Source organism: Microtus pennsylvanicus, chromosome 5 (assembly GCF_037038515.1).
Source record: "Microtus pennsylvanicus isolate mMicPen1 chromosome 5, mMicPen1.hap1, whole genome shotgun sequence".
In the NCBI taxonomy this organism is placed as follows: domain Eukaryota; kingdom Metazoa; phylum Chordata; class Mammalia; order Rodentia; family Cricetidae; genus Microtus; species Microtus pennsylvanicus.
Window position 1 is genome coordinate 15,804,556 of NC_134583.1, and position 72,089 is coordinate 15,876,644.

Below are 72,089 nucleotides of genomic sequence, written 5' to 3' on the forward strand. Positions count from 1 at the left end.
AAATTTCTGGCCTTAGTCAACTGAAATCCTTCAAAGCGGGGGCTAAGGTTTCTGAGAGGAGGAAGGAATTCTAGCCTTTTGAACTGATCTGTTCATCCAGTTCTGCCCTTTGGCTCTGCACAGCCTGCCCTAAAATTGTATTAACTTATTCTTTTCAATAAATGTCTTAATCTCCTACTAGAGTTTTCTTTCTGGTTAGATCTGATCCCACACAGCAACGGAACTTGTTTTTTATTACATAGCAAAGTCAACTGCTTACATTTTGATGTTTCAAGGTAAAAGTTGGATTCATGATTTTCACAGACGTAAGTAGGTTTAAAGAGAGCCTGTTACTCTATTTTGCTAAATCTCGCTTACCTTTTTGTTTCAGAAGAAAACAATGACTTTATAGTCAATGTAACCTTCCTTTATAAGTTTAAAGATGAAGTACACTCAGCTGCATTTAGAAGGGAGGAAACCAGGTCCTCATGTCTAATGGGCACAAAGCGGCATCTCTTATATTCAGACAAATAGCCCCTGTGTTTACCTAAAGGGACGTCTGGAATTGGAGTTGCAGCACGGACCATCTCATCTACACAGAAGTATCCTCTGTTTCACAAATGTTAATCATTTTAAATGACTCAGCAATACATGTTCATGACTCTCCCAGACAGAATCCCCTCACTGTTTCTTTCTAATGCTCATTGTCCTCTTTCGGGTTTCGTTCCAGCCAGAGCTACACTGAGACCTTCTAAACCTAAAATACCTTTACACAAACAGACTGGACAATTAAAGTCAAGAATCCAAAGGGAGCAGAATGTGACGTGAAACTCAGTTTCTCATCATTCAAATCAAAATTTTCTATGATGAAACGAAGTCTTTAGATCAAAAACCAAAAAACTCCACTTTAGAAATATTAAACATTTATTCATTTTTTTACTGGTAGCTCTTTTCTTGGTTGTAATAAGAATATTAACAAATAAACATACTTTTGGGATTTAAATGGTACAACCCCAAATTAAAAGTTATCCATTCACTAAAGCCTAGGCATCATTTTAAAATAAATTAATTTGAATTAAAAATGACACATACCTATAGATAGCTGAAAAATGTATTAACATTTACTTGCAATAACAAACATGTGCTTTGATATTTTTATTCATTGTTATAAAAACAGAGTTTTCAATGAAGGCAGTTCATCAAAATTATGATTATGGAAATAAATTTGAATCTAGTAGTACTTTACACTTAAATAAAAATCATGACAGAATAAAATAGCAAGCATATGGAAATAGTTGTGATATATACATACATATTTCCATGTAAACAAAGGTCAAAGAAATTAAATATCATTGTCAGCAACAAAAGTATGAAGATAAAGGCTATTTTGTTTTACTTCATGCTTCAATTGAACACCGCTCTAAGCAGAGAACTAGGAATTAGTTGAGCCTTTCCATTCCCCTCACTCTCTTCAGGAAATTACACAGACCAAGATGCCCTGCAGAGACATCCCTAGAAAAGGAATACTATACTAATCAGCCTTCTGGAAGTCATGACTTACAATTAGTGAGTCATTCTTTCACCCCAACTGTGAAACCACAGGGTTCATCAGGCTTTGCCAGTGAAAAGAAAGCTGAGCTGGTGCTGGCCATATCCACCCCACCACACCTGGAGGCTAGACAGGCACAAACTCTTTCACTGTTGTAGATCCACACACTGTGGATCACCGTTGGCTTTCTGACACACAACTGCTTGAAGATAAAACAGACAGTATTTAACGGGTATACTTATTTTCTACAGGAGGGTTTCTTGGAACTGTGCCCCAGCAACCATCTAAACTAGAATCAGGCAAAACACTCAATATAATAAAAATAAACATTCCTGTGCCCAATCCCTGACACAGAGGCCCAGGAATCTGTACCACTGACCTTCCCTGGGGATATTCAAATGCTCATTAAAGTTTAAATATCGCTACTGCCAACTATTTGAAATTTCTTTTTACTCTTTTTTTTTTGACAACAAATATTTTCATATCTCTTCCATGCAAACTAGCTAGGAGGAAAAATAAATAATTTCTGATTATGTCAGTCAGCAGTGGCTAATAATAGTGGTATTTCCCCATCAAGAAAACATGGAATAATAGGCAACATGCAATTTCATGCCTACAGTCCTTGACGGTGCACCATAATATTTTTTCCTAAAGCTCTCAAAAGGTATAGATAATGAGATTATTGAAGGTGATATGTAAACTGCCATCTGAACAGATTATCCAGTGCAGAGAGAGCTGCTGCTCAAGGGCCCCTTCCCTATGGCTTCCGTGTGGGCTCAGCAGTCTCTCTCAAGCGCTAGCCAAGTGTAGCTGCCTCCGAACCACAAGAGAGGACCTTCAACTGCACACCGACCACAACACAGAGTGTGAAACTCAGTGTGACTATCGTCACAAAAGGAGTCTGAAGAGTCACCAGTGTGCATCAATATACACAGTGCTGTCTTTCTTGAAAGTTGAATTTTTAGCATCTGTAGTAATGTCTGCTTTCAATCCAGTTCATATTGACAATAGAAAGCAAAATACATTTCAATGTGCTGTTAGTATCTACTACAGTGTTTAAGTCCTGCATGATCCAAATGGACAAAGACATATTTACCTGTGAGAAATATAGATTAGGAATTAAAGAGGTAGGTGGCTCGCATACACAATGATCTCAACATGATGTGGGCAATAGTATACACCAGTCCCTAAAGCTGATTAAATAGACAGGGGATTTACAACATGGTTGCAATCACCTCTGGAGCAGGATTTCCCAGGTCTTTGGTGCTGTCAACAAATTTCTAACATCCCAATTCCTGATGACCATGCCAGAGCTCTTCAGACAGCAATTTAATAAAGAACTAACAAAGCAAATATAAAGTAATACTGGAGACCAGACAATACTCATGAAGTAGGCTGGGCTCTTCCCACTATACTTGCAAATGGAAAAACATAAACAAACAACACAAACAAATATCCCTCAGGGCTAGGTAAGACCTCAACAATTCATGCAATCCAACTTGGGTTTTTATAATTGAGGAAGCACAGGCTTGTTTTTCCCAGTGGCTCACAAAGCAGTAGACTTCTGAAAAGGTACTATATACACATCTCTGTTAAAGTACTCTCTAACCCAGAGTTTACTCAAAAGGCTACACTTTCAACCCTTTTAGCTTTAGTCTACAGTTGTAGCCCAACCAGTCAGTTTACAAGGTGTGCCGCTGGTAACAGAGCGAGGTGGACCAAGGGCCTGGATACACCAGGAAAGGCAGACAACTAAAGGCAAAGAATGAAAATTCCAAAGCCTGACCTATTAAAGTTGATCTAAGCTCTGACAGGGTTTCTCTCCCTTTTCTTGGGAAGACACACTTCTGACGTTCACAGACTCAGGCAAGCACTGAGGCAAAAGGCTCCACTACCAATCGCGCTAAAGACCACACTAGATGGCTGCAAGCCTCCAAAGCTGCCGGGGCAAGATCCACGAGCAGTTCTACTGAGCATCTAGTAACTGTCAGTCACTTGTTTTATAGACCGGAAAGTTATCTTATTTTCATATTATATTTATCTTCAGACCCACCCACTTGAGAGGGTGGTCGAAGTCATTTTTTTCCTTTAGAAACTCCAAGGCTTCCTCAGATACAGAGCAACTTCAAGGCCTCCTTGGTCTTCATGCAACCCTGTCCAAAAAAGAGAAGAGGAGAGAGGAGAGAAGGGCAAAGGAAGGAAAACGAAAGGAGGAGAGGAGAGGAGAGGAGAGGACGCGAGGGGAGGGGAGGGGAGGGGAGGAGGCAGGGGAGGGGAGGAGGTAGGGGAGGGGAGGGGAGGAGGCAGGGGAGGGGAGGAGGCAGGGGAGGAGGCAGGGGAGGGGAGGAGGCAGGAGAGGGGAGGAGACAGGGGAGAGGAGGAAGCAGGGGAGGGGAGGGGGGAGGAGAGGGGAGAGGAAGAATATGCGACATCCCCCTTGATTATGCCAGGTTCAGACTGAATGAGGAGTCTTTCCGGCACAATGGAACAACAGCATCTGCATCTCAGATGTTTGGAGTCCAGCTCTACCAGAACCTCTGTGCAGGATTTCTATTGCTTTGAAACTTGGATTTCTTTTATCTTATCAAGGAAACAAAGGATTCCTATTTCACAGAGAGCGAGGAGGACAGAGCACTGTGTGGCACCTGCATCCAGCACCACCACCCAGTGGAGGCCCTTTCTAAGCTTGATGCGAATGTGTGAATCAGCACGATGCTCTCAAGCTGGGCCGGCCACCCTCTCATTCTGCTCCTCCCTGAAATTTGCCATAGTGCTATGCCTCCTCCAGGGCTCTCTGGTGCTCTGAAAACTCACTATTGTGCTTAGAAAAAAATCCCTGTGTGATTATCTTCCCTTTTAAATTGTACATGCAGCTAAAACTATCTACCTAGAAACCATAAGCACATATTTCCCAAAGCACAATAGGTCATATATAAAAACAATTCTAAGAACACAACTGATTTAATCTGTACATTGTCTCTTAAAGTGCACCAAAGTAAATTGTAATAACCTTTAAAATGTCACCAACCTCCTCGGGTTTTGTTTTTAAATAAAACTAAGAATCTAGCAACTGAGATGCCTAGGGATTGGACTCCAATGTGATGGCAAAGAGCAGCAGTGTCTTGAAGGAAAGGGGAAGGAACTGATTAAATCAATCAAGCTTGCCTCAGCAGCATTTAAAAAAAACCTACAATTCAAGTTAACTGCAGGCTCCATGAAGCACAATCCTGATTCATGCTACGAAAATAAAACCAGTCAACTAAACAGACATCCCCCCCAAAGTTTTCTTAATCTAGAGGTAACAAATATGACCACTTTCTTGCAGTATATCCTTGGTTTTGGGATCAAAGTGCTTACCATTCTTTTTTTACAACACACACATACACACACATGCATTCACGCAGGCACGCACGCACACTATAGAAAAAAAAACAATAGATGTTTAGAAGCCATATGAAAAAAAAATTCAGTCAATAGAGAACCATAACGCCTCCAAATGTCTCCGAGTTCCAGTATTCACAACACCGTCCGATGCTCCGCACACACGTAGACAGCACTGGGGCGTATCCGTCGCCTTGTGTGACCAGGGAGGCGTGGCAAGAACTTGAAAGACTTGGGCATCATGTCCAAGCAGGCATCATGAAATTTCTTAATCCTCCAGTAGTATATCAGGGGGTTCAATGCAGACTTGAGGTAGCAGAGCCAGAGTAGCCAGGTGCTAATCTCAAAGAAGTTGTGCTGATAGTAGAAGTGTTTGCTGAAGGTCGCCACAAGGCTGTACGTGGTGAATGGGGCCCAGCAGACGATGAAAACAGCAAAGAGGATCAAGATGGTGGTGAAGGCACGCGTTTTAAAGCCCATGTCGATGCTCATCTGGAAGGGTCTCTGCAGACTCATGAGACCAAGTTTGCTGGCCTGGCTGAGGCATATTCCTTCTGGGTAGCTGTGAATCCTCAAGGCATTGTGCCGAAGGGTGTTGAGGATGCCCATAAACGAATACAGTATCACGAGGAAAGGTATAAAGAAAGAAATGAGTGAGATCAAAATTACATAAGCCTGGTATCCAGAATTAGTTGTGTACCCAAAAACGCATTGTGGGGCTCGGGAAGGGATTTGCAAATCAGGATTTCCCACAGCCAAAGGGAAAGCTACGGAAAAGGCAGTTGCCCAGGAGACTGCGATAAGGACCTTAGCCCGGTATGGATTTAGCTTATCTTGCCTCTGGACTATAATCAGAAACCTATCAATGCTAATAATGAGCAGGATAGCAACTCCCTCTATCACAAACAACCAGAAAAACATAGCAGACAGCCGGCAGAAGAATTTCCCAAATATCCATCTGGTGGTAAGAATAGTTACCAGGGCAAACGGCATGTTCAGTACAGCAAGCAGCATGTCTGCAAAAGCCAGGCTGGCAAGAAGGATGTTAATGGCAGAACGCATGGCAGCTTTTTGGTAGACCATGAGGCAAACAACCAAGTTGCCAAGAAAAGACACAAACAGAATAAATATCATTATAGCCGAAAGGATGATCTGGAGAGCTAAGTTTAGGCTCTTAAAAACTGCTGGTGTCGGGGTCATGGCTGTGCTGTTCACTGCTAAGGAACTAAATCCGGTGCTGGTCATGGTTTCCAGACTGTATCTAATCAGCGGAGCAGGGCTGGGATGCTGGAACGGTGGGGATGTTGTCATATTCACATGGGAGTTTTCATAGACGACAAATGTCGTGTTGGATATCCCAGCATGGGATGCAGTCAACACCGCTGAGACAACCATGGTGTTAGGAGGACAGAAGCTTCAGGCAGAAGTGTGGGTTCTCTCCAGGCATTGGGGTACAGCACTGTAGGGTCAGGTTCCACTGATGGGCTCGGATACACATTCTGGAAAACGGACAGAGTTCCATCTTCTACAGGAATCCTTTTGCCTGAAAATAAGCCCAAAATGGAACATGAGGAGAGATTAGTATATACATTTCACTCTGATGTGTCACAACATCTGAGTACCAGCAAAGCCTGTATAGCTCTACTTAGCTTCTGAGATCGAAAGAGGCTAAGCATGTTCGGAACAGTATGGTATACATACATTTGACTTTTCAAATGTTTCATCCTATAGGATCACTCTTTTAGCTTCTAAGCCTCTAAAACTGTGTTCCCTAACCTAGTCGTCACTAAAAGATTACTGTTACATTGTCTTAACTAAATATGATGGAAATTTTATAATATTTGTATGTAAAGCAAGATGAATCTTGAAATACATTAATGAACCAAGAACAGAAGTTCAAACCCATGGTTGACGCTTTTTGAAAGATTGCAGTAGCTCTCTCTAAGGTTCAGACCATTGAGGAAATAGGGGCAGAATAATTATAGGAGTCATATGACAGAGAGGTCCAGAGAAAACCTGTTTTGGATGTAGCAAGCACACTGCGTTCACAAACTCTCAGTGGCTGTGGAAGCCTGCAGAAGACCCATACAAGATAAAGCCACTCAACATTCTAGCAGGGAGTAGCAGTGGGCTCCTGAGACCCCCGTTCCTAACTGGGGAGCTCTGGGCAACTGATAGCCTTTGTTGGGGGACAAACAGTTTTCTCTAAGGGTGTGGTTCTGTGTTCTACATCCAGAAGTAAATGGACAGCACACATTGACCTCGATGGGTTATTGAATCAAATAAAGAAGACACAAAGTTTGCGGTATAGGGAGGGGGTGGTGGATTGAGAGAAGGAGCTGGGGTGAATATAATCAGAATATATTGTATGAAAGGCTACAAGAATTAATAAAAATATTAAAAAGTAAATTTCAAAAAATGGCATTAGCGTCATAGCCTTCCAATCACTATTAAAAAACATTTCGCTATTCCTCTTAGGAGAACAAGTTTCAACAGCTCTTTCCTATGGGTTCTTATTCCATCTTTACATTAGCATAAAGCCTGATGGTAAAAATAACTTAACCTCAATTCCCAGCTTAACATGTGGTAATAACACACTTCAGTTTTGACAACCCTAAAAAGTAAGAATGGGGTGATTTTCAATTAAGATCTGAAATTGTTCTTTGCTTTTCTTCCCTGATTTCTTTTCTCTGCCTCTTTCTTGTTCCCCCTCTTCCTCCTTCCTTCCATCTCCCCCCTCCTCATTTCCCCTCCTTCAGATCTTTGCTCATATCCATCCCCCCTTCAGGAACTCCCTACCAAGCACACTAGAAAAAAGTCTTTCAGATAAAGGAATAATTTTTCCAAAGCTCTTTCTTATATTCTCTCCTTTCTTCTAAGCCTGTCCATTTTGTGCTTTACTTTTATTGACTCTTTGTGGATTGCACACCATGCATCATAATCCCACTCATCTTCCTGTCTCTGTCCTTGCAACTCCCCCAAAACAGAACATTTAAAAGGAAAAACAAAACTAAACAAAGCAAAACAAAAAAATATAGGAGAAGAATCGCATTGTGGAAGCTGTAGTGTGTTCTGTTGAGTCACACAGTTTACTCTCTAGTCTATTCATCTTTACTTGTGTTTCTTGTCATGAGTCACTGGTCTGGCTCAAGGACGCTGGCTTCTGCTACATCACTGGTAATGGGCTCTCATGGGGGCTTCTCTTTGCTATCCTGTTGTTGTTATTGTCCCGTGTCTTAGAGATCCTGCAGTTTTGCATCTGTAGGTTTGTCCCCTTTACATGCTCCAAAAATTCACAGATAAGATCCATAACTCATAGCCCTGGTTCTGGATCTCGGTTGTAGCTATGTTGGTCAGCTAGCTACCTAATTTTCTCTCATCCGCACTACTCAGAGGAGCTCTCTGGCACTGTCTTGACTAGCTCACCCAAGGCAGCCTATGGCAAGGAGTAGGGCCAGTTCTGCTTTCGGACCCTCAGATCCTGGCCCCCCTCACTCTCATCACTAGGGTCAGTTCTACTGTTTTGCCAAGGCAAGGTGCAGGGCCCTCTCTATTGCTTGCTGTAGGGGATATACAAGAGGGTCAGGTCAGCTCAGCTCTCCTGCTCTCAGGGTTGGCTCACCTGAGACCCTGACAATAGTATCAGCTGTTGTCATCTGTCACAGGTAGCAAAGGGTGGAAGGGGATATCATTTTTCCCTCACCTGTGCCATCACAGGACAGATGAGGGAATTCTGTTACTCTCACGCCTTCAGGGCTGTCTCACCTGCATCCCAACAAGAGGGTCAGCTCTAATTGGTGCCCAGATGGAAAGCAAACACTACTTTCTCACACACTGCTGTCAGTAAGGGTCAGGGCTAGCTCTCCTCTTGTGAGCCCAGGGCAGCTCTCTCACCTGCCACAGGTGATAATGGATAGGCGGAGGAGGACACCTTTCCCTCATCCATGCCACCACATGGCAAATGGGGGGACGGGGTCAGCTCTCCTGCTCTCATGCCCTCAGGCTCAGCTCCCCTGTGCCCTGGACCACAGGATGTGCTTCCCAGGTGAAGTACACACCTATGATGAGGGGTAGGGCCAGTTTACCTGTTGTATTGTCCAGCAAGGAGCAGGACCAGCCCTCCCAGGGTCAGTGAAGGGTGAGACCGGCTCAACACAGCATGGTTCCAATGACCCCTGTGCTAACACAGGCCATGGACATCACCACAGACTCTAGCTGCAGCAAGACCATGGACCCAGACATAGCCCCCAGCAGAATCTCAGTCCAGACACCACCACAGCACCAGTGGCAGCACAGGCCCCTTTGATCAGCCTGGCCCCTGGGTACCAACATGGATCCAGATGACTGGCATCAGGCATCTACACAGTCCTCAGTGGTGTCCTGGGGCCATGGACACCATCCTAGCCCCCTATCTCTGCTAGACATGGTCTTAGGCTGTCGCCTGTACCGGACATCTCCAGGTGACAGTGCCAGCTATCCAGATCAGCAAGGCCCCAGGTGAGGTGCAGTCCCCAGACACTGACATGGTTCAAGGTGGTCAACCAGACCCTGGTCACCCGCATGGCCCTCAGTGACAACAGGAGCCCCAGACATCAATTCAGACCCTGGCTGCTATAGGGTCACAGACCCAGACCCTGGGCATTGGTACAGTCTTTGATGGTCTCAGGAGCCACAGACATCAACCCAGGCCCTGGATTTGGCAGGGCCACAAACCCAGACATGGCCCTTGGACACAGCTCTGATCCAAACAATACCATGGCCTCAGTTGACAGCCCTGGCCACCCAAATCAGCCTGGTTACAGTAGCGGCATAGTCCTTGGATACCAACAAGTTATGGCCCATACCCTAGGCCTCCATGTGGGCCCTGATTGCAACATGGTCCAGCGACATCAATACAGATCCCAGCTGCAGGCCTGCCATTTGAATAATTTTTCTGATATGCAGGCTTCTATTTCTTCTCCCAAAGACTGAATTGATAATCTGTTAGCAATTTGACAGGAGATGCTAACCAAGTAATAATGATAGAGTTAAGGACAATGGGGGGAAAGTACCTGAATATCCAGAACATATTCAGAAATTTTAAGAAGATATTTGGTTCTCATTTCTCAAAGACTTGTTTATCTTTTACTTATCCTTACTCCCAATCTCTCACCAATTTATGGAGCCCTTAATCTTCCGTAGGGGGAATTCCTTAATCTATGATCCTATCAACCACATTCTGACACAGCTTCTCCCTTATGCTGTTCTTAACTCGGGGGTAAGCTCTTTAGTTACAGAGGACTGGGTTTCTGGACAGATTCCTTCAGCAAAACCTTAAAGGGTAAAAATAAAATTAATACACAGAAGATTAAAACAAAACTACAATTCACACATTATACGGCCTTAGACTTAGCCATTGATATTTAAAGGTAACTATCAACATTTCATTCATCTATTTCATGGGGTGTGAATGGAAGAGATGGGATCTCATTTGTGAGAGCCAAGACCCAGTTCCCAAAGCCAGATCGTGGCTTTCCTACCATCTATAACCCACTGTCCTATGTCCTTGTTTATTTTATAAATAAGAAAAATAGCAATTTACATAAAATACTGATTTTGCTGTTTCTCCCATTTTACAAATTTTTTGTCATTACCTACTAGATCTTAAACGACCTCACATATTCACTTGAAATTGCAAATCAACCTTGACAAAATGCTACATGAAATTAGTGACTATCAAAGTCTATAATCCCAAAGGGGCAGCAGGAAAGGAAGAAAGATTCCCAGAGTTTCCCCCCATTATCTTGTCAGTCTATTCAGAGACCCCACGTCCGCAGTACATAAATCGCTGCTGCACAGACCTACCTCCAGAGAAAGCCCTCCATAGACAGACACGTATGGTAATCCTAAATAAACCATGTTTGGCAAACTGTGTTAAAACTTTTAAACCTGCATTTCCAAGATGACAAGATGGCTCAGTGAGGAAAGGTGCTTGCCACCGAGCCTGACCATGTGAATGTGGTCTTTGGGACCCGTTTGGTAAGAGACAACTGATTCCCACAAGTTATCCACTGACCTCCACAGGTGTTTTGTGACATATACATACTCCCCCACATATATACCTACAATAAGTAAATAAGCAAATGTAACACAAAATTTTAAATTCTATTTCAACAACCATCTATCAGATCTGCAGTAGTAAGTTTGAAGTAATGTCCCTAAGGCTGGGAGGATAGTACTGGAGCCCTTGCCTAGCATGCAAAGGGCCCTAGATCCAACTCCTAGAACAACAAAATTAACTGATTAAAAGAAATTAAATTAGACTTAGGGCTTTTTTGGTTATGATGAAAACAATTAAAAATAAGAAGAAACAAACAAAAAATATTAAACTGTGCTTTTTAATGTTTTATAATTCCATACACAACCAAAGTGTCTTTTTGTTTTCTAAGTCTCCCATTAGAACACAAACTTCAATCTCAATTCTCTCAATTACCACTCAGCCTTCAGAGATTTACTGAGGGCATGCTGTGTTCCAGTCACTAAAAGGAAAATGATTAACAAATGCTCTTGGATTTGGAGTTAAAGAGAACAGACTGACCAAGGACACTAACTGTATTTTGAAATCCACTTTGAATCAATTTTTGTGAATATATGGATAAGCTAAAATTAAAAAGATGTATAAATTTAGAGTTCATTAGTAAATAATTTTTTAAAATGTTTTTAGCCAACACACCAACCAACCAAGCAGATGCTGCTGAGGTAACTGGCCTAATAAAACAGAAAAGACAGCCTTCATCTCCAGAATGTCCAGAAAAATGTTGTTTTAAGGAAAGCAAATTGTCTGTAAACCTTCAGAGAAACTGATTAGCAGTGACCACAGAAAGCTCAGGTGAGGCTGAAAACAAGAAAGAGATGGAAAACTAAGATACTGGGAACCCAGCCAGGCCTGTCTCCCCTCACTGCACAATCAGAAACAAACACCTATCTTCCTTCAAGAAGCTCAAGGCTGTGGCAAATCTTCAGGATGCAAATGGCATCAAACGAGAATGCCAACACTCCACCGGAGAACTAGTTCTTCCTATTAGTGCACCTCCCTGACTGCTGGAATCTGAACCAGGCTACCACTGATGCAGGAAAGCAGCCGCACCTGGGGGCAATGGATGCTCATGGTCCCCAGTCCAGACCACAGAGGGAAAGTTCACTTCCACAAGGAGGCACTGACCCATTCCTGGGGATAGATCCCCAAGTACTAAAAGCCTCTTAAAAGTTCCACCACTTCTCAACAGTGCTTTACTGGGGACCAACACTCAACGTGAATTTCCATGGGAACAAACCTTAGTGCAACCATAACATCACCCTAAAACTAACTATACAGAACAAAGGCAAAAAGTTTTGTGTTAGTACACCTAAGGAAGAATAAGCATTCAAAGTAAAATTCATGTATTTTCAAAGCAATTCAATTGAGTTTAATTTTAGCAAGATAACTACAAAAAGCAAATCTAGTAGCTTGGTCCTTTGCCCCTCATCTCCTCATCAGTTTCTCCAATTGCTGTAGAAATGCAGATAAATAACATGTGTGTTTCTATGACCCAAATCAAACTTCTAAGTGTTAGCCTTACATTTATAAGTGTGTGTCTATGTAACGCACCAAGGCATGAGTGCAAGGACCCACAGTGGCCAGAAGAGGGTGCGATATCCCCCTGGAGCTGTAGATACAAGCAGTTATGAGCCACCCACCCATCCTACAGGAACCCTAGGAAATGAACTGGGGTCTTCTGCAAGTGTGTGGTCTTGACCATTGAGCCATCTTTCCACGCCTATACACTGTCATTACATTCTGATGAGACTCTTCTCCAGCCTCTGCGTAACCCAAACTCGACTTTCATCTATCACCTGTTTTCAGTGTTAGTGAGCAGCCATTGCGTTGTTTGCGTGTTGCCAATTTGATATAAACCTGTGCATATCTCTGAAAACAGAACTTCAATGAGAAAATGCTTCCCTAAGACTGTCCTGTGGACATGTCTGTGGGGCACCTTCTTGATAGCGGAGGACCTAGCCCACTATGGCAGTGCCATCCCCGGGCAGGTCATTCTGGATAGTTTAAGCAAACAGGCTGAGCAAGACGTGGGGAGCAGGTCAATAAGCAGCATTCCTCCATTTTCCTGCTTCAGTTCCTACTTTACAGATTCCTGCTTTGGCTTCCTTCCATGGCAGCTGGTAACAGTAAGCTAAAATAAACTCTTTCTTCCTCAGGTAGAATTTGGTCTATGTTTTATCACAATAGAAAACACAGTAGGACAGTCACATACCACTTCCCCAAACCATCTCTTCTTCCCTCATGTTCATGCATGCCACTTGGAGAATAAATTTTTGGGAGGCAGATGTGATTTGGGGTAGAGGTGGGGGTAAGCTGGGGTAGATACATTTTTCTTAACCCAGTTAAAAATTTAGAATTAGTGCATGCTCAACAGAAATCTACTGAGATATTAACTTCTGTCACTGCACTCAGAACCTGTTATACTTTTTTTGATTTCGTATTATAAAATCCTTAAAAGAGGAGTTGGTTTTATAGTCTTGCTTTTGGAGAATCTACTTTTTTGACCCTCCATTGCTTTGCAATAATTACTTAATGAAATGTTTGAAGTGCTTTATCTATTTGGAAAACAAGCTGCAGATACCAGTACAGCAATATTGATGGAACAGATGAGATCAAGTGGAATCTGTCTTCCCAAAAAAATGAGCCCAAAAAGTAAATAAAAGAAAGAAAAGATATTAAATGGATAATCTAGAAATGGAAGTATGAGGTTCATACAAACTAGAAATACAGAGGTAAGACTAAACCTGATCAGTAAAAAACATTTAATAACATAATAAAAATCATGGCATTATAAACTTACAGAAATGGGAAACAATGAGGAAAGACACTTGGGTTGAAAGTAGGCAACTGCTTTGACCCAAGATTCTGCTCCCTATGCTCACAATTTCCTATATTCCCTCCTGGGCTCCAAAAGTCCCCTGAACCTGAGATTCTTTCCCTCAGAATCCACAGAGGTTCCTCTTACTCCACTGACATCTCAACAGTTACTGTCCATGCCCACTTTGAGGCGCAGGATCTCCTTTCCACGGGCTTCTCAGAGTGTTTCCGTCATCTAGTCCAAGAGGAGCCAAAAATCTCTGCATTTCATTCCTTGACTGGCCACCGGGTTCAAGGAAAGTTCTTCCAGGTCCTGCACAGAGCTCCTTGAAAACGCTGTACGACTCAGCAAATAAGTGCTACTCTTTCTTCCTGCACCTATGACCAATCAGGAAGGTAAATCATGTGATGAAAATCAGAAAACCATGTTCCTTTCCCCCAGCCTCACTTCCCTTTCTTCTCACTCCTGCTACTCTAGGACTACAAGCCCTAATACAGCCCTCCCTCTCACTGACTTTGCCTTGGGAACTTAGCTTCCGGGAATCTAGGAAAAGGACACACTCATCAAACGTATTGACTCATATTCATGTACCTGACCTGTGACCTGAGAGTCAAAGACCATTCATGTGAACATCTCTTCTCATCCTCCCACCAGCACTCAACTGTAACTATCCTATCACTTCCCTCTCAGTGATTTTATCAGCCCCCTCTTCACCACCATATCACCTCCACGGTCTCACTTCCTCAGCCTTGCCCTCTTCTCTTAAATCACCCACCACACTGTAACTAGAGAAACAATCGTATTCTATTGAAAGAGTCTCTCTATGTAACCTACCTGTCCCAGAACTCCAAACTAGCCTTGAATCACAGATCCCCCTGCCTCTGCCCCCTGAGTACAGAGACTAACACTCAGCAACACCACATCCAGCAACTTAAAGAACTTTTTAAAATTTATTTTTTGAGATTTAAAAAAAAAAAAAACATTTTTCTTCCCTTTCCTCTCTCCAAACCATTGCATTTACTCTCTTTCAAATTCATGAAGTCTTTTTTCAATTATTATTGCATACGTATTAAATACATAAATACACCCTCAGCCTGTATAATGTTACTTGATGTATGTTTTCAGGGATGAACTTTTAAAATTACAATCTTTTGAACACTTTATAAATCCCAACTAACTACAACAATGGTGGTAAATCTCTTTTCAGTCCTAAACAATATCAAGTTGGCCAATAAATTCACAGTGGATAAAGTGTTTAGGGACTGAAGAAGACAGGAGTGCTTGAGAACCCCACTGTTAAGGTCACAGTTCACCATATCTAGATAGCTCTCTGAACTTGGTGCAAAATGGAGGACTCCCTTTCTCAGCAGGACTGCCTCTTTGTCTAACCTTAGGAGAGTGTCCCTAAACTCAGATGCCCACCATTGCTTGGCGGATGACCCTGCACAGAGCTCCCTGAAAACTGAAAACACCTTATGACTCAGCAAAAGAGTGTTACTCTTTCCTTCTGCCTATATGATAATTTGGTGCTGTGTTATGATCAATCAGCCCTTCCCAGCCATAACCCTAAGAACTTTAGAGCCGTTATATACCTTACCCCTGGAAAATATAAGCTGTCTCTCTGAAGCTCAACACTCAGCGTTCTGAACCATGCTTATTTCTTCTCCTCCCTTTGCCCTCAAGGGCCTGTGGCCAATGACCCCTGAAGAAAAGGAGATTCACAAAGCAGGGTCACCTACAAACCACATGTCACAGTACGTGACAGACAAGCATTCAGTTGGGAACTTCCTACCACTCTTTTCTCTCCCAGATTATAGGTAATTCTTTTGCTTCTTAATAGCACCCTTCATCAAACATCTTTTACTGAGTCATGTGACCTTAGTCACATCATGAATAAACACTCCATCTCCATGAAGCTGTTGGTCAAAGAACAGGCCAATAGACCTTCTGGTCCCAGTCTCCAAAGATACCTGCTTTTATTGGGACATTCTTAATGTTCTACTTCCTTTAAAATATGGCTTTTTCCAGACATCCTTCTCAAGGCAGCAGCCTGGAGAAAGTGTACTCTCTCTGCTCCAAGACCACTGTAGATTCAACTACTGGTGAAGGCTGTGCTTCAGTGACAGTGACTCCACAGGGACAAGGCACAAGGTAAGAATTTTCCCTAGGTCTTTAGTTAAGACCATACAATGACTTGTTTTTTTTTGTTTTGGTTGTTGCTTGGCTTTTTGATCCAGCAATTTTAACTTTCTTAAATTAAATATATTCTGTAAATATAACTACCTACTAGTAGAATACTATCTCAGTATAAAGTTCTTTATCACACACACACACACACACACACACACACACACACATATATATATATATCAGAAATATCTTAAACACTTTCAAGATTTAGACAAAACTGCAAACTTAGCAAGATATACTTGCTGTAGAATAATTTTTTAGAACACTGTGAAGATATTTTGCTCTCATTTAATAAAGACCCAACTGGCATATAGATAGGCAGAAAGAGGCTATAGGAAGGAGAGCCAGACTGGAAGAATACTAGGAAGTAGGGCAGAGTCACCACCAAGAAGCAGAGGAAGCAGGAGATGACTGTGCCGTGCTAAAAAGGGGTACCACCACATGGTAGAGCATAGATAAGAAATATGGGTTAATTTAAATGGTAAGAACTAGTTAGTAACAAGTCTAAGCTATCAGCCGAGCATTTATAATTAAGAAGTCTCTGTGTGGTTATTTGGGAGCTGGCTGGTAGGACAGAAAAGTCCGCCTACAAATACTTCCAAATAGAAAGAATAGAAAAGAGAAATAGAAACAATTTCTGCTTTACACTTCACTACATATATTGCAACCTTGACCACACATCAGAGAGATTTCAACTTAAAGAAACAATATTTAGGTGCCTTATTAAATGAGTAAGAGATGATTACGTGGCTTGAAGCAACAGACTTGCAAAACATAGAGGAATGCTTATAATGTAATGTTATTCGCATAGGTACTAATACTGTATATATAAATATATATATATATATCACGAATATTATACACACACAGAGAGGTGAAATATGAGCTGTTCTATTTTTTCCATGAATTTTATTATGCTTTGGTTACCCTTATGAGAAAAGAGAAATAGTTGCCTTCTTCATAAATATGCTTAATGTCCTTAAAAGAAAGTATTAAAACAAAGCCTCAAAATCATCATTTAGTAACGCCTGAGTCTAGAGGTTAGACAGTGGCTCACAGATGCTAACTGTCTGCTAAGGACAAGGAGCTGAATTCACAGCCCCAGCACCCAACCACACAAAAAATTGAACGTGGTGGCACACACCTGTAATCTAAATGTCAGAGAGATGAAGACAGGAGGTACCCCAGAGATTGCTGGCAAGCCTGTCCAGCTAAATCAGTGAGCTCCAGGTTCAATGAAAGAGGCCCATACACAAACCTAGAGATTGATAGAGGGAGACACCTGATGTCAACTTCTGACCTCTACATGTATGCACTGAGTATGCACCTGCACACACACACACACACACACACACACACACACACACACACACTCAAAAAAAGAAAAAACATCCTAAATCTAAAACTGGGAGTGGTAGCTCAGGCTTGAAATCCTAGTACTCAGGAGCCTGAGGCAGGAGTACTGCCTTGAGTCTGAGACCAACCTGGGATACCTAATGAGTTCCATGACAGCCTGGGCTACCCAGCAAGACTATCTCAACATAAATATACAAAAAAAAAAAAATCTAAGTCAGCCGGGCGATAGTGGCACACACCTTTAATCCCAGCACTCGGGAGGCAGAGGCAGGCGGATCTCTGTGAGTTCGAGACCAGCCTGGTCTACAGAGGTAGTTCCAGGACAGGCTCGAAAGCCACAGAGAAACCCTGTCTCGAAAAACCAAAAAAATAAAAAATTTAAAAAAACAAAAAAATCTAAGTGTATGAGAACCATTCATATAGCTGAGTGACCCCTCTGACAATGAGGTTAATACAGGAACTTAGCCACCTCCCTGACAAAAACATTCTAACAAATATGATTCACTTTCTATTGTGCTACAATGTCATTAAATACGCAAATCAGATGCGAGATAAGGAAGAATCGTTCAGCTTCATGACATCTCTGCTGAACATCTTCAGAGTGCCCAAGACTGCAGAGACAGGTTCTAAATGCTTTGCTTCCCTCCGTTGAACAGGTGTCTCTGCAATGGTGAGCTCCACAGCAAACCACAGCAGAGCACAAACCCCAGGCAGTGCCCACCCCTGGTGTTTTCAGCACTGAGTTGGGCGGTGGGATCTTGGGTGAGAACTGGATGAGATTGGGCTGGAGCTGGGTGAGGGTTGGATAGAGTTGAATAGGGTCGAATGGGGTTCAGTGAGGTTGGGTGGTGTTGGGTGGGGATTGAGTAGTGTTGGGTAGGGGTTGGGTGGAATTGGGTGAGGGTTGGATAGAGTTGAATAGGGTCGGATGGGGTTGGGCTGGAGCTGGGTGAGGGTTAGGTAAGGTTTGGGTGGGGTTGGGATGGTGTTGGGTGGGGTTGAGGTGGTAAGGCCTGGGTGTGAAGCATGTACCAGCCACTGGCTTCCTATTGCTCCTCCGACTCTCAGTGACTTCAGCATACTCCCCAGCTTCTACATCCTGCTGATACTCCTGGAGGGACTTCATGTCACCATCAACTGCTGTCTCCATTCTCAGTGACGTTTTCTGTTTCCTATCATTGCACCCACCTTCTTTTTTATTCTCAAATTTTTTGTGTATTAAAAGAAAAAAAAACATGCTACTTATTTCTTGAGGGTATAATTAAGAAATAACTACTCTTACTCTAGAACAGCTAGTTTTTCTACAGGACAAATGTTCTTTCTTGAGATACTACATTCTTTATTCCACAGAATAACTTATAACTGTACTTCTTGATATATTTTATATATGTGGATATATATAAAAACAAACATTTTAAGGATTTTAAGTATATTTTGGCTGCTACTGCCTCTTCTCATAGTGACCAAATTGGGTTTTCAAAAACTTTATCTGAGCCGGTCCTAGTTAAGAGAAAATTCTAATTTCTTTTGTCATTTTTAAAAGCTACTTTGAGGCTTTCACAGACATCTTGGAGCTTACAAATCATCTTAAACTATATCTAAATTATAATGATAGATATTTTAATTTTGAGTTTATAATATAGTTACAACATTTTTTCCTTCCCTCCATATCCCCCCATACATCTCTCCACATACAAATCATCTTAAACTATATCTAAATTATAATGATAGATATTTTAATTTTGAGTTTATAATATAGTTACAACATTTCTTCCTTCCCTCCATATCCTCCCCATACATCTCTCCACACTCTCCTTCAAATTCATGGTCTCTTCTTTTCACTAATTAACAATATATGTGTGTGTACTGTACTGAGGAGAGGTCTTTAATGTGAAATCAGAAGCTATCTTTGTTTCTTTTCCCTGTTACTTCTTCTTTGCAAAAATACACACAAAGATTAGCCAGCCTGCAGGAGCTGGCTACTAAAGGGCATCCGGGAAACAGCAACCATCTGCATGGAAGCTTTCCAGAAACAATTGCCAGGATCTAGCGAATCAGAATTTCCTTTTGCAGGACATGGAAGTGATTTCCATGCACATGAAATAGAACAGGTCCATAGGCTTCTGGCTAAGCTGGTTCAGTCACCAAACATCCGTAGCACCACTTAGGAATTAAAACTGTTATAACTTCAGGACAGGTTACAAAATATCCCCCACCTTTACTAATTTACCACTAAATCAAGGAGTGTGTCCTTGCTAGTGTCTAGGGGTGGAGTCAGCATCCATGAAAATGGCCAGATTGTCCATATCTGTACTCCAACAATGGCCTTTAGTTTTTCAAACACTGTTGCCAAAACTGGAGAAATTTAAGAGAAACACAGTTGGGAGGAGCGGAATCAACCCTTTTTGATTGAATTTGACACTAGGATTTGGGGATCAAAAACACTCAAGAAATGTGCACAAAATGCAAATAGCTCTAGCTCAAGCTTTCATATAAATCGATTCTTAACAAATCCACAGATGGGCATAACAAATTAATTTTAAACCAATTGTTGAGTCTTTTTGTTTCAACTTAAACTTATCTTTTCCAGGTTTGAAAATGGTCTCTGGGTTTTGGAATCTCAACTACACATCCAGCCAAGAATTCCCCCCCTCCCCGAGGAAGGTTTTGTTTTCAGATAACATGCAGCTAATAGAAACAAAGCAGCAATCCCATGTGTCCTGCTTCTCTGGGGCCTTGCAGCACTAGACAGTTCCACAAGCAGAACGTTACCAGCGATGCAGCTCAGACACACAACAACTCTCACCACATCAGCATCACTCCTGTTGACCTTTCGCGGACACACACCCATCAATCCTGCTCTCCTCCCACACCTGTGCTGAGACAAACATTCATTTTTGCTCTTAGTTTATAATTTCCTTCTAAGAGAGTGATCCTACTGAGGGACTAGGAGTTAGACAGATCCATGTCAGGCAGATAGACAGAAAGGTGAGCCTCGGATGGATAATAATGATGGCAAATTTCTTCTGGCTTCTTCCTCACCCTCCTGACAAGACAAAACAGGTTAAAACGAAGTCCCAGCAGGCTTTTTCTCCCACCAATAGGAGAGAGAGCAAAGTCCTGAAAGATATATGGGAGCTAGACAACATTATTTCTCTCTAGAAGCATAAGGATCTATTCCTCACATAATATTCTTAAGTTTTACGAAGAATAATCTGAGTTTGAAGCTGTCTTAAACCTTTTTGCTGGTTTCTCACAATTCTTCAACCTAAAGATCCATGGGTAAGATCACTTGCTATACAATTACAATATATATATAGTATATATATTATATTACAATATACAAGTGCTACAGCCAGTGTAAAACATAAAAGCCAGGCAGGGTGTGTGCATAGAACCACAATGTTGATGGACAGAGACAAGCAGATCCCAGGAGTTTGCTGGCCAGCTAGTTTAGTCCAAGTGGCAAGCTTCAGTTTCAGTGAGAAATTATGTCAAATAAAAAAGAAAAGTGTAAAGCAGTAGAGTGAGACACTCCATGACACCAGAAGTCCCCCTCTAGACTTTGCAGGCACACACATGGGCAAACACACTGGCAACACACTGGCACAATACACAAATGGACACACACACTGCAGAAACAGACAGTCTGGGTGAACAGAAAATCTCTCTGCCATTAAAAAAAAAGTTTTTTCATTTCTCATCCCATACATGAGCCTGATCTTGAATCTGCCCTGTAAGTTTGTTTCGCCTTTGAGATAAAAGGATGGAACAATAGCTGTTTTATTTAACTGAAGAGTGTGTCATAAGATGGCATTTGAATATTTGTTGAGTCTACCAGACATTGGATTTAAATAGAAACAAGGTCTCATCTGAATACTGGCAATATTTGGAATGGAGATATAAAAGAAATGATTATTTTTTTTAAAAAAAATCAACCAAAATAGGGTAGCTCTAATATTCTTCACACTAATTTAAGGGGCAGGGAAAAGGGTATTCTAGACACAAAACCATTTCAGAAATAAGCCATAGACTTATGTATCTCCAATTTCATGTGCAATTCACATATTCTACATATGTATATATGCTTGAGTGACTTTTCAAACAATGGCAGTGTTTGAGTTCTGGGAGAATGTTACACGGAATTATTTTCTGCTGAATTATTTTCTTTTCGCCCTCTTCCCTAACCAAGTAGTCAACAGAAGACATTTTCCAAAATCATTCCTCCACAGTTTCCCCTACCAGTAAGCTAAAGAGAAAATCCCCCGCTGCTCTGCAAGTCCGTCTCTGAGGAGCAGCCATGTGAACCCGTGGCTGCTCCTGCTCTCCATCCATCAGCTCGCATGCAGCAATGCTGCCACTCAGCCCACCTCCACTCCCACGACCCTTATTCACAACAATATCTACTTAGTACTGGATGTCAATGTTCATTCTCTACTAACTGCTCAGGGCCTTCATATTGACCAGCTGCTAAAGTGAATTCGTTAAAAACACCAACAACTCTAGACGACGGGCATCAAGCACTATCCTCCTTTAGAGATGAAGAGCTGAGGGACAAAGAAAGCAGGTATCGTGTCCAATGCCTCGGAGTAAGAAGCAGCTCTGGGATGAGAACTCGGGTTACTGAGCTCTTATCAGTGAAAGGTTACCATATAAAAGTAAGCAAAAGCCAAGACTTATACAAAATACTTTTTACAAAGAATACAAATATGCCTACCAGTTCTTAAGTACCCTCCATATATCAGTCCTTAGCATATAGAATCAGTGGTGGTTTGAAAGAGAATGTCCCCCATAGGCTGATATATTAAAAGTTTGGTACCCAATTAATATACTGTTTGGGAAAGAATAGGAGGTGAGACCTTGCAAAATAAGATGTGTCACTGGCGGATAAGGATGGAGGTTTCAAAAGCCCATAATATTCCCAGTTAGGGCTTTCTCCTGCTTTCAGACAAGGTTTTGAGGTCTCAGCTACCACTATAGTACCATGCCTGCCAGCTGCTGCCATCCTCTCCACAGCCATGCCTGTAAGCCTGCTGTCGTGCTCCCCACAGCCATGGTTATGAACTCACTCTCAGAAGCTCTGTGATAGCTAGTCTTGGTTATCAACTTGACTACCTCCAGAATTAACTAAAAAGTGAAGCAGCTGGGTACACCTGTGAGAATTTTTTTTTCTTAATTAAATCATTTTAAGTGTGAAAACCCTCTTTCAATATGCATCTTTAAAAGTAGGAAGTCCCACATTAAATCTGGTGTACACCTTCTGCTGGCAGCCTATATAAGGGACATGGAAGGAGGAAGCTTTCTCTCCTTGCCTGCCAATCCCGCTTCCTAGCAAGCTCATTCCTCCACTGGAATTAGAGTCTACTTCTTTGGAATTCTGTCATATACTGAAAACCAGCTGGGATATTCAGTCTTGGAGACTGAGTAACTACTGGATTTTTGGACCTTCTGTTGGTAGACAGCCATTGTTGGATTACCTGGACTACAGCCTACAAGCCTCTCTTTCCCTCCCCTTCCCTTATTCCTCTAGAGAACCTTGACTAATATAAACTGTAAGTCCCAAATGAAATCTTTCTTCTGTAAGCTGCCTTGGTCTTTACTTGCTTTATTTATTTATTTATTTATTTATTTATTTATTTATTAAAAATTTCTGTCTTGGGCTGGAGAAATGGCTCAGAGGTTAAGAGCACTGCCTGCTCTTCCAGAGGTCCTGAGTTCAATTCCCAGCAACCACATGGTGGCTCACAACCATCTGTAAAGAGGTCTGGTGCCCTCTTCTGGCCTTCAGGCATGCAAGCAGACAGAATACTGTATACTTAATAAATAAATAAATGTTTAAAAAAAAATTTCTGTCTCTTCCCCACCACCGCCTCCCATTTCCCTCCCCCTCCCCCAATCTAGCCCCCCTCCCTCGTCAGCCCAAAGAGCAATCAGGGTTCCCTGCCCTGTGGGAAGTCCAAGGACCACCCACCTCCATCCAGGTCTAGTAAGGTGAGCATCCAAACTGCCTAGGCTCCCACAAAGCCAGTACATGCAGTAGGATCAAAAACCCATTACCATTGTTCTTGAGTTCTCAGTAGTCCTCATTGCTTTGTAAGTAATACAAAGTAACTAAGACAAGAGTTGGTGCCTAGGAGTGGGCTATTGCTGTGACCACTTTAAAGATGATACTTTTTGAAAAATGGGAAGACTTCGGAACTTTGGGCTAGGAAAGCAGTTGGATCTATAAGTAGGGCTAATGGGCCATCCCAGTAGGAGCACAGAAGGCAGTAGTGGGCGAGTATGATGTAGAACATGGAAACCTTGTTAAAGAGGTTTCATTAGCAACTGGGCTAGAAACCATACTTAAGATACTTTGGTGGCTGCTTTGGCCCTACTCCTAAGAATCTGCCTAAAGCTAAATTGAAAAGTTTTTGACTAAATTTTATTGGCACAGGAGATTTCAATACCACCTAGTATTGACTCTACTGCATGGTTATTAGTGACCACTCTAAATCTGATCTACAATATACAATAGCAAATGAGGCAAAAAGAAACACAAACGGTAGAATTTGAGGAGAAAAAGAACACTATAAAATTGGATGTTGGAACCATGGTTTGTGCTGGAAAAGTTAAAGAGAAATTGAATGCAAGGAATAATATTCACAGGGTAAGACCCTACCCGGCTAAACCTGCAGTCTGTGAAAAGAACAGGCCTAAGGAATTGTCTGTTCCTAAAGAACAACAACAAAGAAAATCATATACAAATGTAATCCAAGGAGGGGCGAGATTACATTCCAAGCAGGCAGTGGAGCTGAACTTGACTGCAGCAATCTCTTGGTGCTGCTTTTAAAAGTCATGAAGTATAAGAGTTATGAGTTTGTGGACTCTTCCTCCATGATTAAGAAAAGCCACTGATTCCAAGCTTGTGCCTGGAGGAAGCGGGGTGTCCCAGCATGGAGGCCTGAAAATGCCATTTCAAGAAATAGTGAGAGTGAAGCATAGATTGTACTGGAAACCCCAAGATGTCTAAGATGCCAGAGCTGGATATTGGCCAAGGAGAGATGCTCACGGAGAGTGGGACCTAAGAGAGAGAAGTGTCTACAGCCAGCAAAGCTGAACATCATCTAAGCACTTTGACACTGGACATAGAGCTACAAAATTTAGAAATTATTTGATGGAGGATGGTCTTGCTTTGTTTCTATTTTGTTCCAATATTTTCTCACTATGTCCCCATTCCTCCCTTTTATACAGTAACAAATATTCTAAGTCATTGGGTGTTAGAAGTATATCATTTGGATTTTGATTTTACAGGGGGTTACAATTAAGAGATTGCCTTGAGTCTCAGAAGAGACATTGGACCTTTTAAACAACTTGAAACTGTGAAAACCTGAAAACATTTGAAGCTAGACTGAACGCATTTTGGATTATGATATAGTCACAAGCCTACAGTGGGCATAGAGTGGTTTCAGTGGCAATAGCCTCCACAGTCTTACATATTTGGATGCTTAGTCCCCAGTTAGTTGAACTGTTTGGGAAGGATTAGGAGGTCTGGCCTTGCTGGAGAAAGTATGTCACTGGGGAATGGGATTTGAGGTTTCTCTGCCTCTACTTGCAGATAAGGACTGAGCTCTTGTCTCCTGCAACAGTGTCATGCCTGCCTGCTGGCTGTCATGCCTCCTGACATGAGGGTCCTGAACTCTAACCTGCTGCAACTATAAGCCCCACAAAACTCCTTTCCTATAAGATGCCTTGGTCATGATGACTTGTCACAGCAATAGAAGAGAAACTAAGATGACATCTAATCCTGACAAAGTGCTCCGCAGGCAGCAGCTACTATCTCCATTTAAACAGACAAAAGCTCAGCAAGAGACGAGCTTGCAATCACAGTACCAATCTCCTTGGCACCACCACTCATGTCTTTTCAAAATGCCTTGCTGCCTCTCTCACCATCCAAGGAGAAAGCGACTTTTATGTCATCACTGGAGCAATGTGCAAAGTTAAAAATGCTGTCTCTACATCTGGCCTAGATCTCTAGCCCAACACCGTGCGGTTTTATTTTTAGAAAGGGCTTCCCTAGAGACTTCATTTTTCTTCAGAACATTATCCTCTGAGGGCTTAGGGCAGCATGAGAGCAGACAATGTTTCGTGCAGAGTTAATAAAATGACCAGTAAAAAAAGAAGCAGGACAATAACCAAGCAAGGACACTTCTCTGAGTAAAGCTACACTTCAGATTTAAAACAGTCCCATCATAGTCAGGCCAATATTGCACACACACACACATATATATATGTTACCAGGCAGGTCCTATTTTAGCTCACAGGGTTCACAGTTAGGTAAGACTGTTGATAACTTTCATTCCCCCCCCCCCCGAAGTCTGCATAGTGTGTTTAGCACCTTCCAGTACTATGGAATCCAGCCAGCAGGAAGGAAGCATCCTAGTCCGCATCAACTTGATTCCAAGATCAAAGTGGGCAATACCTTCAGCAATTGGGTCACACCATCAAGAGATGTGGGCATCCAAGAACCATAGCAGTAGCTTGTGTTCAGGGTGGGTGTCTCTGGGATGTCCCCAACCAACAACTCAAGAAAAGGCCTTAAACACCTCCCATTTTAGCTTCTTATTTGACAGCCTATGGATTCTGAAAGGAACACTATGTCCTATGTGTAGGTACACCAATTAAACTCTTGTGTGTGTTTAAAAGGAGGCTATATAGCAGTGGATTTGAGGGGCTGTAAAGATGACTTAGCAGTTAGGAGCACGATCTTATCTTCCAGAGGATCCAGGTTCAAGTTCCAGCACCCACAGGATGGATTACAACCACCATCCGTAACTCTAGTCCCAGAGGATCTGAGACCCTTTTCTGTCTTCCACAGATACCAGGCATTCATGTGCTACACAGACATACATCCAGACAAAATACTCACAGATATAAAAAACTAATTAATTCATTTAAAAATAGATTCCCTTCTGACTTTTCTTACTGTCCTTAGTATTAGTTATTGCTCCCCCAACCCTGCCTCCAGCATACACTTTCTGCTTTCTAATTGAATTTAAAGCCTGATAAACAGAAGGAAATGTATGGTTGGGTATTGTATTAAGAACCATGGCCAGAAAGCTCAAAGGCCCCTGGAACGAACTTACTGCTATTCTTTTGTTAAATGGACATATTATCAAGCTGCCCTCTATATGCCTATTTCTACCACAGATTAGTGCAGCTCTCAAAGCTCATCAGAGAAGTTTTGTTTGTGCAGTGGAAGCCTACAGCTAGCCTAAGATCAGGGAATGTCAGCAACAAATGGAACATATATCTCACACACCCCTCTGTAGTAGGAAAGCCGCTTGATCGTTCTGGTCACTTGGCAGCTCAGACCCGAAATAATCACACAGAAACTGTATTAATTAAATCACTGTTTGGCCCATTAGCTCTAACTTTTTATTGGCTAACTCTTACATCTTAATTTAACCCATTTCCATTAATCTGTGTATCGCTACATGGTTGTGGCTTGCCAGCAAGATTCAGTCTCTCTCTGGTGGTGGCTCCATGGCTTCTCCCTGACTCTGCCTTCTTTCTCCCAGCATTCAGTTTAGTTTTCCCCACCTAGCTAAGTTCTGCCCTGCTAGAGGTCGAAAGCAGTTCTTTATTAACCAATGGTATTCACAGCATATACAGGGGAATCCCACATCACCCCTCCAAAGCTCAAGGGCCATCTCTAAGAAGGTATGGAAAGACGGTAAGAGCCAGAAGTCAGGGGGGTCCAGAGAGAAACAGTACTTTCTGCCTATGACAGGACTGTTAACTCACAGACTGTATAAGTTTACATAACTGTTAACTCACAAAACTGTATAAGACCTAGATAGGATCAATCTAGCCAATGTTCCGGCTCAGAAAGTGGAGGGACTCAGAGGCCCCAACCCATGTAGTGGAGGAGCTATTGGCAGAGGATGGCTCTGGGGGAAGGGATCGATTTCTCTTAAGGCTGTGGTCCCTGGTAGGTGGATCATGCTTCAGTGGATGTGGTCCCAGACCCATGCATATATGGGAAGTACAATTAGACATGGTGGGTTATTTTTTTAAAAAAAGGAAATGAAGTAAGGGCAGGGTGGGGTAGGGTTGTGGGTAGATCTGGGGCCTTTTGGGAGTAAAGGGGGGATAAATATAACCTAAACACATTGTGTGCATATATGAAAATCTCAAAATATTATTAAATCATTATTATATTTTATGTTTTATTTTTAAAAGTAAATCAAAGTATGCCTAGCCTAAGGAAAAATCATGCTATCCTTCAAATATAGTATTTTAATTGAATTGTCTGAATGGGTTCTCGAAATGCAGATGCAGGGTTAGAGTCGGGAAGGGTTTGTGAATGAAGAACGTCTTCAATTCTTCAGCATTTTATGCGCATACTTTAGAGTTCTGAAGACAGTTGAAAACTGTCTTATTCACAACTGCTTTTCAACTCCAGTTGGTAAGGTTGCTCTTCAGCCTTTGTACCATGACTTGTAATAATGAGACGGACTTCACTTCATGTAAGGAAACAAGACATCTTATTCCCTCTGCACACTGCAAGTAAGGTGCTCATCGTCAGTGACTGGGGGGCATCACAAAGAAGAATCCGACCTGAAAATAGTAACTTCTGTAGGTGTGAGAATGACGCGGATGACTGAAAGCGGCATGCCTCTGCTCCAGTCAGAGCAAGCATCTAAAATAGTTGCACCTGTAGGAAAAGCCTAGCATGGGGGCTGCCGGGGGTTGTGTGAGGCTGGGAAAATCAGTAACTATTTCTCTACCTAAGTGTGCTGTGCAAGTTAAAATAGCCACGACTCTTAAAATTGTGTAGAGATGAATAGGAAAATGGATTATTTTGATTATTAAGGTAGTAATTTATCATTCTTAACGAATAAAACAGACAATGTTACACATTAAAGGTCCCTTAAAATCCCATAAAAATAATGTTATGAGAAAGTCATGTGCAGAAAATGAAAAGAATAATTTGAAACAGCATTCAACCCCACTAGGATACAAATTTTAATGAAAATGCCTGTTAATTTCTGTTCAGCAAATCTTCAGTGGTTTTTGCTTAAAATGAAGATAAGAGAAATTAAAATAAATACTCCATCAATGGAAATGAACTTGAACAGTAATTCAGAAAGCCGCATCGGCTGCCTTACAAACATCCCCCAGGACTTCTCTTCTGACAAAGGCAAACTATGGCAAACCAACAAACGGGCAAATAAAGGCCAGGAAAACGAGAAACTCTTTAAAGACATCAAAGAGCTACCAGAGCAAGGGAACTTAAGAAACCAAGATTTCAAAGATTAAAATATAGGAGAACGTGTGGAGGCAACTCTGTAATCAGTCACACGTCTTCCCTATGCATAAGCCAATTCCAAAATGCCAATTCAGAGGGATTCCCAAAACAGCTGAGAAGCTGAGAGCGCGAGAAGAGGCAGCTGAAAGGCTCACAAGAAGCTGAGAAGCTGTGAAGTTGAGCAAAAGAGGCAGCTGGGCAGCTGGGAAGCAGCAGAGCAGCCTAGGCTGGAAGAGGAGCTCAGGCTTATGAGAGCCCATGGGTGGGGACCTGGGCATCGCTAAATGACTCGTGAGGGATGAAGAAACCATTGGGTCCATAGGAGGACTGCACCCTAGCTTTTCTTAGGGCAAGTCCCTTCACCTTAATTAAATTTCCTAATCAAAGTTTCTTTTTAAAACATAAGCCAAATGTCAAACACACTATAAAGAGGTTGATTCGTGGTCAGAAGGCACTGAGAATAACAAAACAACCCAGGGCAAAGGCTCCTGCAACAAGACTATGATAGAAATGGATATGAATCTTGATTGGCTTCCAAGAGCCTGAGTGTAAAGGGTTGCATCTCCATAGCCTGTGGCTCAGTTGGACAGTAAAAGAACTGTTAGGAGTCAGTGCCTAGTGAAAAAAAAGTTAGGGTGCTGTGTGTGCCCTGGAAGAGGCTCCTGGATTACCAGGACCTGACTTCCCTTGAGTTTCCTGGCCACTGTGAAGTGACCAGTGGTGCTCTTCCATGAGCAATCACCCTACACGTCAATCACAGCCTCCGAAACAAGAGAGCCCAAACCATGGGCCTACTTTCCTACATATAAGCTGACTGGCTCACATACTCTGTCATAGTGAAGGAAAGTTAACCTAAGACTCATAATTTGAAATACAGAAAGAGAGAGTGTGTTTGTGTGTGTGTATGTCTGTGTGATAATTAATTTACATAAAACACAAGCAATCAAGTTGAAAGATAAGCAAAAAAATTAGCACTAAAACATCCAAATAGAAAAAAACAAAATCATAACATATATAAAGGTGGTGTCTCTCACCAATCAGCAGCGAAATACAAATAAAAACAGCACAAAACCCCAAATGACTAAAGTTTAAGAAGTAACAGAGAAATAAAATACTGTGTTGAGGATGTAGTACCTACAAGACTTCCATGCATTGCTGTTGGGAGTGGAAACTGATGTGCTATGCTAGCCACCAGGTACTAAAAACATGCCATCTTATCATCTCTGCCATGAATTATTGGCTGAACAGAAATGCTCTCACCCATTTAATGGCACAAATGCTTTCTTGGCAGCACTGTTTGAAATAACCGGATAGCAGAATAGCAAGATCTATGAGCAGAAGAATTAATAATAAATCATCTATTCAAATAACAAAGTAATTCATCACCGCTAAAGTGAGCAAAGAACTCAGTACAACTCCTAGATGAATCTAAGAAAGTAATCTGAGCAGAAGGTACAGACACAGAAATACATTATACTGCATGGCAAAGGGAGTGCTAACTATGGCATTAGTAAGTGATGGGTGGCTCCGCTAGAGGAGGGAGTGATAAGGACAGGGAAGTGATGTGCAGGATGTTATGCCTGACTCCTGAGATGCTAGAACATTCCCTCAATCTCTGTGGTATATATACACTCCTTTTTCATCTTTTAGTAAGCTGTCCTTTATGGTATTTATATCTTCTGGTCTGTATGTGAAACTTCTACCAAAAAAAAAAAATCATTAAAACATGGCATGTTTGAGCCTACCAGTAAGCCATGTCCTCAGTTGGCAGAGCAGCATGGTGAGTTTGAGGTCAGTCTGAGCTATGCAATGAAACGGTCTCATAATAACAGGGCATGGACCTTCAGCTCACTGGTAAAGTGTTTGCCTTGCTCACACCAGGGCCTGGGTTCCAGCCTCAGCAATGAAAATAATGTATTAAAATTTTCAGAATTTAACTTCTCAGAAACAACCTTTAAGAAGTCCTTTTAAAAGTTCTTTAAAGGTTAACATAGTTAAAATATCTATAAAGAAGTTTGAAACCTTGGATCAAAGAATTCACAAGTGACACCAAAACAACTGTACTTTAAAGAGAAAAATGATAAATTTGACCCATCAAAATTGTAAGTGTTTACATTTTAGAAGATATTAAAATAATGAAAAATCTTGGACTGACCTAGGCCCTCTGCCCACATGTTACAGTGTGTAGCTTGGTCTTCTTACGAGGTTCCTAACAGTGAAACCAGGGACTGTCTCTGACTCTGTTTCCTACTTTTGGAACCCTTTCCTCCTAGTGGGTTACACTGTACAGCCTTAATAGCAGAGGAGATACCTAGTCTTACTGCAACTTGATAAGCCATGGCTGGCTGAACACATGGGACGCCTGCCCTTTTCTAAAGAGAAAAGAGGAGGAGTGGATGAGGGTGGGGATGGGAGAAGAAAAAGGGAGGAGGGGAACTGTGATCCAGCAGGGAGAAAAGCAATTAATTAATCAGAAGATCATGAAAAATCAAGCAATAGACTAAATTTGCTTTCAAATCACTTATCAAACAGTCTTGTACCCAAATCCTACAAAGAACACTTATGTCTTAGTTAGGGTTTCTATTGCTGTGACAAAAAAAAAAAAAAAAAAAAAACCATGGCCTAAAAGTAAGTTGAAGAGGAAAGCATTTCTTTGACTTACATTTCCATTTAGTAGTTTACCATAGAAGGAAGTCAGAACAGGAACTCAAACAGGGCAAGAACCTGGAGGCAAGAGCTCATGCAGAGGCAATGGAGGAGTGCTGTTTATTGGCTTGCTCTCCATGGCTTGCTTGCTCAGCCTGCTTTCTTATAGAGCCCAGGACTGCCAGCTAAGGGATGGCACCACCCACAATGAGCTAAATCCTCCCCCATCAACCACTAATTTAGAAGACACCTTATAACCAATCTCACAGAGACATTTTCCCAGTTGAGGTTCCCTTCTTTCAGCTAACTCTAGCTTGGGTCGAGTGCAGCTTCTAATCGAGCAGTTCTCCAATAAAATGAACCAAGCCCAATCAAAAGTGAATGGAAAATATGGGTAGACATTATAAGAATAATAGGCAAACAGCTATCAAGCTGAAGTACAATGTTCCACATCACTGCAATTAGGAACATGTATATTAGTATTACAGCCACCAGAATGACTACAGCGAATAAATGAGCCACAAAAATGCTGGAAGGGATCTGGGAAGAGGGTCACCCACACACTGCTGTAAGTATGGAAAATGAAGGAACTGCTTTGACAAACAACTGATCCGTTTCCCCCCCCCCAAAAAAAAGAGAAAGAAAAGAAAAGAAACAAACTTTAAAAATGTAAACATTTCACTCCTAGGTATAAAGCCAAAATGGGGAAAGGCCTGTCTCGTCTATACAAAAGTTTACCCAGATGTGGTCACAGTAGCATTGTTTCTAAGAACACCACACTGCAAACAAGCTAAAGGGTCTATCAGTTCATCAATGGATAAACAAGCATGGCAGTGCAGCTACACATGGAAAACTATTGAGAGAGAGAGAGAGAGAGAGAGAGAGAGAGAGAGGGAGGGAGGGAGGGAGGGAGGGAGGGAGGGAGGGAGGGAGGGAGGGAGAGAGAGAGAGAGAGAGAGAGAGAGAGAGAGAGAGAGAGAGAGAGAGAGAGAGAGAGAGATAATCGTGCATTTGTGCTGTGTTATACATGGACTTCACAAGTATTATATGCACAGATGCTCAGTCACAAGAAACCACATGACACAATTCCAGAGCTGTTCTGTGAGTTTGACACTGCGCCTTTGTCTTTCATTCTCTAACCTCAGTTATGGAAAAAAAAATAGCCACTCTCAGCCATTTCTTTCCAAATGAAAAGTCAAGTAGAATCCCTACCCTTCCACCCCACCTCAGCACTGTCAACCAGGCACAACTTCTGACATGGTGTAACAAAACTACACAGTGTGCTCTCCAGAGATCTTAAGGTCACCACAATAAGTGGACTTCTTTTTTGTGTTTTAATTGCTCCAAAAGTGTAGACGGTTCTATCTTCCCTATATGTTTTCTAGAAACATCCTACCATAAAGGTAGTTTAGTTTATTCCTAGATCCCCACATGATGTGATATAACAACAAGTTTTATTTCCAACTAATTATTCCTGATAGATCGAATCAAGCCAATAAATATGTCTCAGATATCAATCACATTTAGTCACTGTCTATGAGTTTGACACTGGTCTATGACATGTTATATTCTACAACCAAATAGGACTGGGGAGGTGGTTCAGCTTGTGAAGAACCTGTTGCACAAGCATGAGGCCTTGAATTCATGCCCCCAGCACCCGCGTTAAGGGAAGTTGAGGAGGTGCCTGTCTGTAACTTCAGAGCTAGGCAAGGTGGAGAGAAACAAGGCAAGGAGTTCATGGCTCAGCCAGCCTGGCTACATGGAAAACCTGTGGGTTCTGTGAAAAATACTGCCTCAGAAATGAAGTTTGAGAGGAACCCAGGAAAGCACTGGGGATCAACCGCTAGCCTCCAGAAGCACACACACAAATACACATTTCTACCGACAAATATGCATGTCCACCTCCACACACTTGTACACATACCTACATAAACAAAGAAAGAAAAAGATAAAACAAATAGGTGAGGAAATACTGCATATCCAATGCACTTGTTCCTACTACAAATCCAGATAACGCCTTGGAGAGAGTTCAAGCATAACCTCTGACAGTTATGTTGGGATAGTTGAGTAGACTCCATACCTCACCATCCCACCTGGCCCCAGTCATGAGGCACATTTCCTGACATGGTAGAATAGATATTTCATAGCAAGTGCTCTGAAGACCTTCACATCACCAGAGCCCTCAAATAACCTCAATCTTTATATATAATAACTGGTCAATTTTTAAAAAAAGGATAAACCCTTAGCCCAGTGATTCTACATTGTACAACTATAACTCAGTATCACCGCAATTTCAATGACGAACACAGGGAAAATACAGAATTATGAGTCGCTTCTCCTGAGCAGGAAGCTAGAAAAGCAACGCAAGAGGAGAAGAACAGAGCTAAAGACCACACTGATCCTTATCTGTCCCTTCAGAACAGGGCTGAAGACTGTGCGAACGCACCCAGAAAAGTGTCAGGTTGGTGTGACCTCGATTCTCCCCCATTTCTAGAAATAACTCTAGAAAGCTTAAGAAGATTCTGAAAAGTCTGAGGTCATACTTAAAATACTTGACGTTTAAATTTTTACAAAAGATGACTTTGGCTTTAGTATTCAAAGCTGTTATGAGACAAAAATACGATATCCAAGAAAAATACCTCAGCTAAAGAGAAACCCGTTAAAAGAAAATCCTCAATATTCATTTTCATCTTTAAAAAAAGTCAAGGTAGCCGGGCGGTGGTGGCGCACGCCTTTAATCCCAGCACTCGGGAGGCAGAGGCAGACGGATCTCTGTGAGTTCGAGACCAGCCTGGTCTACAAGAGCTAGTTCCAGGACAGGCTCCAAAACCACAGAGAAACCCTGTCTCGAAAAACCAAAAAAAAAAAAAAAATCAAGGTAGGACAGTGAGATGACCCAGGAGATGGCAGGAGACATTAGACACCTGGAGCTGTTATCTGACTTCCACAGGTGCATGCACACATGCACACACATGCACACACGTAAACACATGCACACATACGCATGCATGCACACATGCACACACGTGCATACACACAAATATTTTAAAACTTGAAATAAATTACAATGCATTTAAAAATAAGAGGAAATTAAAAGCTGAATTCCTTTTTTCTTTTGGTTTTTCAAGACAGGATTTCTCTGTGTAACAGTCCTGGCTGTCCTGGAATTCACTTTGTGGACCAGGCTGGTCTTGAACTCACATATCCACCTACCTCTGTCTCCCAAGTGTTGGGATTAAAGGCAGACACCACCCCTGCCCAACTTAAAAGGTGAACTCTAAACACCAAAGAAATATATCTCATTAAGTGTCACATAAATCTCAAGAGAAAAAAAGGTCTAAGAGAGGCCCAGTACTTGCCTGTCACCGAGGTTCCCACCAGTAATGACATAAAAGGTACCGCCATTCAACAAGACTTCTGCTGCTCAAAGACAAAGAGCCAGTAAATGCTGGGCAAATTCACAAGTGCTGATGCAACTGATGTGAGACAGAAGACCCAGAGCCCGTAGGGAATTCACTGGCTCCGTGTCAAGTGTGCACACAGATCGCAGAACTGTGATTTCTGAATTGTTTCTGCACAAAGGAGGAGGAAAGAAAAGGCACTAAACGCCATTCTGAACACTGCTATACTTGTGTCCAGACAAGTTTCTGCATGTTTACTATATCTTATTCACGCCCTTGTCATGTGATTTCCTAGCAGAATGGCCTATGAGAGTAACTGAGGCCACAAAGGGATGTATATGTAAGCATGTATGCATGCACCCTGTATATATTCAATACTGGCAAGACCCTCTGCAACAACATGGCCCAAGCATTAGAATTTGCCTAACAGCTAATGAAATAAATGTGAAAATTCTCTTGATATTCATGGTTTCTGTTAATTGAATAAGAAAAAGATAAAAAAGAATTGAATGGACTTCTACAAAATATGTCATTTACTGAATGACCATATCTTCAATCAGATATAAAGGAAGTTGGCTTTTCCTTCAAGCCAAACTGACCTACACAGTGCAGCCCTGGAGAGAAGCCCCTTTCCTTTACCTGCCAAAAGACCCATTTTCCTAGAATCCCCATATAAGCCAGAAATGGGATTCTAGTTTAGGATTAAGTCTTAAACTAGATTCTAGTTTAACTAATTTAGATCTAGATTAAGAGATGATTTTTATCCTGGTGTTTTTTTTTATGTAATGTAAGGAAAAAATTGGGACAAAAAGATTTTAATATTAAGAATGCAGCAATAAATTATTTCCTAAAAGAGCACAGCAGAGTAAAAGCTCAACTCTCATTGTCCAGTGATGGGCAGTCATCGCTGACGAACAGAGCAATGACCCAAATGGAACCCAGCCAATTGTAGTATTATCATTAAAAACCTGTCTTTGATATTTCCAGTGATGGATACCTTTATAGACATATATGCACATAAGTGCAGATGCCCACACAGGCCAGGGGCTTTGGAAGCCCCTGGAGTTGGAACAGCAGGTGGCTGTGTGGCTCCTGACATGGATGCTGAGAGACAAACTTGGGTCCTCTGCAAAAGCAGTCTGTGGCCTTAGCTGCTGAGCCATTGCTCCAGGCTGATTTCGAAGCTGTCGCCATCTCCATTCCACCACTGTGCTTGCTTTTATTGCCATCTTATAGTAAATGTATATCGGGTGTCACAAAGGCTGGGATCTTTAGTTTCTTTCTATTTGACTGCTTACAGCCAAAGCGGTACCCACACTGCTGCACTGTGTAGGGGAAGAGGGAAAACTTAGTATGTGGGATAGTCCACCTTGTCTGAAAGAATAGAATATCTGAGCTTGGTAAGTTAGGAAGAGAATCTATTTGTGACACAGTTCTGGAGGTGATTAAAAGACTCTGTCATGCCAAGTGGCCCTCATGTTTGGCATCTCACGGAACAAGAGAGAAAAGCTAAGCCTGAGAGACAGAGCGAGCACAAACCCACACACCAGCAAGAGAAAGTCAAACTTGAGCTGCAGAAATGACCCATCAGTGAAGAGCACTGGCTGTTCTTCCAAAAGACCCAGGTTCATTTCCCAATACATGGTGGATCACAATTGTTTCTAACTCCTGTCCCACGGGATTCAGTGCCCTCTTCTGACCTCCAAAGACACTGCACACACATGGGGCATAAGTATGGGGGCAGATAAAACATCATACATGTAAAACAAAACAGATAATTCTTAAAAAGAAACTCTTAGAGAACCAAACTCACATTTATGAACAACACAGTTCATTTATTCTACATGTAGATATGTATGCCGGGGTATCTGCATGCGTGTTTGCACACATATGTGCAGGAGCACATGCATGTGTGTATTCATGTAAAGATCCAGTCTTCATCAACATCCTCCATTTTATTTATTGAGGTAGGGTTTCTGCTGGAACCTGGCACTGTCAGCTGCAGTTATTCTAGGTAGCCAGCTTTGCCCAGGGACCTCTTGTTTTCTGCTGGGATTACAGGTGGATACCATGACTGCCCTACTTTTACAAAGGTTTTGAGGATCCAAACTCTAGTCCTAACACTTGGACAGCAGTGCTTTATTTATCTATTTATTGAGCCCCCTCTAAAGCCCCGTAACAGTCTGACTGTTGCAGTAAATATTACTTTCATGACAAGGACATCAGTCCACTCATGAGAACAGAGACATCACAACCTAATCTCGAGAATTTCACTTCTCAACACTACTGCATCTTGGATTAAAGCTCCAACCTATGAATCTTCGCCTTCCTAAGACATTACATACTCAAACCTAGCACTAAGAACAACAAGAAGAAAATAAAATAAGAAATAAATGTTTCTTAAAATGTTTTGCAAGGTGTAATAATTTGAAATAAGCATAGAGTGAGTACTTCTTCTCAAAACTGAACTGCCCAAAGAGTCCTCCAGTTATCCACCATTAACTTCTAAGGATAGAAATAAGGCAACACAGACCAGTTTCAAATTACTGCCATTTTTAAATCAAAACACAAAAGCCAGAGTTAAACCAAACTAAGTTGGAAGATGAAGCCAGATAGTTTTCTTTAAGGTCAAACATTTGAATCTAATATATATGAATCAACTGCCTGCTCTTCCAAAGGTCATGAGTTCAATTCCCAGCAACCACATGGTGACCCATACCATCTGTAATGAGATCTGGTGCCCTCTGAGGAAGAGACCTGGTCATCCTCACCAACTTAGATCATGAAACCCAATATGGACAAGTTCATGCTTTTGTATTGCCAGGGCACATGTGGATCCGTTCTGGATTAAGAAAAATGAGGTCTAATCAAGAAAGAAACACTGAAAAATCTCCTATAGGCATAGATGGCCTAGATGATCCAATGTTTTAGAGCATCTCTGTTGCAGTTTCTACAGTCCAGAACATTCTGAGCTCAAAATCTAAAACAGCTCAGACTCCTGGCTGAGATGATCCAGCCTCACAAAATACTCCAGTCAGGACTTAATCATAATCCTAAATTTTCCTTAGGTCCCCATAAGATTATCAGTGCCCCCAATCAGCAGAAAGTAGCCTAGAAAACTATACCCACAGTTTCAAAAAATGAACTGTGGATACTTATTTTTGTTTAATGTGTTGGTTACAAGTTGTTATGGATAATGGTCAGGAAAAAAAGATAAACAGAGAAGATTAGATTCAGGTCTTGTTTTGAAAAGAAAAAGGGGGAACATGGTGTAGGATAATGCTCTTGTACTTGCAAAAATTTGTCGCGCATATTGGTTTAATAAGACCCTGACTGGCCAATAGCAAGGCAGGAAGTATAGGCAAGGAAACCAGACTAGGAGAATTCTGGAAAAAGGAAAATCTCAGTTTACAGTCACCAACCAGATGCAGAGGAAACAAGATGAGACTGCCTCACTGATAAAAGAAGATTACATTCAGGTCTTGTTTTGAAAAGAAAAAGGGGGAACATGGTGTGGGCACCAAGTCACGTGGCTAAACATAGACAAGAGTTACGGGTTAATTTAAGTTGTAAGAGCTAGTTAATAATAGGCTTGAGCTAACAAGCCAAACCATTTATAATTAATATAAGCCTCTGTGTGTTTCTTTGGAATTGAACGGCTGTGGGACCAGGCAGAACAGAAACTTCCATCTACAGGCATAAATTTCATTCATTCATATAAATATATATATGTGTGTGTGTGTGTATGTATATGAATGAGTGAAATTTATTTAAAGGTTAAATATCTTTAACCAAAATATGTCTCAATAAAGGGTCAGTTTCAGGTCCTACACAGAAATTTTAACAGAGTTATCAACAGAGAAAACATGGCTGACTTAGGGTTTTTCTTGCTGTGAAGAGACCCCATGACCACAACTCTTATAAAGAAAAAATTTAATTGGGGTGGCTTGCTTACAGTTTCAGAGGTTCAGTCCATTATCAGCATGTAGGCAAACGTGGTGCTGGGGCTGAGAGTGCTACATTTTTCAGACAACAGGAAGTTGACTAAGAGTGACAATGAAAAGTTTAAGCAAAAGCCTGCCCCCACAGTGACACGCTTCCTCTAACAAAACCAAACCTACTCCAACAAAGCCACACCTCCTAATAGTGCCACTCCCTATGAGATTATGGGGGGCAATTGCATTCAAACTACCACAATAGCAATGAACAAAATTAGAGCTTAAAGGGAAGGGGAAGAAATCACTGTGTCTTCTTAACTTGATAAATTAACATAGGTAGGGTTTTGTTTTCCCAGGTTTTTGAGACAGGTTCTTACATAACCAATATTATCCTCAAAACATGTGGTTGAGGGTAACTTTGAACTCAAAACCCTCCTACCTTAATCTCTTGAGTTCTGGGGTTACACACAAGCGCTGCCATTCCTACCTAAGCTTTTTATTTTCAAAAACAAAACCCCATGGTGGTTTGATTGTGGTTTGCTTACTAATATGTACCACAAAGATATCCAATCTTACATGTGTCTCTTTGCCTCATAAATAAAACAGTTTCTTCAATATGATCAGGTACCACCTCCCCCCAGAAAAAAAAATATCCTCCAGCAACAATCTGATTCAACAATGCCCAGATGAAGATGGCACCCAAGCTAGTGGGGGTGCAAGCATGTCCCCGCTCAGGAGCTCACTGGCAGCTGAGGGAAAACACTACTTCCAGGCAACGGTAAAGCAGGGTACCTTCACAGAACACCAAACCAACCAAAGCAACTGGGGCAGTGAGAGCAAGAGGAAAGAAACAACAAGGACACGGCAGCTTAGCTTTAACTGGCAGTTTAGCAAAGCCTGGAGTCATCCTGCAGGAAAGCCTCTATCAGATCATCTTGTGGGAATGTTTGCAGGGGGTTACTGGTTAATGATTGATGTTGGACATCTCAGCCCACTGTGCACAGCTCCATTCCTGAGCAGGCTGTCCAGAACTATATACAAAGTTAGCTGGACATCAGCAGAGACTAAGGCAACAACAGGGATCCTCCTGAGCTCTGCTTCAAGTTCCTGCTTGAGTCCCTTCCCTGACTTCCTTGGTGATGGGCTGCGACCTGGAAGCTAAGCAAATGAACCGTTTCCTTCCCTGTGTTGCTCTTGGTCAGGATATATTAGCCGAGCAACAGAAAGGAAGCTAAAATGCACACCCACAGAGACTTCAGGTGCAGAAATTATTAGACAAGAAATACATGATACAGTAAGGAATTGATAGTAAGCAGATGTGGGGAAGTGCCAAATAATAATGTAGAAATTAAAAAGTATCTGGTATTAAAGCTAAGTCAACGAAATGACTTGTGAACTATACCTTAGAGCAGATACTTCCCTGGATGCTCTGAACAGACTTACGTGAGTGAGACGTGAACGAAAAGCAGTACAAGCAATGAGATAATAAGAAATATAGACTGCTGGGCAGTGGTGGCGCATGCCTTTAATCCCAGCACTCGGGAGGCAGAGGCAGGCGGATCTCTGTGAGTTCGAGACCAGCCTGGTCTACAGAGCTAGTTTCAGGACAGGTTCCAAAGCCACAGAGAAACCCTGTCTCGAAAAAAACAAAACTAAACAAAAACAAAAAAAAGAAATATAGACATGTGAACAAACATGCAACTGGAGTGTAAGATGATCAGAAAATAGTATTCATAGGATAATAAATAAAAGTTAACAGAATTACAAAAAATGCTAATATTCAAATAGTCAGTCTGATCCCTAACAGGATCATGTATGCTTGTTTTTTATTCCCACTCAGAAACAACAGATTGAAATTTATAACATACATGTGCCCACACACATGCACCCACACAGGAAACTATCTTTGTGGCGAGAATGTCTCTAAAAGATCTTGGAAGAAGTCAGTTTCCCCAACAAAGGAGGCAAAACAGACTTGGGTGCTTAATTCTCCATGGCAATAATAAAATGTAGAGGTTGCTGGAATCACATTTTGTGATGTGCTGCAGTAATTATCTGTCAGAAAGGAATTTAATACCCAGAGGATCTCTCTTCAAGAAAGAAGGTAATTAAAAATATTATTATAAGCAAACTCTCCCCACACACTCACTCAGCAAAGGAAAAGTAAAGAATATTTGCCAGACAAAAACGGGCCCTCAGATAGAAGGCCTGATCCACACACAGAGAAGGCAAGAAAGATGGTCATGGCAATTACACATAAGTACTGGATACAACACCAAAAAGATAATTTAAGAAGAAGGAATGCGAATTAAAATACTGACAAAAAATAAATGGGAGGTGGGGTCATATACATTGCTCTTAGGAACTGGTGATTTCAATAAGGAAGGTTGAGGTCTTATTAAAAACGCAGCATAAGTGGCTTAAACAAGAGAATATTTCTCACTGCTCTGGAGGCTGAAGTGCAAGAGAAAGGTGGCATCAGGATCGGTTCGTTCCTAACCTGTATAACCTTCCCGAGTCCCTTGGCACAATACTTTCATTTGGAGAGGGAGGGAGATCTGTCTGTCCGGTCTTACAAGACTGGGGTCTACCTGTAAGAGTTTATTTAACCTGAATTATCTCAAAACAGGTGCAATCTCCAAACACATTTACACTGTATATGTATATACATATACATATATATATATATATATATATATATATATATATATATATGTACATACATACACATTTGGGAGGACACAATTCAATTCCACAATAGAGAACAAAGACACTAGATGAATAGAAATGAAGGTTCATAATAAAATTATCTAGATCATCACTAAAAGAATACAGAGCTTCCAGTCAGTGCCTTAAGCTCATTTAGTAAACGGAAAACTAAAAATGAAGGGGGGGGGGGTGGTCAATCTAGTCAAAAAAAAGTTAAGACAGGAAAGAAGATGCAGAAAAGAGAGGAGAAATACATAACCCTTGATCATAATTAAATCTAAATATAAAAATCTTCACTCCAAATACAAAAAACCAAATTCTCCAGTTGAAAGCAGACTCAGATATATCTTATTAACAAGAGACACATCCAAAACCATAATGATTCATTCAGCTTCAATTGCAGAAAGAAGTATGGCATATGAAAGCAAACACAATCTATAGGGAACAATGTATTGCTTCATTAATATCAAAGGAAAGGATTTTAAGTCAAATAACAGTACCAGAGATAAAGTCATCACATATGACAAAAAGGTTTAATTTGTCATAAAAAAGTTTTAAAATTTAAATTTTTGTTTATAACAGTCCTCAAAAAGCAAAACATTAATTACCCAGATGAAAATGATAAATCAATAAATAAAATCTCATCAGTTGAGTGACTAAGCAGAAAACTTAATAAACGTAAAGAGCTGACCCAGTTAGAAACAAAAGAATATAGATTACATGAGTGACATGGGAACCTTTATTAAAGCAGAGCGCTTGCTGGAACCCACAACACTAACAAGCATCAAAGAACTAGTATGATACAGAACATTTTTTCTGAGCATAACTCAAACAGAAATGAACAAGAACAGCAATATGTATTCAGAACCTCAGTCTTAAGGACTTGAATCAAAACAAATACTAACAGGGCCAGAAAGATCACTTGGCAGTTGAGAGCAATAGGTGATCACCCAGAGGACCTAGGTTTGAGTCCCAGCACCCACATGACAGCTCATAACCATCTAGAACTCCAGTCCCATGAAACGTGATGCACCTTCTTGCCTCCACTGGCACTGCACACACGGTACACAGATGCAGACACGCAAAATACCCATACGCGTAAATTAATCAATTGGTTCATTAAAAAGATACCATAGAAAATACTTAAAGCTGCATGGTTTTTTTTTTTTTTTTTTAGATATTCCGATAAAGAGCTAAATGGGGATATGTGGGAAATCTAAAGTCTTTAAATAAAGCACCCAACCTAAGAAGAGATCAGAATAGGGTGAAATATATCTAAACACCATTTAAGGAAATAAATATGTTAAAAAGTAAGTCACAAGTAACTATATCACAGAGTTCAGACACATTATATATTACAATATTTAAAATGGAAAAGGAAGAAAGAGAAGCATAGATTAGCAGTAATGGAAGAGAAACAATGAGAGGCTCCACAGACAGCCAGAAATTTATTTTATGATATGACAAAACATTTAATTTTATCTTTTTAAACACAGTAATATTGACAAGCACCTCCTTATAAACATATAAATTGTTAAAAAGTACAAAAAAACTACAAGAATAAATTTTAGCATGAATCGCCAAATCATAACAGTGAGCAAAGGCACACAAGATACACATTCATGTAGTTAAACTAACATAAAGTGCCAGATAAACAAAAATAAGAAATGAAGTATTTTAGGATGAAGCAGTAGGAAAAACAAAACCATAAATAATGCTCTTTGTAGAAAAAAATGAAAAAAAAATGAACCTGTCCAGTCTGCCTATGTCTATTACATTCATGCCAACATACAAAGACACTGCTGTAGTTTGGATACCAAGTGCTGCCCCCAACATTCCTGTTACAGGCTGGTTACCAGCTACTAGATCTCGTCTCTCTCATCATTCAGACAGAGTAGATCTTAAAAGCCATTACCTAATCAATGGATAAGCCCATTGATGCAGTCACATCTTTACGCCCATACTGGGGTACTGAAAACTCTGAAGATGAGACCTGCTTGGAAGAAGCAAGTCACTGGGATAAAGTTCTTGAGGATGGTATCTTTTTGCTGGCTTTTCTCTGTCTCTCTCTCTCTCTCTCTGCTTCCTGGCTTCCATGGGGTAACAGCTGCCTCTTCCTCCAAAGGCTCATTACACCATGAGGTTCCCCTCCCTTTAAACTTAATGCAATAGAGACAGTGACCTTGGACTAGAACTCCTGAAACCATGAACAAAATAAACCTTCCTTCCATTAAGCCATTTTTATTAGGTCTTTGTCCCAGCAACAAAAAGTCTTACTAATCCAAACACAGTTCTTCATGATAGTAAAGAAAGAGGTAAACAATATTCAACAAAGCAATTTTTAAAAAAGCAAAATGAACAAACAAACAAAACACCTTGTTTTTAAGTGCAAAGCCATGAAAAAACACCAGCTTGGAAGAAAACAGTAAACTAAGTTTGAATGTTTGACTGTTTGACTTAGACAAAGAAAGAACCACCTGTTGTAAGGTGGAAGAAAACAACTGGTCCAGAAAATGATATGGGGTGCTGCTCACCTTCCACAGCTGATGCTAAATTCTAAAACTAAGGGATGAGCATGGAAAATGCAGCAATGATGGACCCCTTAGAGTCACGTTGGATGATTAAAGACAACTTCAGTTCTGAGCGTGAGGCAGGAACTCACTCATGTTCTTTTCCTGCCCATGCCCATTTTGCATCTCTTGTTCTGTTACTGAAATAAACACATTTTAAAAGATAAATAACCAATATGACACTTATCTAGTTTTCAAAGATAATATTTGGCCAAGTTATAGTTTAATGTTATTGACAGAGTGAAGAAAGATTAATATAATCATGGATAAAATATAGGTCTACATGTGCAGGCACAACTCAAAGCTAAGTTCCGTGCATCTAAATCTTACAAACTTATATTCAAAGAGCCCAAGCGCTGGTTATCATAGGTAAGAGAAACAATCTTTAAGTTTTAAAGATGACCATATAATAAGCAATGTTCATTTAATCTCAGAGCAGTTATGTGTGCCTCAGAGTGTGTAAACCTACGGTAGCCAAGCATGAATGAAGTAAAGGTGACTGAAGTTGATAAGAGGAAACCATTCTTGCTGCACACTATCAACTGTTGTATTTCCTTTGAAGATAACATTTTACAGCTGTGACGAACACTAACAGATGGTCTGGGGATTAAGACTAACACATCATGAAAGAATTGGACAATGCAAAGAGACAACGAACTGAAAACTCAGGACTGGACTCTCGCTAGTAAGATTTTAGATGGCGTTTGAGTTTGTGTGGGTTTAATCAAAATGGAGCAAGCAGAATGCTCCCCTCCTTGCCTGGGTGAAAATGGAGACAAGCTAAAATGATGGAAAGAATGGTTTATATTATACACATAGAGGCAAACATTTACCTCTGGAAGGTAGTGGATACCATGACCCTCCCAACCTTAAACCTCTTTGTACCTGCATCCTTCCAGGGATGCCACAGGAGAGCAAAGAACTGTAGTAGACACCTGCAGCCTGGACGCAGAACTAAATAAATCTCTAGCACACAAGTTGATTGATTCTCACATCATTGCCAGTCAAAACCTAACTATCATCCAAACGGTAGGCATTTTTAAATCCCTGTTGATTATCTTTCTCTAAAATCGCCTAAGCTTTTTCTTTTTCCTTTAAGAAAGTAGGACACGATGAGGGTGTCTCCATTCAGGAGGTCACCACCACCATGCAGAATGATGTCTGCCTCTTCCGGCCTCCTCCCCAAGGTGGATTTCTCCCAGTGCTTTAGATACAAACTGGGCTCATCTGGTCAAGTAAAAAGTTAGCCGATAACCTTTGGTCAAAACTCCCCAAACAGTATGTAAAACAAACAATAAAAAAATAAGAAGAGTTTCAACTGGAAATTAGTTACGAATCAATCAGCAATGTTTGATACAGGATCTGGCTGGTCACCTTCTTAATCTCAGCTGGACCTATTAATTTCAATAGGTGACCAGCAGTTACCCTCTGAATGGCAAACACACACACTCCTCCCCAAACCCATGGAGGTATATTAAAATCTTTCCTACGTGCTCCTTACATGTGCAATGATCATGAACTTTCCAGTATACTAGAGTTTCGTTCTTTAGCTTCCTAAACCTTCTGTCGCACAGACAGAAATGCACGGAAATTCATTCGTCAGCTTGGTCTTCATCGATCTGTGTAGAGGAAAAGGCATTTGATCCTATGTGCCAAGCTCAAAGACAGAAGCAGCCTGCTGTCAACTTGAGAAACCATATTTTTTTTTTTTTACAATCATGACATGCCGCCTTAAGCCGACTAAACACTAAAGCATGCTGGGCTGCCCACACTGCGAATTATGTGGAATGTTCCGCATGTTTTGTGGTTGAAAAAGTACTGGGTTTGTGCATCATCCAGTTCAAATCAAAGACACATTTGACCTGAAAACCGAGATTTCCCAAGCAACTTAAACGGTAACTGACCAAGATCCCGTCAGCGTCAAACAGCTGTGAACCTTCCTAGGCAAACATTTCAAATGTGAGTTTCTTAAGGTAAAGAGACATAATGTAAACTTTGTGGGACTTTTAAATGTATCTCAAGAAAACACTAAGAACTCACAGGAATCTTGCTTGTCAAAGCAGAGGAAGGGGAGGTTATGATGAATGCCACTTGCAACAATGTAAACAACATTTACAGTAAATGCAAATGGATTTCCCAAGTACCTAGCAAATTAAGGCAAAAATAAAAACCCTCTAATGGGTTATTGCTTCCACCTCTAATGTTGATGCAGATGCTGAAATTCTGAAGTACTCCAAAGAAGGAAGATTGTTACCCTTAAATGTGACCGCAGCATTGTATTATGGGCACAGTCTGCCCAACCATCAGTGGGCCACTGTCAAATCAAACAGCAAAGACCATCAACATTTAAGATGCTTTCACAAAGGAAAACACAGAACGCCCCCCAGGTTTACCTCTGAGGTCAGCTAAGTCCCCAGCTTTTGAAGCATCACCAGCGGTCATTTCTGATGTGCTTTAAAAAAACAAAAACAAAACTAAACACCATCTTGATGAACTAAGTTTTATCTAAATATTACCTACCTACTAATGGCAAATTTTTGAAGCAGAGAAATGCCTGACTCAACCACCCAGTGGTGGGATCATGTTAATAGATAAATGTGTGTTTAAGATCACTGGTATAGGGCATGCTGGTCCCAGCATAAGAGTTCAGGTAAGTGCTAGAAATCAGTATTCTTTGGCTAACACTCCCTGAAAGAACTATTTTAGCTTCTAATCAATTAGATCTACTGTTCTTAGTGGGCATGCATCATTGCGACCCTCGCTCGCTTCCCTGTGACCAGACGACAGAGATAGATAACAGTCATGTGTCTGACATCATTATATCACCTACATAAATCCCTATGAATACCGTGTGTACAGAGAGGGGTCTCAAAAAGAATCCTCATAAAATGTATGCTCAAGTCAAATACACCTATACAATTCTAAAAACAGTCACATTAGTAAGCTTAATTCTACTAACTCAGTCACAGCCATCTTTAATATCAATTCTTACCATCTTGCCTAGAGACCAACCAACTAAAGGGACAATTGTGACTAGAGTTAAGGTTTAAAGGGTGTGACTGTCATCTAAGTAAATTTTTCTCCAAGAATGTTGACTGAAAAATACAAGAAAACACTTAAAATATTGTGCTACGCTTCAGTTCCGGTATATATAACCGCAAAGTCACATCCAAGACAAAAATCAATGTTCCCGGATTTTTTTGTTTGTTTGTGTTTTGGGTTTTTTTTTTTTTGTCAAGTATCCGTGGCTATTTCTGTCATTTCAAAACTTCCATGCTACAGATAAGGCACTTCCTCCGCTATGGTGACTACATGAGTAGCAAGTATCTTTCCTCCACAAAACTGTCTAGGAACACATGCCAATGAACTTACTTTAAACACTTCAGGATACTTTCTGGAAGAGCCGGCGTTTTATTTTTATTGTTCAAAGTGAATTAGGTGATGTAGTCGCTTGTGTCACCAAAATGTGGGCTACGTGGTACCATGCAACACAGCTCACAATTCTGTCAGCACTTTTGATTTTCCCCGGACACCATCAGCTCACCTCAGTAACTGGAGAACACAGCACAGGAGGGTAGTCAGGCCAGAATGTGAGCATGTGGGGCTTCCTTCACATACGGGACACGTGGAGAAAGACTGTGCGTGTAGTAAATGAACTTTCTATCAGATTTTATCACATGGCTACTTACCTCCTCCATGGGCAAAACTGTCTGAAGTAAAGTCATAGTAGGCAATAAACCGGGTTTTGTTTGTCATTCTTAGAAACATTACTCCTAAAAATCCTTAAGAAGTTGGACCATTCTTAATCAAAGACTTGATGAAAAGCCAACTGGTCGATAAACAAAGAAAATCCAGTTTTTAAAAGATACCGCTAAACCTCACCCCTACCTCACCGAGGAAAAGTGTATCCTAAGGCGGATGCCCGTATTTCCTAAGTATTCTAGACTGTCTAAATATTTCATCAAAGACTAAATGATCACTTTGAAAATTGAGCCAGCCGTGGGGAAGATTTCTCATAAAGCTGTGCTGCTGAGCTGTTTAAAGCACGCCAGCGAACATGCTGAGTCTTAGCCCAGAACCGAGAACCCAGAGCGGGAAAGTTCCCGAGGGTCCCAGCCCTCCGCAAGGTTGTGCTCGGCGGGGCCCCGGCGGGAGTACCCGGCATCAAGGAGGCCCGGAGCAGCGCCGAGCATCGGGCCGCCTCCGGCAAGCCGCGTCCCCGCCGGGAGCCTCTCCGGGGCGCTGGCTGCCGAGTCAACCGGGTGCAGTAGCGGGGACCCGGGAGAGCCGCGCTCCGCGCCACCGGTCCACCCGCTCGCCCGCCCGCCCGCCCGCCCGGGACGCGCTCGCACCTCGCACAAAAGGCGCCGCGGCGGGAGCGCAGGGAGATGCCGGCCGCTGCCTCCTGGAACTTTGCGGACATCGCAGCGCAGCTCCGCGGCTCCGAGCCCCTGGCGCAGGAGGAGGCCGAGGCGGCGGCGGAGAGTCGGGGCATCGCCCGGCAGTGCCTCCGCCTTGCCGGCTGCCGACGGCTCCCGCCCCCGGATACCCAGCGCTTGCTCTTAAAGGCGCCCGCTGCCGGTTAGGCCGCGAGGTAAGGGTGCAGAGAGGAGTGGGGAGGAGGCAAGGAAAGGGGGAGGGGGCAGCACAGACGGGATCCTGGGAGGCCACAGCAATCTAACCTCAGACTCCTCCTGCTCCAGGACCCCAGACCACCTCCCTCTATGCTCCTGGGCAAGAGTAATTTAAGGGAGTAAGTGCTCAGAGCCTACATGGAGGGCGCCTAGCCTCTACTTGGCCGCCTAGGGAACCCCGCTTTTGCTTGAGCTGCCAACACTCTGTTAAGGTCTTGACCAAACACTCCATCTCTGGGTCGCATTTGCCAATTAAAAACCATGGCTCCGTGGGACTATTTTCCTCCACTGAGTGTACAGTCTTCCTGATGCTGTTTCTTCATCTCCAACATTATGGTGAGCGTCTCAACCTAGAGCACTTCAAACTGAAGACCGGCTTGGACCTGGACCGCTGAAGGAAGGAGTCTTGCAGTACAGTGGCAAACATGCCTCACTTCGACTGTTCTTTCCACAGCCACTTGCCAGGTGGCCTCCAACTGCAATGGCAGAACCACTGGCTTTCATGATCAGCTAGCCTTTCCTTTAGAGGAAATATTTCATCTTCAAATTTCAATAATGGTGCTTTTGATATGTGGCGTCCACATGCGAGATGAAACTGATTTCCTAACCATCGACAACATTTGTGGCGAGAGGCTCAGTGGAGGGCCCTGAACACTCAGGACGTCAGCATTAGCCCTGACCACACAGCAGACCAGCATGCGGGAGTATTCATAGAAAGCTGCTCTTCTGCCTCTTGATTCTCACTCCTGAGACCACTCCGAGGTAGGCAATAACTATGAGGTAATTAGGGGTTATGGTACAACATGGGCTCCAAAGCATCAGCCCCAGCGAAGGACTCTGAAGAAGTGAGAGACATTTTCTAATTCAAAGGAGCTTGTACCATATAGCCCTGACCTCAATCAACTCAGTTCTTCCCCTCGGGACACTGTAGTGTGTGCGCAAAGACTGTAGGCAAGAGGTGGACGCAGTTTTTGTTACCAGATGGAGAGGACCTAAGCCCCAGGTTTTGTAAACGGCATTGAAGGAGGCTAGCATGCAGCGGGAGTAAAGAGAAAACCACCAGAAAATAGACTAGTCGGGCCTAATAGCCAGGACTTAACTCACAGTGACTTAAGACCTACGTACAGAGTGGAATTTATTGACTCATATGTTTATAAAGACTAATAAGTGACCTAGCCAGAAAAAAAAAATCTTTTCAAATTTCCTTTTTTAAACATTTTCCTTCAGCTGTTTCAAGGGTGACTCTAAGACACAGTTTCTCTTCTCATCTTGCCCATGTTTTTACTGTACTAGTTCTATTTTTCTAAGCAGGAATGAGAACTGTAACTCCAGATGTACCTCCACCATCCTTAACAGCTGATGCGTCCAACACGTGAGCAGGCTGAGGCGCGCTGGACCACTGGGATCCCCTGCTTACCTCTGAATTAGCCATTGGAACCACAAGATGGAAAGTACCCTGATGGGCAGGGGTCCTTTGCCTGTGTCTGAAAACAAACAAACAAAACAAGAATGACGACTATGTCAAGCCGTAGTAAACCAGTTTCCGTATATACAACCCACATGGACTGAGCTGAGGATGATCCCTAAAGGAAAATTAAAGTGTTGCTATGCAAAGGTTAAGTACATCGACTAGATGAACAGATACCCACTGCAATGCTCTTTGTCCAGCACCTGCATGTACCACCACAGGTACAGATTGCCCACGTGTGTCCTTTACCAATACTCTTAAGACTGGAAGAGCAAGAATATTTATGGTCCTGGAGGCACAAGTTTCTGAACTGGGTAGCTGTGTCCTCAGTAGCCACTGGAAACATCCTCAGTGATGTGTAACCAACTGTGGACAAACTTTATCTAATATGTTTTATTTGGTTATTTTTTCCCTAACCTATGGTCCCTTTGCCAACATTCATCCCAACCTACATTAATTGTTAGGCCTTGTATTTTTATGTCATCGATTATACTACACAGCAGTCTATAGAAATTCTTTGTAAGTTTGTAGTCATTAACTGGAAAGAATAAAGTCTACGAATAACCACATTTTCAGTGTCCCAAGGACACAGGGCCCAACTTCATTTTTATGCTTTACTAACTATTCCATCTTTTCAGGGCTAGAATGGAGGAGTTGATGCTTTCCTACCCCAAATGCCTGCTTCCAGGTTGGGGAGATGGTGGGAAGAAGTGATTGCCACACAAGCCTGCTGACCTCAGTTTGGTCCCCAGGGCTGATGGTAGAAGCAACTCCCAGGAAATTGTTCTCTGTCCATCATACAGATGTCACAGCACGAATGAACCCACACTCATTCACACAGAGAACGTCATAAAATTAAGATGTCAGCTTCCACTTGTTTCTTTCCACACATGAAACTTTCTATTCTTCACAGACCTAAACCATTTCTCTTTTTATTTGTAAATATGGTAAAATTCTTTACACATCACATCTATAAATCTAGAAGGTACTTTAGGGTAACCAAAAACTTCCCTTTCACTTAAGAAATAAAAAAGATCTCAACAGCCTGCTTGTTTGGGGCCACACGACTGTTCTTGATATCAGTTGTGTCTTCCTTCTAAATGTCAAGAAGCAGTAATGTAAATTGTGATCACAGTCCTAACGAAATTAAATTGCGTTAAGGAGACATAACCCTCCAAGGCATAAACCAATTACTGGGCATTACAATGTATCATGTAATTTGATGTAAAAACCAATGATGAGGGAGGCAAGATGGCTCCACCAGCAAAGCTCTTGCCCTGCATATAGGCTCATCAGCACCCACATAAAAGCCAAGCATGGCAGGAAGAGCCTAGAATTCCAGCCTGGAGAGCAGAGATGGGAGGACCCCTGGGACTTGGCAGTCAGCCTCTCTAAATGGAGCAGGGAGCTCCAGGTTCAGTAGAACAGCCTATCTCAGCAATAAGGTGGAGAGTGATGAAGGCCTCCCTATATGTGGAGGTCTCCACATCCATAGACATCCACACGTGTGTGATAAGGTCCATGTGATAAGAATAAGTATCAAAATAACCACTGTAAGTGGGAATAATCTTGGAAATGCTTTTTGTTTGGTTGGTCCATTTTTTTTTTTAATCAACGACTTTAAAGACTTACAAAGGCAAAAGGAAGGGCCTAAGTAAGAGAATAAAATGAGATCTTGATGGGGAAAAGATATTGCAATTTGTTGGAGTAGAAAAGAGCCCTGGGTTTTCCTGGCTTAGAAAAATGTCTCTAATCATCCTGAAATCGTTTCACTGGAGATAAACCACTGTCATTTTCTGTTTGTGTTGGGGCAGAGCACAGGCTGGTAATGTCACCTAGTATATCGTATGTGCTTAGCAGGTGCTCTGGTAATCTCACCTAGAATATCGTATGTGCTTAGCAGGTGCTCTGGTAATCTCACCTAGAATATCGTATGTGCTTAGCAGGTGCTCTACCATAAGGGAGGACCTGTAGACTCCACTATTATTGCTTTAGACAAGATAAAAACCTATATTCTATTTTTAAATATATATCTATAATCACCTATCTGTCTAAATATTTATTTTTAATTTGTTTTTTTTTTTTTCTGAGACAGGGTCTCTCCTTGTAGCACTGGTTGTCCTGGAACTCACTCTGTAGACCATGCTAGCCTTGAACTCAGAGACATCCACCTTCCTCTGCCTCCCTAGTGCTGGGATTAAAGACATGCCCCACCACAGCCTGCCTATTTATTATTTTTTTAAAAATATTATTTGTTAGTATTTTCTATAATATATGTTTGGGATTATGTAAATTCTGTCTTATTTTCAGTCATGTTAGAAATAAATTCAAAATCCTTGTCTCTGAAACCAAATATATGAAACAAATTTTGTGGCAAGATATTAAGCAAATAGGGCCTTTCCAGGAATCAGTTTCTCACTGGGTAAGGGAGCAGCACATAGCTGTTACCCTGGCAATCAGAAGACTGATGCAGAAGGATCATGAGTTCTAGGACAGCCCCTGTCTTAAAGGAAGAAAAAGAAAATCTCCATATGTGCATTTACAGCGTAGCCAGGTACACATGGTAAGGCCTATAAACGGTTGTTCTAAATACGAGCTAACTTGAAAATTTTCAACACTGCCTATGCATTGGAATCACTTGAAACCTTATTAAAATTAGCACCTGGCGCCCACCCTCAGTGATGCTGGACAGAGGTAAAGCAGAAGCTCCCTGGAGATTCAGATTCTAGCATGGCTGAGCCCCCAGGATGTTCACACGGCAGAACTCACCTGGAACTGAGGAGCGTAATGTGTGTGCTCCTTCTTCCTTACTCAAATCTTGACTGATCTCTCTCTTTCTGAGCCAGTGCATGGCAGGCAGGTGGTAGACGTCTAACTGCCTTCTGCTCTTTATTAACTTTGAGCTATTTAGATCCTGACTATAAATATAATGTTCATACCTACATACAGCCCCTTCTAAATATAGCACTGGCACTCTTTTCTGCATTTTTTTTTTATTCACTAACTCCTCTGAAGTGTGCATAACTGCATGAGTTACTTCTCTGTTGCTGGGATTAAACACCACAACCAGAAACAATTTAAGAAGCAATGTTTATTTTTGGATTCGAAGGGAGAGTCCATGCTGCTGCAGGAAGCTGAGAGTTCACACCTCAACTGCAGAGCAGAAGCAGAGAGGGCAAACTGGATGTGGACTGGGTCCTCCTTCCAGAAAGGGTGTACCTCCTAACAGTTTCTTATCCTCCCCATACAGCGCTAGAGCGAGGTATTCAAATACATGAGCCTATGAGAGGCTGTGAACCTGCTCCAGCCAGCTGGGCCAAATCTCCACAGACTGAAGCAAATGCCAAAGATCTGAGTGAAATAACCAGGGACTCGAGGGTTCTGTGCTCAAAAGTATTTTTTTTTAAAAAAAAAAAAGCACTTCTCATCTTTATTATTAAAGAAATCAAAACACGAGGTGATGTTTCCAGTTAGCTTAAGCAAATAGAAGTATGGTGAGGGAATAGAGGGAATATATCTCATATTATGTCTTGTCATCTTGACTATGTGAAAAAGAGCCAAGAATATTCTGCTCAGGCTTTGTCTATCCCACTGAGATAATGTGGACATGGCAAAAAATTTCCTTTATGCCCTTGCTTTCAAGTGCATTCATTTGCCATAGTTTATGCAATTCTTTCTAGAAAGCCACTTCGTGGGAAGAACATTCTGCACTTAGTCCCGTCCATACTTCACAGTACGTTCACAGCTTCTGACGCAGGTTCCCACAAAAGACATTTCTCAGTCATTCTGCCACAATGGCTAACCCACTTCCCCCTATAAAGACAGTCCCTTTGCATTAGAATAGGAGAAAACCCATCAAATACAATTTATCTAAGATGCCATAATCTAGAACCCCTGGTAATTTTGTCAATGTAAATCCAGGCTGAGTTGATCTTTGGTTCAGGAACAATAATAATAACAACACAATTTCAAATATATATAAAGAGATATAGCAACTAAAACAAGGGAGAAAACTTAAATTTTTAAATCCAGTTGATGAACGAGCCTGCCTCCATCTTGGGTTTGAAAGCCATCTTATAGTAAAGACATACTAGATTCATTCCTGTTTATGATTAACCTGTTTCTCAAGGATTGGCCTATGTTCCACCTGTAACCTTAACTACAGTCTCTACTGCCTATTCCAGAAAATGACAATTATGTTTTTGTTTTTAAAAAGTTATAACTACTTTGTAACCATGGCCATCTTACATCCAACCCTACCTTTGTTTCAAAGCATTACTATGACTTCTCTGCTATAACCACCTTGTTATGTTCTACTTCTGGAACCCCACCTATTTACCTGCCAAGTCCGCCATTAGGAACCCCCTACACCTGAGCTATAAAAGCCCTTACCTTCCACACATCCAATTCTGACCTTTTGAACCCCCATCGTAGGGAGAAACAGCCTGTGGAATAAAATAAAAAAAAGCTTGCTTTAATTAATCTGGCTATGAATATTTAGGTTCTTCTTGACACACAAATACATCACTTTTAAATCATTATCTTCTCTTTCTTGTTGTCTCTAAGTTGTCATACTAATATCAATACCACAAATATAAAACATATTCCAAACTTTAAAATTCCCAGTCTTTAAAAACTCAGTCTCTTTAAAACATCTAAAGTCTCTCAACTGTGGGCACCTGTAAAATCATAAAAGTTAAATACATTTTTAATCTGTAGGGCTCAGCCAGCCATGATAAGCTTAATAGGAACAGACCACCTGATGGGGGAGAGTCTTCTGTTTTGTGTTAATTTCATTGGTTAAATAAAGAGACTGCCTTGGCCCTTTAATAGGACATAAAATTAGGTAGACGGAGTAAACAGAACAGAATGCTGGGAGAAAGAAGCTGAGTCAAGGAGTCGCCATGATTCTCCCACTCCAGACAGACACAAGTTAAGATCTTTCCTAGTAAGCCAGCTCGTGGAGCTACACAGATTATTAGAAATGGGTTAGATCGATATGTAAGGGCTAGCCAATAAGAAACTGGAACTAATGGGCCAGGCAATGTTTAAAAGAATACAGTGTCCATGTAATTATTTTGGGGCATAAGCTAGCCATGTGGGCAGCCAGGTGCCGAGGATGCAGCCCCGCCGCTCATATTACAACAACCACCCAAAGGAAGTTCTTAGCTTCCGGCTATTATCACCTGCCAGTGTAGGACTTAGCCAATAAGTTTAATGGAGGGAGACCTGAGTCTCAGTAGTTTACCCTAAGGCAACACCTGGTTTCAGGAAGGGCCACAAAAAAAAATTCCTAATGTTCCAACCAATGTAGATAGGATCACCTGCCAGCACACTCTCACCAGGACACCCCAGCAAATACCAGCCAATTAGGGGTTCTGAACCTTAGAAATCCCTCACCCCCCACCTTTACTACTATGAAAACCCAACTCTGACAGAGCTCAGGGCTCTCCAATTATTCCAATACGTTGGACACATGGAGAGACTGAGTTTGCAAACTTGCATAAAATAAAGGCTCTTTGCTTTTACATATGGGAATCAGTCTCCTTATTGGTTTTTGGGCGACTTCACGGACCTGGGCATAACAAATCCAAGAAAAACTATGACACAGTCACAATCTGAACAAGCAAGACCAAACTCCAACACTGTAAACAACTCAGTATCCAGTGTCTGGACCTCTCTCTCATTTACCAGGAGAGAACAGGGCACTGTTATTTCCAGGAATAACCGGTTGCAACCATGTGATGGTATGTCATAGGCTGGAGCAAGAACACAGGAGTGGGGTTTGTTCCATTTGCATTCTCGGGAGCAGCAGAGCAGCAAGGGCCGGCCAGGGGAAGGAACCTTATGAGGTCATATAGAAAAGAAAGGAAGTCCAGCCCGGGATGGTTCAGCAGTCAGATAAACAGCAGCCAGTCCTCGTAGCCTTGGAAACGCATGAGCTTATCAGGTGCTACACGCAACGGGCTCGTCTGCATCCAGGGAAGTCTATCTGCTGGGTCTGTTGGTGCCCACACAAGGCAGGGAACTGGCTAAACTCCCGTGGTTCTCAGGATGAGAAAATCCGGGGTTCTAGACATACTTCGACTCCTTCTTAGGTTCAGGCCAGTCCCGCATATTCACAGTCTTCTGGGGGCCAGAGGGCCTTAGAACAGCTCTATTTCTCTAGCTTTGCCAACTAAAGTCCAGACAGCAGGTCTTCCAGGCTCAGGCTAGGTCTACTCTACAACTGCTTCGGTCCTTGGTGGTCCTCTCATAGTACGGGTATCTCCAAAATGCTGATCTCCATAGCAACTAAACAGCACCTTCACTAATGGCTTCTTCCAGCTGTTCTTTAGGAACTTTAGCCCTGCCTTACAGTGCCAAGTTTTCTGACTCCTTCATGCCTTTAAAACAAGTCCCACCTGGGTGACTCTTACATATGACCAAATTCGGCTGCTAGCCAGAGATACACCCTTGGCCCCCTCTGGGCCCCAGCTTCTGCGCGCTGACCCTGAGATTTCCCATCTGTGATGCTGAGCTCTTCTTCACCACTGCTGATTTCTCAGCCCTGGTTGGCCAGCACTGATTGTCACTCACTGTTCTGCATGGAAATGAAAGAGTCATGATAATCAATAATGAATTGTGTGGGAGGCATAAAAAAAGGGCAGCGGTGGATGTAATGAACTAAATTTTCTATCAAATTCGTAAGTAAAATACAAACTCAGAAAATTAAGAAATTAACACATCAGGATTTTATTTTGTAATAAAGATCAAAAGGAAAAAAGTGAGGCCATTCAAACAGTTGGCATGGCTGAGATTGTGGTGTGGGGTAGGTGTAGGACAAACCTGGACTGAGGCTTGACACTTTTCTTCCTAGACCCTTGGCTTTTTGTTTGTTTCTTTCTTCCAATACCTTTGTTTACAATATACCATAATAAAACATTTTAATTACACAAAATATGTAATTATAAAATATGTTTGTGATCAACGCTTAGAAACAAGATCTTGGGCAGTTAGGAATTACTAGAGAACAAGAAGATTCCAGAGGAGAAGAAGCCTCTGATGCTAATCTGATCTTGGCTCTGCCTTCAATGCCCTGAGTTGGTTGCAGTAATTACATTACTGGGTCAGACTGACTCATTCGGAGTTTGAACAGATCACCAGAAAGAGCGTTTCGGTTTTCAGGTTTTGCTGTCATTATCCTAGTGTAGCATGTATGCTTTGATCATAACTATTCTCTTTCCATGAGCACTCCCTTGGGCCCATCAGCCCTTTGCCACTATTTCTGTAACACCTACCTGCACAGTGGAGTTGGACATTTACTGAGAAGAGTGGTCTTTCCATCGTGATCCCCCCCAAATGAAGGGAGAGTGCTCTGTGTGTTTCCTCCTATCTACCACCAAAGCATTTGCTCCTGAGAGTCAAGTCAGAAGGTATGAGGGCTGATGAGGCAGAACCTAGCTACACCCCTATTGCACCCCTTGCTCAAGATAAGCTTTCATCTTTTTGGCAGAACAAGACCCACCTGCTCCAGACCCATTCTGCTTCCTGCTGAGGCTGCACACTTTGAACTTTAAAGCTTTAAAAAACAAACAAACAAAACTAACAACAACAAAATCCACATCCTACAAAAAGGTGTCCTTTTTGGATTACAAGTTTTGGAGAATCTTCTTGCTCTGAAATAATTTCCCTGACAGAGAGCAAGGGTACCAACTTCAGAGGGTGTTCCTGACAGTTCAGATGAGTGACTACAACCAGACACTAGGTGGTCCTTGTTAAATAAAGAGAACACAGAACAAGTTATTCTACTATATATTAATCAACACCTATTAGTGCCATCAAGCTCTATTTGTGACTCTGCATTCAGGAATACATTTGTATAAAATCTGAAAACAGGATATTGAGACTGTACATATAGCTCAGTGGGTAGAGAATGTAGCTGGGATATGCGAGGCACTGGGTAGCAGGATGTCAGATCAACTTCTCAAGGAAAATCAAGGAGCTTGAGTTTTTTAATTGGTGTATTTTTCTATCTGTATTCATCTTCAGTAGTCAACTATTACACATGTCTTAAACAATATATGGGTTATGTTTATCTCTTTATTAAGTATCCCTAAGGGACCTAGGCACAAATAAAACAAGCTATTCTCACCAAGAATTACTCCTGGTAAATTTAACTCAACATTCCTGGATGTTTTGTTGTCTGGTTATTGTTTTCATATTTCTAATCCTATTAGAAGTTATGATTAAGTGTTCCTGTCGGATATATATTTCTCTTTTTTTATAACCATGTCATTTAACGTACTTTTTCTGATATATTTCTTCCAGTGAAATTTAATTATATGGGCTCAAGGTTATGGCTTAGAAAAGCCTCATGAGTGACTAACTTCAACCAAACTATTACAGGACTCATAAATCTCTTCTGTCTTTGCTAAATAAAACCTTGGGCTGTGAGGGAAAATTCATTGTGAGATTTTTATTGTTATTCATGCAGTTTGTAACTGATTTTCGTCAATTATTCCATGCTTGTCATTGGAAAGTAATAGGAATCTATCATCTTTGAAAATTAAATTACAGTGAGTTTAATTTAACAGCAAACATTGACTGAGCACTTTTTTGTTTTGTTTTGTTTTTTTTAACAAATTTGAATATTTTTTTTATTTATTTATTAAAGATTTCTGTCTCTTCCCCGCCACCGCCTCCCATTTCCCTCCCCCTCCCCCAATCAAGTCCCCCTCCCTCGTCAGCCCAAAGAGCAATCAGGGTTCCCTGCCCTGTGGAAAGTCCAAGGACCACCCACCTCCATCCAGGTCTAGTAAGGTGAGCATCCAAACTGCCTAGGCTCCTACAAAGCCAGTACGTGCAGTAGGATCAAAAACCCATTGCCATTGTTCTTGAGTTCTCAGTAGTCCTCATTGTCCACTATGTTCAGAGAGTCCGGTTTTATCACAGGCTTTTTCAGACCCAGGCCAGCTGGCCTTGGTGAGTTCCCAATAGAACATCCCCATTGTCTCAGTGTGTGGGTGCACCCCTTGTGGTCCTGAGTTCCTTGCTCGTGCTCTCTCTCCTTCTGCTCCTGATTTGGACCTTGAGATTTCTGTCCGGTGCTCCAAAGTGGGTCTCTGTCTCTGTCTCCTTTCATCGCCTGGTGAAGGTTAATGTTCAGGAGGATGCCTATATGTTTTTCTTTGGGTTCTCCTTATTTAGCTTCTCTAGGATCACTAACTATAGGCTCAATGTCCTTTATTTATGGCTAGAAACCAAATATGAGTGAGTACATCCCATGCTCCTCTTTTTGGGTCTGGCTTACCTCACTCAGGATAGTGTTTTCTATTTCCATCCATTTGCATGCAAAAGTCAAGAAGCTTTTGTATAAAGCCCTGTGCTGAGTGTTGCAAGAGAAAACCAAGGGCGGAAAACAAGATGGCTGCTTTCCAAAGAGGAAGTTGTTCCTCTGCAGTAGTGAAAGCAAGCGCTGCAGAGAAGACCAAATGCAGAGAGCTTGTGGAAAGGAGATGCCTGGTTCCACTGCCGAGACTTTAAAGGCCTTTAAGAAATGAACACTTGACTTGGCACTCAACAAGAATTAACAAGAGTGTAACACAAGGACATGAGAATAGAACAAAATAAACTTCAGCAGTCTAGTACCCTCTTGTATGCCTGTATTCTGAACTACTTGCGAGGCTGAGGCAAACCAGGAAAAGATACAACCCCATTTCCACAAAATATTACACACAAACACAAACACACACACACACACATACAAAGAGCTCCATTGTTAGCATAGAAATACATATATGTGTACCATTAATAGAATAAATTTTTAATCTCTTTAATATAAAGATATGCAGTATCTTAATGAAACACTAAGGCCTTCATAAGAAAAGCAAAGTAAACATATTTGTAGAAGAGGAAATGTGTATTCAAGCTCAGTATTATTCAAAGAAATGTAAATAAAAACAATGACAATTTTAAAAGGTTTATTTTGTTATTTATTATGTGCATGTGCTTGTCTCAGTGCATTGGTGTGTGCATGTGAGCTCAGCTGTCATTGGAGGCCAGAAGAAAATATCAGATCCCCTAGAGTTACAGGCAGTTGTGAACTCTCTGACATGGATTTTGGGAGCTCAACTGCAGACAGAAGGCTCTTCTCTGTCTAGTCTGGTCCCATTTAACTGTTTTCTCTCCACCCACTGGATCTCTGCAGGCACTTATGAAATAACCACTTTGAGGCTTATTATCAGTACAATTGTTTAGTCAATGGTTTGGGCTTTTTATTGGCTAGCTCTCTCATAAAAATTAATCCATTTCTACTGATCTGTGCACTGCCACATGGCCATGGCATTACCTCTGTTCTGACATCTTTCTTTTTGGGGCTGCTGTTGGCATCTCTCTTCTTGGGTGGCTACATGGCATCTCCCTGACTCTACCTTTGATCTCCCTGTATCTTTGTTTACACTTCCTAACTAGCTATATTTTGCCTGTCCATTGGTCAAAACAACTTTATTCATCAACCAATAAAAGTATCACATATACAGAAGAACAACCCACATCATCTCCCCTTTTCTATCTAATTAAAAAGGAAATTTTTAATTTTGACATAGTAAAATTTTGTAACACAGAACAAGTATCAAGCCAGAGTTATAGTTATAATACTCACCTGGGGGCCTCCTCTAAAACTGCATGCACCCATAACTACTGAACCTTCTCCCCAGACTCAGATAATAGCTATATTCAAACTTTTCAAGGTACAAAGCATATTAGAAGACACAATTTAGGAAATTCTCAGAATAAGAAAATGGACATTCATTCATGAACTGGAACCAATTCTCTAGAGTTCAGTTAAAACATAAATGAAGAATCATAAAACAGAGTTCATCTTTTGTCCTAAGTAATGCCATATTTAGATATATAAGAAAAGAAATAAAAGTATAGTTATGGCTAAGTATGGTGACTGCCATCATTAAAACAATGCTCAAAAGAGCAAATTAAAGGTTGAGGATGTAGATCAGTAGTTTGCCTAACATGGTCAACACCCTACAGTTGATATGCAATAGTATAAAATATAAACCAGAATCCTTAAATAAATTATAATATATCCTTCTGATCACTTATGCAGTTGTTTTATTTATTTAGTTGTTTTATTTATTTTTTAATATTTATTTATTTACTTATTGTATATATACAATATTCTCTCTGCGTATATGCCTGCAGGCCAGAGAGGGCACCAGACCTCATTACACATGGTTGTGAGCCACCATTCGGTTGCTGGGAATTGAACTCAGGACCTTTGGAAGAGCAGGCAATGCTCTTAACCGATGAGCCATTTCTCCCGCCCCTATGCAGCTGTTTTAAATGGTATTTCTGGAGAACTTTTAACGACATTGAAAGGCTAATGATTTACTACCCAGTGAGGAGGATAATGAACTGTATCTATAGTATACTCCATCACCCTAGTTTGATTTCCGATGCTATGATAAAACACTGATGAAAAACAACTAGGGGAGGAAAGAATTTATTTGGTTTATATGTCCTGATCATAGTCTCTCACTGAGGGAAGCCAAGGCAGAAACCTAGAAGCAGGAACCAGAACTGAGACTATAATTGCTCAGTCCACTTATGCAACTCAGAACCTCTTGCCCAGAAATGGCATTGCCCACAGTGTGCTGGGCCTTTTCACACCAATTATTAATCAAGAAAATGACATACAAACTTGCCTACAAGCCAATCTGATGGAGGCATTTTTCTCAATTGAGTTTCCTTCTTCCCAGATGATTCTAGCTTGTGTCAAGATGAGAACAATCTAACCAAAACCCTCTAGTATATATGTTGACAAACACACACATACACAAATAATTTTGGTGCCTTTGTTCAGTTGAGCACATACTACTTTCACCACTAGGGAATAAAAGACTTCTATCAAACCAACTTGGCAAGTGTCTTTCCTTCCTTCTTCTCTGTCTTATCTAATAAATGACAGGGACACAACTGTGTATCTACAGCAGTGCTGCTGTGCCCTGGGATTTGTTTTTGCTTTGCAAAGCTTTCAGCATCTTATATCATATGCCCAGATCAAGTCCAGATCTGCCCTCTGTTGTTTCTACCTCTACACAAAACTCTTTCTCAAACCAACCTCCCAGGACCAGCACAGATTTAAGGCTTTACCAATCTATAACTTAGGGAATTTATCTGGGAATTAACCCAGAGAAATTGTCCCACATGTAGGAATCTGTTATGAGAAAATAATCATCATATATATAAAGTTTAAATTCGTGGCTATCACACAACTTTCCTAAGAGTCTCATATAGGAGCTGCAAAGATGGCTCAGCTGATAAGAGCATTTGCTTCTGTTTTGGAAAACCCAGGTTTGGTTCCCCATACTTGCATGGCAGTTCAAAAATGTCTATAATTCCAGTTCTAAGGACTCAGTATCCCCTTCTATCTCTGTGCCCACTTTGGGTCTGCATGTAACTGCATAGTGCACAGATATACATCTAGGCAAACCATTCATACACATAAAATAAAATATTTTTAAAAGAGTCTCAACTAAAGACATTTCACTATAAATTTCAGACTTCTGACTACAGGAAATAAGTCAGTGGTTTATATAAACCTGAGTTTTCTACATTCAAACTACATGGAAGGAAAGATACCCAAAATGTGTGACCAAATGTGCTGATATTCCACCTTATTACATAAATCCCCCCATATGTACCAACATCTAACCTCTCTGAAACAAAATTTTCAGTGACAAGTGACAAGTTGGAATCCTTTTCAACTGTTTCCACAAGCATGAGGTCTGGATAGCCTGGATAATCTCTATTGCTTGGTAATGCTGCTGACTTCTGCTAAGAAAAGGAGGAGCACTTGCTGAGCCATCAGGAAGAAAGCCATCAGAGCTTCCTTGTAAGAGAACATGTTTGGTGGGGGTGGGGAAGAGAAGATGCTACTTTGGTGTTTGAACCAAAGTCAACACTGGATAAAACTGCGTCCTGCAGAAGAGAAAGCTCACTTTGTTCTCACTAATTCAGCCAGGGCTTTTCTTCGGCTCTGTCCCTGTCAGGAAGCTCTTCTTGGTCACTATTAGATCTCTTTTTCCATTTCAGACCTGTATCAGAAACCAGAAACCACACTTTCTATGTGCAGAAGTAGACCACCAGTTTCACGTCTGGAATTCATGTTACAGCTATTTTCACTTTTCAAGTCCTTGACATAAATTTTCTTTCTGTATGTTTGGGTAGGATGTAGGAATCTTCCAGAAGACTACTTCTATTTCATGCTGATCTTAAAGTTCTTCCCCAAATCAAAACTGGATGCTCAGAGCTTCTTCTCTTCACTCCTCAAACATCTCACTTGTGCTGGGGAAACCCCAAGCTCCCCGAGCATTTCCATACCAGGAGGCTCCTCTCCACAAACTCTGGTCTGCCTGACACTGTTTCACACCGGCCCTCAGGGCCCACTGTACCCTGCAACTAAATCTTAAAACTAGGCTTCCTTCTCCTTCATATCAGGACTGGCCTTTGAGACTCTTGGATACCAATAGGGATTGTTTCCATTTTTATTTCTAGTGCAGCAAAGAGAATGTAAAACGAAGCATGAAGTGTCTGGCAGAACAAACTTGAGTGCTTCTACTCTGCATCACTGGTTGAAGAATCTTATGTTTCATATTTGTTCATCCCTCACAAGCATATTCGTTCCATAGAACCTTCATCCTCAGTCTTTCTCTCTCTCAAACTATCCAGGTAGCTTATTCATGCTTTCTCATGCCTCTTCTCTAACAGTTGATAGACTTTTGAAAAAAAGATTTCATATTTTACCCATGTACATCTACTATTTCTTCTTTCCTCATTATTTTTTATCTTGTGTGTATGAGTGTGAATGTGTGTGTTCTTGTGTGTACACGCAGGTACCCAGGGACCACAGTGCTCCCATGGAGGTCAGAGGACATCCACCTTGTGGTTGTTTCCTCTTACAAATGCAGGTTAGCTGTCCAACCAGATCCCCAGAATTCATTCATCTCCACCTTCCATTTCCTTTAGGAATGCCAGGATTACAGACATTAGCTACTGTGTCAGGGGTTTTACATGAGTTCTGGGAATTTGAATTTAGGTTCTCATGCTTACTTGGCAAGTGCCTAAATGCACGGAGCCTCCTCCCCAGACCCTCATCAAGTCTTTTAAAGTTATACCAAATCTGGATTCTCCTCTTCCTCCATTCTACTTCTGGTTTCTTTTTCTTTCTTTTTATCAGGTATGTATATGGCATATGCATATATTCTTGTGTGTGTATGTGTGTGAGTGTGCATGTGTGTGTGTGCATTTATGTGTAGACAAACACATGAAGCCAGAGGTCAATGTGTGCATGTGTGTGAGTGTGCATGTGTGTGTTTGTGCATTTATGTGTAGACAAACACATGAAGCCAGAGGTCAATGTGTATGTGTGTGAGTGTGCATGTGTGTGTGTGCATTTATGTGTAGACAAACACATGAAGCCAGAGGTCAATGTGTGCATGTGTGTGAGTGTATATGTGTGTGTGTGCATTTATGTGTAGACAAACACATGAAGCCAGAGGTCAATGTGTGCATGTGTGTGTGTGTGCATTTATGTGTAGACAAACACACGAAGCCAGAGGTCAATGTCAGGTGGATTCCTCTGTCACTCTCTGCCTGATTTCTTGAGAATTTCTCAATAACCCAGAAGCTCACAGGTTCAGCTAGACTGGCTGACCACAAAGCCCTAGGCATGGATCTACCTGTCTCCATTTTCCCAGCATTGCCAATACAGATGTGTATCTCTCAGCTTGGATCTATATGTGGATGCTAAGTATCTAAACCTGAGTCCTCATTTTCACATGTCAAGCACTTCACCAATGGAGCCATCTCCATTTTATTTTTTAAATTATTATTTTTTTGGTAACAAGAAATTAGCTTTATGTGTACCATGTGATATCTTCATATATACACTGTTTTTGGTTTATCTTAGAGCATTCGAAACACAAGATTTAGTAGGCAGAATCTCCTTGTGCATAGTTAGAAAAACCCCTGATATTATACTCATGGGATCAAGCTCCAGTACTTAAGGTAAGAGTGGGCACAGAGGTACCCATCTTCTCTACTCCAAAAGAATGGTACCTTCCTGGAGACATTTTGAGCACTCACTTCCCATTGGAGCATGGGGGGGGAGGGCTGAGAAATGTTACAGTTAAGTGCCAGCTGTTCGATTACTGAAGGACATTCTACACACAGCTACGAGACAGAAACAAATCCCAGCATTTGAGAGCTGCAATACACTCCTCCCAGCTAAGGCCATGGCACGAATTTCATGCTTAAGACTTTGTGGCTTTTCATCTTACTTATAGCACTAGTTAAGACCGTTTTAGTGGTGAGAAACAGAAAACAGCTCAAGGGCAGAGCCGAAGCCAAGAAGTAACAACCACTCAGAAGCCTCTCTGCCTTCATCTGTCTGCTGGCTTCCTGCCTCTGGAAGCTGTGATTTTCATTCTTCCATTCCGGGAGCAGCTTTCAGAGGAGGGACCTCAGGGTGTATTATTAACTTTGGTTGTGAGGTTCACCAAAAGTTCCAGTGTCTTAGAATGTAAGAGATAGTTTCATAATTTTATATGAATCACCATGAATGACCTAATCTGATCCCCGGAACCTTCGTTAAAAAAAAAAAATCAAAGTGCTAGAGAGATGGCTCAATGGTTAAGAGTACTGGTTTCTCTTGCAGAGAACTCAGGTTCAATTCCCTACAACCACATAGAAGCTCGCAGCTGTCTGTAACTCCAGTTCCAAGGGATGTGACATTCTCACACAAACAGGCAGGCAAATCACCAATGCACACAAAATAAAAATAAATAAGTCTTTAAAAAGATCCAGCTTCACCAAGACACACATCCATGATCCCAACACTCCTACAGGAATAGGAGAGTGGAGATAGGAGAATCAGCAGGAATCCTGGGAACCAGGTAGCCTGGAGTCCACTGCATTGCAGAAACAAGAGTGGCCCTGAAACAGAAAGGTGGGAGGTGAGAAACAACTCCCCAAAACTATCCTCTGACCTCTACATGCACACGATGGCACTCATGTGCCCCCCACATGGTCTCATTAAGTTAAAAATTAAAAACTATAAATGTACATAATTGTTTTATAAAAAAATAATTTTATGAAATAGACAGCTTTTGTTCCAGTCCATTAACAGCAAAACATTTATTTTAAATTCTTCCTCATTATGGGCCAATGCAATCATGTTCATAAATAAGCACTGAGAATAAATAAGGTTCTCCAACTTATAGGAAATACCAAGAACATTAGGAAGTGTGGGGTGCACTCGAGATAATCACACATCAGCAGAACGAGTTAGCTCTGCATCCACCACTTGAATTAAAAGGAATCTCCAGGTCTAGACTTCCTTCCCAAACGCTAGAGGTGTTTTTTTTTCCAGCATATCAAGCAATCCCCCCTCTACATAGACCATTTTTTCCATGATTAATTGGGAAGATTATCAAAATCAGCTAAGCCTGCACTAGCACACCTGTCATCTCAGCTACTCAGGAGCCTGAGGCAGGAGGATCACAAATCCAAGAATTGTTTCAGTCATGAAATAAGTACAAGGCCAAACTGAACAATATAGTAGGAACTGAATTAAAGAAAGAGAGAGTTGGGTTTTGGCTCTGAGGTAAAGTGCTTACTTAGTTGTGCAATGCCCTGGGTTCAGTCCCAATTAGAGAGAAAGAAATATTAGTGCTGTGGAACAATCTTTGTACACTGTAAATATGTATTACTCTCATTGGTTAATGAAAAGCTGTTTGGCCAATGGCTAAGTGGGATTTTCAGGGCAGAGAGAATGCTGGGAGGAAGAAAGGCAAGAGTCTCAGCAAGATGCAGGAGATGAACATGCCATGCTGAAAGAAGGTACCACGACATGGCAGAGGGTAGGCGTAAAACATGGGTTAATTTAAGTTGTAAAAGCTAGTTAGTAATAAGCATAAGCTATTGGCTGAGCATTTATAATTAATAATAAGTTTCTGTGTGGTTATTTGGGAGCAGGCTGGTAGGACAGAAGTGACCTGCAGTCCTGATGAAAAACTCTGCCTACAGATTAGTGAAAATATTTGTTAAGTGCATTAAAAGGAATGTCATCAGTATGCTATTGTTCTGACCACCATAATCTGTGTCACATTATAAAGGCAATGACCAACATTTTTCTGAACTTTTAGTTCTACCTTTCAACTGAGAGGGAAATCCAGTTCCCAGTTAATAACCAGAGATGCAGCCATTGGAAGACAGCTGACAGGCATTTACCTGCACGGGGCTGATGTGAACCTCAGCCATAGCTGTGTGGAGTGAGGACAGGTGTATGTTCTGAACTTTGTGCCTAGGCTTCAGCTTCTTTGGGTGTCCTAAGAGAATAAAAGGACCCCAGGGCCAGGCAGTTCCACTGGGCAAAAGCCAGCAGGAGAATCAGTTGTGTGCAACAGCCGGAAAACAGATGGTCTTTGGGTTAACCGTGATAGGGACCCAGAAACCAAACTGGCATTTGCATATTTTCCCCATGTTTTTGGAAGATTATTAATATTTATTTTTACTTTATGTGTTCTTTGGCTGTATGTATATATGTCCCCCACAAATGTGCAGTGCCCCAGGGGGCCAGAAGAGGGCAATTGGATCCCCTGAAACTGGAGTTATAGATACTTGTGAGCCACCATCTTGGTGCTGGAAATTGAACCCAGGTCCTCTGGAAGAGCAGCCCATGCTTTTAACCACTGAGTTCTCTGAGTTCTCTCTTCCCCCCATTTTTTTCTAATAAGTATGATGTTAAGTGTAAAGAAAAACAAGAAAGCACAAAACAGAAAACTTTGCGGCTTTTCTAGCATCCTCATATATCTAACTACCCCTTTCAAACTTCAGTACTTTCGTCATGGTTTTCATGACTTTAAATATGCTTCAGTCATTCCTTAAATGCCCATTTGTATGTTCTTTTACCTAATATTTTTCAGGCAAACGCTATTTTGGATAATTTTCCATGACACCACATGTGAATCTTTCTTTTGATGTATTCTACTCTATGAATATACAATGATTCCACTAATTTATAATTTCTGAATGTTTGTTTCTCTAGTTTCTTCACATTTGATCAGCTTTTCCTGATGATGTGTGTGATTGCCCAAATAGCATGCACATTTTGAATCCATGCATCTTTTCAAACTGATTACCTCACCCCCATAAATGTTGACTGGTTGATAGCCTTATTCACATATGTCTTGTCAAATTGATAGCTCCACCCACAGTATACACAACATGAGAGAACTCAGCCCTCAGCATTAGCAAATACAGCAGTATCATCAGACTGGCTAGCAGCTGAAAGCATACGTACCACACATATGCTAGGAAATTTATGTGACCATTTAAAATTACAGTATAAGGAAATAATCATGCAATGAGTATAGTAATGATATCTTAAGAAAAACATCAAGTTGCAAAGTATAATATAGGCAAAATGTTCTTTTTAAATATGTATTCTTTAAAAAGAGCTATTCATTTTATTGATGTGTATGGGTGTTTTGTCTAAACATATGTCTGTGAAACCAACTTCAGGCCTGTGGAAGAGGTGTTGCAGACAGTTGTGAGCTGCCATGTGGGTGCTGGAAATCAAAACCAGGTCCTCTGGAAGAGCAGCCAATGCTCTTGACCTCTGAACCATCTCTCCAGCATCCCCAAACTCTTTTAGTAAAAACTTTCTGAGCTTTAACTACGTCACCAATAAAATGAAAATGGAACACCATCTTAATGTATCAGCAACAAAAAAAAATAATATTTATGAAAGAAATAGACTACATAGTTTCTGACAAAATAAGAGATTCTGTCGTTGAAGCTGATGCTCAGATTATCTCCAAAACCTCTCAGTTAGTGGCACAACTCAGGCTTAAGTTGTAGGTTTAAGGACCTTAGGCACTTAAGGTCCAGCAGAGTGGCAGGGTTAGCAGAGCACAAGTTTGCTCTGTGCACAATAATAAACATGGAGATGGTGGGCACACAGCCATGAAGTAGCACACACAGGTTTCCACGCAACCTCCGCCCCCATTGCCAGCCTTTCAGTCCACAAGTGCTTACCCTTCGCATAGAACGTTCCTTGAGGGCCAGCTTAGGAAAGCTTTTCCTTTTCTTACCCTTCATACACCTGAAGAGTGGATCGTTCCATGCCTTGCACTACTGTATGTCAACTGTAAGAGATTCGGCCCAAATCACTGTCCTACCTGCATCCCATTTAATTTCCTGGGCCCTGATTTCTTCCTCCCAAACAAAGATAATTCAATTTATCTTAGATTATGTACTAGATTTCTTTCATTGTGCTTGACACAGATTGCAGTTGCAATAAGTGTTAATTAGCACTGTTAATATTGGCATTCTCTTTCTACTGCCCCTTATTGGCAATGATGAGAACTTATTCCAACAAAATTTCAAATCCAATTCTTTTCCTCAACAAATTTGCCCAGATTTTCCTATATTTTACAAAGCTGGCCCTTAGTACTTTTTCAGACATACTGTTATATATTCATGTTCAAATCCACAATATTAAAATAATAAAGTACCAAAGGTGACAAATGCAAAGACAAGATTGGGTAGAAGGTGAAAGAGTTAAAAAAATAAATGAGCACACATAATTCTCAAAGTCACACTCTAGACTTGAGACATCATTAAACAATTCAGAGCATAAGAAAAGGTAAAAGCATCTTTACAGGAAAACAATGAGATGGTGCATGTGTGTTTGTGTGTGTATCTAAATGATCTGATTTAGATCTACAACATGCATAGGCATCACATTAAACAAATGTGTACCTATTTCTTTTCAGAGAGGCAAAGTCCTTGTGTAACACATCCACATTTGAGTCATGTGACAAACAGATGTTGCCCTTCTCTCTTCACTGACTGAGCAAGCGTCACTCAGCTTGGATCAGAACAAAATGGCTGCGTTCAAATTTGACTTAATGATGTCAGAAATCTCAAAGCAGTGTGCATTAAGTGAAGCAAAACATCACCACGGGTCTCAGGGGTGTGCTCACTCGGAGGACAGGGACAGCAGCGTACAGCCACATTTGTACTGGGGTTTCTCTCCTTTAGAATCATTCCAGTAGCCTGAAGACCTCCATTGCTCCCTACAGCATCCCGCGCATGTTTTTTAGCACAAGCTTAAGAGAAATGCAATGCTTGTTTTTGAAAACCATTCTCCTCTTTTGTGACTGGTAACAAGCTGCACCAGGACAGGGCTGCTAATTGGCAATTTTAAACACACATGGGGCCAACAAGGTCTCCTAAGTGGTGATCAACAGGCCTGATATGTAATGAGAGAAGGCGCCTTGGGGATTAACAGTAAAATGTGTCCATTATCTTATTTGAAAGAATAAACCATGGAAAGACTCCGTTTCCATACCAGAAAAAAAAAAGCATCCACTGTATTTGCACAGCTCCTTACCTAGTATTAAATAACAAATTGGAATTTATTGTATAATGTTATCCTAACCCCACTAAGCACTTTGATGTGGAACTGCTCAAGGAATTTAAATTCATTGTTGATCTAATTTGGATGTTGATGTAGACTGGATTAAATGGCAAGTGCGGATGTAGGAATAAATACATTGACAGGCAGCATCATTTATAACAGAATCTCTGCACCATGCCGGACTTTGACTAAGTTTTAACCTCATTACTAGTCAATAAGCAATTGTGCATAATAAGCTAATGCCTTCTGGATGTGCTCAGAGACGTCAGTCTTCCCATTGAGTGCAGATAGGCTTACGGGGACAGGGAACAGAAAAAAGGGAAGAAGGGTCCTTCTGTGTTATGAGGCATAGGTAACAACACACAGGTTAGGCACTTCCTACACTACTGTGTATCTGAATGTGGTTGTCAGTAGCCCCCCCCCCCCTGACAAAAACTCCATGTTCTGAACATCATAGTGCCTAGTAAAGTAGAAATCTGTAAGCTTATAAAGCCTACCTTCTAGATAGCAAACTCTTGGGAAACAATTACAAGAGAAGAGATATCTAGCACCTGCTAATTTCCTTCACTTAAGGGGCTGGGGCTCTGGGGTCAGAATACTACTTGCAATAAATTTGAACAAGTAAACGGAAAATTTCATGAATCAGACACATGGATTTCATTTTGTCATACAAAATATGAGGGTGATTTTAAAGAAAAATTCAACACAAAGCATTTACTCATGGTAAGATTATGGCTGAGGGGATATATACTCAAAAGAGATGTCATGGTTTTTACATGTCTCTCTTTCTTAAAGCTTTTGCTATAAATGAGATGATATAAAATTAAAGTTAATTTTTAATGTTGAAAATTGTATGAGAGTAATTTTCAAGGCTAAAATTCTATATATTCAACATTCAAAGGAAAATTTTCTTTGTAAACTCAGAATACTATCAGCTATTTTTCCCTTTTTATCATTTAAATGTGAGGTGTGATTTGTTTTAAGGTTAGTTAGCAAAGTTGAAGTTGAAAATTAAGGTATTTTGAATATAGCTAAAGTGCTGATTAAACCTACTCAGGATATATTGCTTGAAGGATTGGATTTATATTCAAGAAAACATTTTGATAGTCTCTGTCTTAAGAAATTCATTGTAAATCTATGACTACCCTGTTTCATTTAATTACCCATCTGCTTGGATACATAGAATTAAATAGGAAAAACTTTTTTTGAATTGATTTTATTAGGCTATACATTTTTCTCTGCTCCCTCTCCTTCCTCTCCCCTCCCCTTCAACCCTTTCCCATGGTCCCCATGCTCCCAATTTATTCAGGAGATCTTGTCTTTTATTACTTCCCATGTAGATTACATCTATGTATGTCTTTCTTAGGGTTCTAAGTGTTGTCTAGATTCTCTGGGATTGTGGTTTGTAGGCTGGTTTTCTTTGCTTTATGTTTAAACCACTTATGAGTGAGTACATATGATAATTGTCTTTCTGGGTTTAGGTTATGTCACTCAATATGTGTTCTAGCTCCACCCATTTTCCTGAAAAATTCAAGATGTCATTATTTTTTTCTGCTGTGTAGTACTCCATTGTGTAAAGGTACCACTTTTTCGTTATCC

General features: G+C 41.3%; 1 protein-coding gene across 1 annotated transcript; it reads right to left on the minus strand.

The window, feature by feature from the left end:
* Positions 1–888: 888 nt before the first annotated feature.
* Positions 889–48,442, minus strand: Gpr63 (G protein-coupled receptor 63). The gene is made up of 2 exons (XM_075971297.1): positions 48,259–48,442; positions 889–6,452 (listed from the first exon to the last, which is right to left on the minus strand). The coding sequence occupies exon 2, from the start codon at positions 6,302–6,304 to the stop codon at positions 5,045–5,047; it is 1,260 nt and encodes a 419-aa protein (XP_075827412.1). The 5' UTR covers positions 6,305–6,452; positions 48,259–48,442; the 3' UTR covers positions 889–5,044.
* Positions 48,443–72,089: the final 23,647 nt, after the last annotated feature.

Coding starts and splice junctions, on each gene's coding strand:
- Gpr63 (XM_075971297.1), bottom strand. CDS start 6,304: ATGGTTGTCTCAGCGGTGTTGACTGCATCCCATGCTGGGATATCCAAC.